Source organism: Thunnus albacares, chromosome 12, assembly GCF_914725855.1.
Source record: "Thunnus albacares chromosome 12, fThuAlb1.1, whole genome shotgun sequence".
Classification (NCBI taxonomy): Eukaryota; Metazoa; Chordata; class Actinopteri; order Scombriformes; family Scombridae; genus Thunnus; species Thunnus albacares.
The window spans coordinates 1,796,194-1,868,282 of NC_058117.1; the positions used below are offsets into that span (position 1 = coordinate 1,796,194).

The 72,089-nt window shown below is 38.3% G+C and overlaps 1 protein-coding gene and 2 long non-coding RNA genes across 3 annotated transcripts; all 3 read right to left on the bottom strand.

The window, feature by feature from the left end:
* Positions 1-6,349: 6,349 nt before the first annotated feature.
* LOC122993097 lies at positions 6,350-7,042 on the bottom strand. The gene is made up of 3 exons (XR_006406333.1): positions 6,940-7,042; positions 6,685-6,746; positions 6,350-6,459 (listed from the first exon to the last, which is right to left on the bottom strand). It is a non-coding gene; the product is annotated as an uncharacterized LOC122993097 (long non-coding RNA).
* A 12,510-nt stretch (positions 7,043-19,552) lies between these two features.
* On the bottom strand, positions 19,553-20,468 carry LOC122994577. The gene is made up of 3 exons (XR_006406620.1): positions 20,312-20,468; positions 20,057-20,118; positions 19,553-19,835 (listed from the first exon to the last, which is right to left on the bottom strand). It is a non-coding gene; the product is annotated as an uncharacterized LOC122994577 (long non-coding RNA).
* Positions 20,469-40,538: 20,070 nt separating this feature from the next.
* Positions 40,539-59,441, bottom strand: LOC122993135 (peptidase inhibitor 15-like). Its single transcript, XM_044367025.1, has 5 exons — positions 58,984-59,441; positions 49,507-49,625; positions 49,253-49,385; positions 42,612-42,727; positions 40,539-41,263 (listed from the first exon to the last, which is right to left on the bottom strand). The coding sequence occupies exons 1-5, from the start codon at positions 59,272-59,274 to the stop codon at positions 41,128-41,130; spliced, it is 795 nt and encodes a 264-aa protein (XP_044222960.1). The 5' UTR covers positions 59,275-59,441; the 3' UTR covers positions 40,539-41,127.
* Between the last annotated feature and the right edge of the window lie 12,648 nt (positions 59,442-72,089).

Sequence of the window (72,089 nt, forward strand, 5' to 3'; positions counted from 1 at the left end):
GAAGCTGAGGCAAATTTGGCAACAACAAACAATCTATCTAGAGGTTTGTGTGCATATCAGTTTTTGATCAGTTATTTTAAAGGTGGAAGGAAATAAAACACACAAGCTGCATCTATTCTGGGATGAATGAATGAATGAATTAAAGAAGGAATTGAGTCTGTGGACGTGTTTTTTCATTAATGACTTTGTGACATCTTTTATATCTTTTATATGTAAAAAGCCTTTTATTAATGCTTGTACATTGTTTAATTTCCAACATGTCTTGTTATTATTATTATTATCTCATCATTATTGTATATTTAAAAATTGTAATTTATGAATTTTAGTTGCCTCATTACAGCCCTGAAATGTTTCCATCCTGGTTCAACTGTGTAAATAACAGCAGTCGTCACTGCTGATATGAAATGTAGCAGATCAATTTCAATCAAATAAGTGAATCTGAAGCAAATTGTAATCAACAGCCACAGACAGGTTTTATATTTGTGAGGTTTATTTGTTTATTTTCATAGCTCATCAGCGTTCAATATTTTATTCAGGTGGTGAAGGGAAATAAAATACACAAGATGTACAGTATCTATTCTTATATTATTATCATTATTATTATTATTATAACAACAGAAACAAGAACAATAATACTATTACTACTACTACTACTACTACTAATAATAATAATAATAAAAATAACATATTTATTTATTTATTAGCACTTATCCAAACACAGTTACTTCACAGGAAAACAAACAAACAGCAATAACAGAATAAAAGTACTAAAAGAGCAACTTAAAACTAAGATAGCAAAACCCATAACACAGAATATAAACTAGAATCAGGTGAAATCAGAGAAGGTGGTGTGATAAAAGTACATTTTGAGTTTAGATTAAAAGGAAGCCACTGACTCAGCCTGCCTCATTTCCTCAGGCAGGTTGTTCCAGAGACTCAGGGCTCTTATTTCAAAAGCTCTGTTCCTCTTAGTCTACAGCTGAGAGATAGAACAGATATAAGGCCCCTGCCTGAAGATCTCAAAGTGTGAGCAGGGTCGTATGGGAATAAACGATCTGAGATATATTGAGGAGTCAGACCATTTAGTGCCTCTTAATTAATTAAAAGAACCTTGAAATCAATTTTAAAACACACTGGAAGGCAGTGTAAAGAGGCTAAAACTGGGTTGATGTGTTCAAACCTGTTTACTCTGGTTCAAAGCCTGGCAGCTGAGTTCTGTACTGTCTGTAGCTGCTCTACAGTTTACTATTCAGGCATATAAAAAGGCTGTAACAGTAATCCAGGTGTGATGAGATAAAAGCATGTATATTCTGAGAAGAATGAATGAACAAATGAACATATAAATGAATTCACATAAATTGTGGTTCAGGCCACTAACAGAGGAAAATCCAAAACAATTAGAAACAATCAGAAACAGTTGAAGTGGAAGTACACAGTGGAAGCACTGATGGCTTCATGAACTACTAAATAATACAGCAAAACAACAGTTACTGTATATTTATCCTCATTGGAGAATTGACACAAAAAAGTAGAGTTTAGTATGAACTTTTTCAAACAAACAATTTCTTTCAACCTTATATGTCTATATATGTCTAGTCTATATGTATCACCACTAGTTAATTAATCAACTACTTGTCTCTGTTTATACCCTGTAATAAATGATGGCAGTATAAGTGCTGAAGTCAGAACTCAGAGTTTTCTTCAGTGACGCCTGACAGGTTTCCAGTGCAGTGTAACACACATCTTCACCCTATGATTTGACATCTGTTATTAGAATCATGAACATGTACTATACAGATGTACTACTTTGATTGTCTATAATTCAATATTAAACAGATTGAAGGAAGAATTGGGGATCAGTGTTGTTAGTGTAAAACATCTCATACTGTGAATGAAAAAATAGAAAGATCTGTGTAGTGAAGAATAAATCGAAATATGCAAACCAATAAACATTTCTCACTGACGATGTTTTAACTTGTCATAGCAGGAAAAGCACACGTCTTTCTCATTGTATTAATGATTATTAATGATTAGGAATCATGAATAATTGCTCTATTATATATAACTGTGCCAGTGAGTCAGTATGAACAACACCAAGGTCCCACCATTGAAACACCAAATGAAATGGAGCCATTATTAATGTAATTAGATAATATATTTTATCTGAGACAGGATTTATACCTGTGTGACAAGTGAAAATGTTCACCATGAGAAAGTCACATACTTTTGAAAAGTGATTCAAGTTTATACTGTAAATTACCAGATTCTCTGTTGTTCCTCTGGTGTCAGGTCTTTGTTGGTCCACTTGAGGTTCTTTAGCTGCAGACATGAATATAACATCATTACACCATGAAAACCAACCTCACAAAATACCTTAAAGAATATTAATTATTGTATCTAAAGCCAGTTATGAGGTTAAAAACAAGCTTTTAGATACAAATTTGACAATATCTCTGGATAACAAGTTAAGCTACAAACATTTAAAGAACTAGTCATCAATGTAATCTAATGAACTGAGGATAGAAGGACCAAGTAGATAAAAGTGACATACTGTACAGTAGGTACCTGTTTTCTGGCTGAGCTGATAAACCAAAAGAGAGAAGAGGAGAGAGGAGAGAACAGCCAGAGATGGACAGAGAGAGAGCAGCAGCGTCCAGCACACACCACAGTCTTGTTGGTGGGTTGAGGTTTGGTAATCTGGCTCACTGGAGTCTGAATCAAACGCAAACAAGTGAGTGAATGTTTGTGATTCCAATGTTATAGATACATAATGGAAATTAAAACTTGTTCACATGTTTATTATAATTTATGTGAGCGGCAAAAAAAAGACATCACCATTATTATTTGAGCCCTTCACAGTACTCTTGGTGCAGTATTGAGTTTGCCTTCTAGATACACTTTTTCACTTTGGCCCAGATTCTGATTTGCCTTTAGACTAAAGAAACAACCAGATTCACATCTACAATCATTCTAATTTGGCTTCTGTCTTAATTATGATTTATTAGGCTCATAAATGTCAACAGTAAGTGCAACAGGAAACTTTTTCCCCATTTGACTCTGTTATCTACAAATGGAAAATTATCTCAAAACTCACTATGCATAAAAATAAAAATAAAATATTGGGTTTACATTTATCATGACTCATAACACTTCAGATCCAAGAGGTCTCTGATTTGGCAGGAATCCTTTGTAACAATGAAACAGCATTTCCTTCCAGATAGCCAGTTGTTTTACTCTGGATTCAACCTCATGACCAGCTAATGATGTTTGTATGTGCACTGTGACATCATGAAGGCTCAGCTACTTCTTATTTTTCAAATGTCCACATTAATGTAAGCCCACAATTTCTTCCTGTGTGGTGATTAGTTGGTCAAATGGTTAGATTTACTGTGTAGATAATTCACACATATAGAGAAGTCAGATGAGACTACTTACTGACTACGATCCTTGTGACATTTCCATAAGTGTAAACATCTATGAAAGAATTTGTTGTATTATCCTTCACATCGGTCTGTTCAGTTCCACAGTAGTAGAGGCCCTCATCTGAATCACTGATGTTCATGATCAGCAGGTCGTAGGAGTCAGAGGATTCGTTCTTCACCAAATGAAAACGAGGGAATGGATTCAGAATGCTTGTATAGTCTTTGTCTCCAAATTTTGTCCTCAGAACAAGAGAAGGCTGGTTCTCATGAGAACAGTTCCTGTACCACTCTATGTATAGTCCAGATGATCTTTTGCAGTCACAGTACAGAGTTATGTTGTCTCCTGGTCTGACCGTAACCTCCAACACTGATCCAGAGATCCCATCATTACTGCAGGAAACAACTCCTGGAACACAAATACAACAATTAAAGCAGGTTGAAATGTTACAGTGCAGCATTTCACGTTATAAAAGATGCAGGTTACTGATGAGTTAATTGTCAAAATGGGACCAATTGTAATGTAATCTTCAAAATGTAATATCAAAATAATTACCTAAGAGAACAACTAGAAAAACATGCAGCCCATCCATGTGTGATGATGACCTGTAGCTGACAGGCAGCGACACTGTTCTTACTCACGGATGTCACGACCAACGCACACTTTTCCATTAAAGGAAATGTAAGTCATGATTGGCTAGTCTAATGGAACATTTTCTTCTGTGGTTGTTTTCTATTGGTGCAATGGTAAGTGTTGGTTTTTGCATTGATGTTAAGATTAAAAAGATTTCCTCAGAAGACACTTGAAGAAAAGTACCTGATAAAAACAACCACACTGCAAATTCCAACTGAGGAGCCAATACAGAAGTGCGTTTTATACTTATGAATATACTGATGTACAGAGACAACGAATAGACCTTCTAATTAAGCAAATGTATAAAAACATGAGGACACAGATATATAGTGCACTGTACAGCAGTAGTATTGTTAGACTCTAAATGGTCAATTTGTTGTCACTGTTACTCCAACAGGGATGTGATCCACTAGAGGGAGTGAAGCACTATTGTCTGCTTATGTTTGCATTAAATTCATAATATCAAGCTGAAAGGCTGTAAACGTCTTTAGGAAGAATGTTTTGGGGTAATGTCACAGTAGATGTAAATACTACTGTTTTTTACTGACTTTATTTTGTTTAAAAGTTTGAACTCCTCTTTAATGAAAAACATCTGGACCCTTGATCAAACCTTTTTAACTGCATGGATCAGAAACCACTATTTGGACATGAGCTGCATGGTCATAACTTAAAACAACTAACAACAAACAACTTACTCATTCTGATCTAATACAGTGCATATCTCTGTTTGTGCTCAAGTACACGCTGCTCATGTTTGTGTCGGTGTGCACGTAAGGTGTGATCTGCTCAGCAACCTGCTCTGTTGTTTAAAAATCACTCTGCTCACCACATACAGGATACACTGTGAAGAGTGAAACAGAGGTTTATGTCTTCATGAGATCGAAACATGTCTGTTGTGTTTCTGGCTGAGAGCATTTAGATGTTTTCATATTCAAGTACATTGTCACATGTTTTACTTTGCTCAATATTTTCTAATTCCAGGTAAGAATCTGTGGAATTCTTCTCATCATTTTATCTCTCCACTGATTTGGAATCAAGATGACCCCTTGTCATCTAGTTTAGAGTGATGTGGACAACATGGGGTCAAACCTCCTCTGGTACCTTTTATTGATTCAATACTTAAGATTTCCACTAGAGGTCAGGAGAGTTTCACATGCAGCTAATGTGACTATCTGTTCAGAGATAACACCATCACCCTTTCTTTACCCTCCTCTGTTTGTTTCAATAAAACCCTTCAAGTGAAAGTGCTCCTGTGTAGACTATACCATTCCTAAGTGTCTCTGAAAAAGCAGTTGTTAATTAATGTGTGAACAAGTGAAAATTCATATTGTATTTATCAAAAAAATCATCCATCCTACATGAACGCGTAGTGTTTAAACAGTGCAGAAGGTGTCACTGATGAAGTTATGTTGTGGTCACTCTGTGACATAGTCAGAAATACACTGTACATCTAAATGTAGCTGTGGTGGCTGCAGAGCTGCTACATTCTGGCTTTGTTGTATAGTATCTGCCTTAACAACACTCAGTGGAGATTTACTGTATACCATTGTAATGTGAACCATTTTAAAGCATTTATGAGTTAGTATAATGTAATGATCCAGAGGAAAAAAACAAAACAGACCAGAAGCTTTTCTGTCATGTGTGGTTTGTGTGTGTGTGATTTGAAGAATGATCTGTGTTCTCAACATCTACAATGAACCCTGCAAAATGAAGCCGTTTGATACCTTCAGCAGGCTGTGGTGGAGACAGATGTCCCTGACAGTCAGTTATGCTAGTAACTGTGCAATGATAACATTTACATCAATAAGAGACAGTTTTTCTATTTAGACATGTAAAAAGACTGTTACAGTAATCCAGGTGTGATGAGATAAAAGCATGTATATTCTTAGAAGAATGAATGAACAAATGAACACATGAATGAATTCATATAAATGTGGTTCAGGCCACTAACAGAGGAAAGTCCAAAACAATTAGAAACAATCAGAAACAGTTGAAGTGGAAGTACACAGTGGAAGCACTGATGGCTTCATGAACTACTAAATAATACAGCAAAACAACAGTTACTGTATATTTATCCTCATTGGAGAATTGACACAAAAAGTAGAGTTTAGTATGAACTTTTCCAAACAAACAATTGCTTTCAACCTTCACAAAAAATAGGCTAGTTTATACATACACATTTTCTTACAGGTCAGTTATTGATTGTAATGACTGTTGCTTAACTCCAAGCTAAATTACAGAATAGTCTCTATGTATCATCACTAATTAATTCATTATACAACTTCTTGTGACTCTAGAAGTATTGATGGCAGAATAAGTGCTGAAGTCAGAACTTGCAGTTTTCTTCTTCTTTGGTCTCTGCAATGTCTGACGGATTTCCAGCGCAGCATAACACACATCTTCACCCTATGATTTGACATTTGTTATTTAGAATAATGACCATGTGCATATTTAATACTAACTATATGATTCCTTATGAACTATTGTCAAAAACTTTAAAATTTATTTTAATATCATGTGTCTCATCTGTAAGTGTAACATGTTCACTTATTTGCAAAAATGAAAAGATGAGTGTAGTATGAAACAACAAAACCCCCACAAACTAGAATTCATTAAAGTACTGTAAATTACCTGATTCAGTCTTATTTGACCTCTAGTGTCAACTGTTTGCTCATCAATCTGAGGTTCTTTAGCTGCAGAAATAAATAAAGGATCATCACACCATGTTACAGCCAAACTCACATAATAAATTACAAGCAGAGAGCTTATCTGAATCCAGGTTTCTGTGTGATTCAAAATTCATCTTGTAGATTAAATATTAATTATTATTTCTGAACTATTGAAAGCAAAAGGTTAAACATAAAATTTTACATGTACAGTAGTTACCTGTTTTCTGACAAAGGCGATAAACCAAAAGAGATGAAAGGAGAGAGGAGAGAACAGCAAATGTTGGACACATAGAGAACAGCAGCGTCCAGCACGAATCGCAGTCTTGTAGAGCGTCATAGTGACGAGGCTCTGGATCAAACACAAAGTTGAGTCAGTTTGCTTGATTAGACTCTGATCTCATAGAAAAAAATTGCAAAAATGAAAATGTATGTAGTTGTTCATGACCACAGTAATCAGGGAATACAGATATTTCTGTAAACTGTTTGGTTTAAATTAAATTGCACAGGACCTTCTGATGAAGAAAAAAAAATACATTTCATGTCATTGTTTTCTGGTCTACCAAGAGCTCTGTTCAGTGTTCTTGGTACAGTATTAACTCTGCCTTGTTGGCCTTCTTTGAGCATTGCCTTTAAAGCAATATTCATAATCATTCTCATTTGAATAATGGATTTTCAGCTTATTCCAGCAATAAGTGCAATGTGAAACTTTTTTTCCCTGTTCAGGCCTTTTTTCTCAGATCTCAAATGTAAATTCATTCCAAAACTCACAGTACTATGCAAGTTATGAAAAATACTTGGTGCACTTTAAGAATGACTCACAACGAAGAGGTCACTTATTTGGAAGGAATTCTTTGTTCAAATAATTATACAGTATTTAACTTGTTGCAGCTAATTTTCACATACATGTTGTACGTGCACTTTAATATGGTGGACTTCAGACCATAGATATTTCAGTTAAATGATTACATTACTTGAAACCAACCATACTCACAGATATTTCATAGACAAAAAAAAACAAACTCCTTACCAACTAGGATCCTTGTTGTGACATTGCCATATTCATAAACATATCTGTGAGTAATGTATCCTTTATCCTCCACTGTTTTCTTTTCAGTTCCACAGTAGTAGAGACCCGCATCTGAATTAGTGATGTTTAAAATGAGAAGGTCGTAGGATTCAGAAGAAAAGTTTCTCACAAACTGAAAATGGTGGAAGGGCTGCAGATGACCAGTAGTATTAGTGGCACCTATCAGTGAACTTGTTTTTGTTTTTAAAACAAGAGACGGCTGGTTTTCATGAGAACAGTTCCTGTACCACACTATGAATATTCCTGTTGATAATTTGCAGTCACAGTAGAGAGTGATGTTGTCTCCTGATCTGACTGTCACCTCCAACACTGATCCAGCAGACTGATCCTGTCTGCAGGAAACAACTCCTGGAATACAAACACAATCACAAAAGCAGGTTAAAATTTGCACAATGTTAAATGATTTTCACAGCAGATGCTTAACAGCAATAACAACGAGAATAGGTATTGTTTCATTGTCATAATGAAACCTAACAATTGTAACCTAATCATCCAAAATTTTATCAAGTGAATTACCAAACAGAAAGACCAGAAAAGTGTGCATCTTGTCCATGTGTGATGTTGATCAAGAGTTACAAGACAGAGAAACAGATCTTACTTATAGACATCATGACCCGCGCAGACTTTTCCATTAAAGGAAAGGTAAGCGTTGATTGGCCAGACAAGTGGAACATTTTTGTCTGTGGTTGTTTTCTATAGGTGTGGTACTGAGTGATAATCTGGGCATTGATGTTTCCTCAGTGAACACTTGATAATACATGCAATCTGCTAAACCCCACTACATTCTAACATCCAAATGAGGTGTTACCATTTAGACGGTAGACTGCAGCCTAGCAATACTTGCTGTAGTACCTTTGTTGTCTGTGTATCTGTGGGTCGCTACAGACATGGAGATTCTGATACATATAAACCAGATGTAGACAGTACTCTAATCCGGCAAAGCTATGAAATAAAATGCATAACTGTACAGTGTAGAGAAGCATCCTTGTCTTAGTCTTCAAATACAATCTACTGTATAACTGTTACACATTTAAACTGTCAGTTTACTGTCACTCTGCAGCCTGTTGCCATTTTGAAAGATAGAACAGTGCTAGTTTAGCAGCTGTTGTGAACACCAGGACGAGAAGAAGGCTAGTGCTTGTGATAATGCAGAACCCTGAGTGTCTGAAACAACCTGCCTGAGGAAATGAGGCAGGCTAAGTCAGTGGCTTCCTTTCAATCTAAGCTCAATGCAGTGATAATCATATTAGCAGTAGCTTCCGATTCCAACAAGTTCTTATATAAATGTATTGTCAGAGCCTAAAACAATGCATATGGCTGATGGAAAAAATGGCTAACTTGAGTATTTTCAAATCAGCCAAATTCACACAGTTGAATGGACAAATAACGCACCTGAACTTTTCTCTAGGACTTTTGGACAATGCCACATCTGCTTTTTCTACTACAAGAAGACTGACATTATTTGTTTGATCGCAAGAGGTCGCTTGTCCGGAAAATGTAACACTGGCTGTTTTAAGATTTAAAACAAACACCAAATGTTGTTTTTAGTTATACTATTGATCAGGCTGTGTAGAATGGGAAAATGACCCACTAAAGGGCACAAGAACTTAATTTTCTTTGAAAGTGATGTGGAAATGTCTTTAGGATGCCTTTTTTGGGGAAGGTTACGGTAGAAGTAAAATATTACATGGGAAGAAATCCTTTTCTTCCTTCTGAAGGCAGTGGGAGCGCTGGGTTGCAGCAGCGGTCAGTCTCTCTCGGATCCTGTGATCGTGTTCAGGTGAACACAGGTGAAGTCTTGTCTTGTCCAGCAAGGGGAGAATCTTCCAGTTGGGGGGGGGTATACATGCACTTGGTTATGTGGTGTATTTTCATTAAGTGTCATTGGTGTGCTTAAAGACAATATTAAGCTACGCAGATTGATTTCATAAATTTTATAAGCAATAAGTGCTAGTGTGTTAGAATCTTATTGATGATGTATTTGTAATCTCATGAATCACATTTAAACACGATATACGTATAGAAGCACGGTAAAAGAATCATAATCATACACTGGAGAAATTTGAGTTTGTTTGTATTACATGTCACTTTGCTTGGGTCTGCGTTAAAGTGTTCACCTTTTTTAAAAATACACTCTGGAGAAGATCAAGAGATAAGGGTGTAAAGTGACTAGAATAACAAATAAAAAATAAATAAAGGCCAGAAGACAACTTGGCAATAATGGTGTAAAATGAATTTAATATGCCAGTACATATCCACGACAGCTCAAAACCTGTCTTGAAGAGTTTTGACCAACAACGAGTGACGAAGATAAAATATAATGGTGTAATTGGCCAAAGATAAAGAGGATGGACGATAGGTGTGACCTATGCTGACCCAAGGATATAAAAACTACGCCCTGAAGGCAAAAAACCTTCAGAGCGACCTGGTTCATCTTGTATGCACTAATTTGCTCTCCTTTATTGCCGGCATTAAAGAACACTTTGCTGCTTGGACCTCTGACTCCTGATTTTTTTATCATCAAAAAGCAGTTTTTTGATCTGCAGTTTTTCAACTGTCATCCATTGATTTGACACGACAGTTACCTCCCTTTGTAAACTGGCTCACAGAGGGAGCAAAGTTTCCTCCTACTTAGTTACAATAGAATGGCAAGGATGTCTGTCTCCAGCCAGTACTTAAAGGGGCAGTGACATCATGGCTGCGTTTCCATGACTCCTGGTGATGTTGGTGCATCTCTGCCAATGAGAGACGATTTCACGCCAAGGTCTGAACTGAGGAGAGCATGCTGGGAGATGGAGTCTGTTTTGGGCTCCCTTTGTTTGACTTGGTGCCCTTGCGAAGCGTGCACACCCCTCACTCTGGGATAAGCATGCGTCAGGTGTCTTACGTCCTGACGGAGAGCTAATGCAACCTGACGCCACACACTCAGCAACAGAGACACGTTGTACACGCTGCTCCGTGACAAAGTGGTAATGGCGGCAACAACAGGTTATGAAGAGTCCCTTGAGAGCACTTTGCATGTGTCAGCTGCTCAGCTTTATCTCTGGGCAACACCCCCAACTCCTAGAGTGATGTCCAAATTAGGAAATGTGCGTCATGCAGCAGGTGGATGTGACTCCCTGTGTTGAGACCTGCTGATAGATGCAACAGTGGAGCAGAGGAGAGAGACTGATATGGAGATGTAAACGACCTGGGCGCTGGTATTTGACATGTTTTTTTTTCCTTCCCAAAAACAAATAATTTTGAAAATATTTTTATGAAACAAATATTTGTGAAAAAAAAACAAAAAAAAAACAATATTTGTGCTTTGCTGAAAAACGTATTTCTATTTGTACACACCCCTACTGGACATCACTGCCTGCTCTGGCATGAGTGTAGTGCAACGCTGGCCAGCCATAACACGCTGTGTGATTTATACAGTATCGTTACATTTAACAGCACCACACCAACTGTAACGTGCACACACCAGCACAGCACCATGATGTCTCTGGACATCAATACCTAAACTGGCTTGAATGCCCTGGCCCTCCACCTCCTTTGCAGGTGGTGTGGTGGGAGCAACACCTGTGTGTGTGTGTGTTTGTGTGTGTGAGTGTGTTATGCAACACTAGGCAGCCATAACACATCGTGTGAAATGGAATGAACCGAATTCACCTCGGCAGCATGGAGAATTGAAAAGGTGGGGAGGCTGTGGGAACTTGCTCTGTACTTGCTCTGGGAGGGGGTGGAAAAAAACCTAATTTCTGCACTGTCATAGAGCCCAGTCTGTGCTCTATGACACTGTGGGGGGGTGCTGTATTAGCCCAACACGACCCGCAGCAATGGTCATCACTTGCAGGAAGTACTGGCAGACAAATGCCGATAACAGGGCTCCACAAGCTGACTTACTGATGAGATGAGATTTTCATCATCTGCAACAAAGCCGTTGTCTCAGCAGGGATGACCTGGAGTGGTGGCAGTGTGTTATTGGCCGGAGCGGGTGGCTGGGTGTCATCAATCACGAGTCCCCACTCACTCTCCTCGCAGTAGAGCATCACATCGGAAAGCTGAAAGTAATTCCACCGCTGCTGGCAGCTGTCGACAGCTCACAAAAGATGGTGGCTGCTGCAGTCATGTCCAAGGCACTCGAAGCAGAAGACATGACGGTGTGTGCCGGGTAAGTAGCCGGGGCAGACAAGTGACAATGTTTTGGAGCGGCAACTCCATCCATGTAGAGGTAAGATCAGTGAGCAAATTTGCTGTTGCTGAAGTAAGAAGGAAGGTGAAGCGTAAGCAACACGCTGCTTATATACTGTGTTAGACACAAGTAATCGGTAGGCGTGTCCTTACTGGCCTTACTTACCCAAATGCAAATTTCAGTGGACGATTTCATGTGTGTGACTGGAGGACAGTATTACCCAGTAGAGTGGAGTCCAGTAGAGGGCCGAGTCTGCGTGAGATAGAACTTCTGTTGTGATTTGGCACTATATAAATAAAATTGATTTGACTTGACTTAAGAGCACATTGTTCTTTTGGGTAGTGATCAGTTCGTCAAATTGTTATATTCACTGCATATACACATACAGTATACATACATAAATAAGTGGACACCTTGTACACAGTTTTGGTCATGGGAAGTTTTTGTCTTTTTTTCATTTTAGACAATAGTGTGATTCCAACTTTGCAACAACAGTTTGATAAAGTCTCTATCCTGTTTCACCACAGATAATTCACACATACAGTGTAGAGAAGTCGGATGAGACTATTTACTGAATACGATCCTTGTGACTTTTCCATAAGTGTAAACATTTCTGTCAGAAATTGTTGTCTTATCCTCCACCTTGATCTGTTCAGTTCCACAGCAGTAGAGGCCCTCATCTGATGTTCATGATCAGCAGGTCGTACAATCAAGAGGAATTGTTCATCAAATGAAAATGAGGGAATGGATTCGGAATGTCTGTAGCATCTCTGGGGACAAAGATTTGCTCATATTTTTTTCTCAGAGCAAGAGAAGGCTGGTTCTCATTAGAACAGTTCCTGTACCACACTATGAATACTCCAGGTGATGTTTTGCAGTCATAGTACAGAGTGATGTTGTCTCCTGGTCTGACTGTAACCTCCAGCTCTGATCCAGAGATCCCATCATGACTGTAGGAAACAACTCCTGGAATACAAATACAATCACAAAAATAAAATGAAATGTGACCAGTGTAACAGTGTTTCACATCACAACAAAAGCAGGTTACTGCTACAGACACTGAGAATGTAGGGATTAATCCATTATCAAATTGTAATTACATTCATTTAATTTTCAATTTACCCGTGGGAACAAGCTGAAAATGTCCATGACTGATGATTATCTGGTGTGGAAAGACTTTTCTATTAAAGGAAATGTACGTTGTGATTGGCTAGTGAAAAGAAATATTTACTTCTGTGGGTGTTTTCTATTGATGTGATGTTACATGATGGTCTAGATGTCACATGTTATGTTACATAATCACACGTGCTGTGTATTAGCTTTCATGTGTCAATCATGAAAATGGCCCACAGGAGGGAGCAAAAAAATCATCTTGTGCGCACCAATGTTAAATTGATAATATCTAGTGAGAAGCCCTGCAAGCTTAAATGTTTTTATAAGTTGTTTTGGGGTAATGTTGCAGTAGTTGTAAAATACTAATATTGTTTAACTGTATTATATTTGAAGGATTGGATCCTCATCTGTTCAGAAATATCTTCGACCCTGAAAGGCTTTGTAATCCCATGGAATAGAAATCATGGCATTTTTATTAACTGCTGCAAAGATCAAACTTGTGATGTTGTCATCGAACCGCGACAGCATGAAAAGCAGTTCACCAAGACTTTCATACATTTCACCTCAAAGGATTTTAGAGAGGGTGAGATGATTGAAACAGTCCCTCTAATGTCAAAGCTCTATGATAATAACTTGCACTAACCACAGTGGGACATAAACAGTTTCACAGTTCAAAGGTCTGCCTGTGTTTGTGTGCATATAAGGTGAGATGTACTTGGCAACCACTGATGCTCAAGTGATGTGGAAAAGAAAACCCTCACCACATTCACCGTGTACATACTTTTCAGTATGAGGATGGGGTTTCAGTCTGAATGATAACAAAACTGCCTTTGATAAAAGAAATGTGCTCTATGGCTGAGAGGGGCATGTTTTCATGTCTTTCTGTTGCTTTAGTTTCCTGAATAAATTGCTTGGCATAGAGTTTCTCTGGAATAAATTCTTTTTTTTCCACTGTATGACAGGCTGGTCAGAGCTGGTCAACTACCAGAGCTTCAAGTTGAAGGTTCAAGTACTCTGACAGATGATGCCGGCCCCAAAAAATCCTTAGTTCCAAATGACTCCCATTGAAAAAGCATCAACTTCTCTCCAGAAATACTAACTCATTTTTTTTTTTTTTTTTTCAGTGAGTCATTATGGTCTCAATTGCTAAACTTATTCACTTCAATAAGTATGCTGGTGGTCCCATTAATAAGATTTGAAGACCTACAGTAGGCATTGATGTCTGCTGTGTGGACGCTGATTGACAGCAGTGATTGACAGGTGACTGCAACTATGTGCTTCAAACTGGCTCCAATGAAAACCAATGGGTGACATCACACCTTCCTACATCCATCTTTAGAAATAGTCTCTGGGTCAGAACCAATACTGCAACATAATTATCAGTTATAATTTAAAGTTCCAGCTGTTTCAGAATCTGTAATGTAGATAGTACAGAATCATGTTATGTAGATTATCTTTGGATTCAAACCTCTTCTGGTGGTCTCTTTTGTGTATTATTTAACATTTCTACCAAGCCTGTCCTCACAAGAAAAAGACAGGATCAGTAGTTTATGCAAGTCCCCAAAACAACAGATATTTACATTCAAGTCAAAGAAGCCTACTGGCCGTAACACAGCAGATCACTGTTCATACCATGTTTCCAAATGCAAGTCAACTCTGTTTGTTTAAACTATATCCACTATCATCACCCAATCTTAACCATGTAGTTATTATTACACCATGACAACAAAGGTCTCCTAACCATAGGACAGTACTCATTTTAATTTTGTAAGGCACAAAAACGACAAATGATTTCCCCCCAATTACTGTTGATAGGAGCAGAAAATAGATCAGAAAATTCTTGCATGTGTCACTCTGAGTCAACAATGTATTTTGGTGTTTAATTTGGAGGACTTACTGGAGACACTATAGGCCATGAGGGTAAACAGTGTTTGACTTTTCCTGTAGCTAAAAATACTTTAGCAGCATTCACACCTACAGTAAACAGCAGACCACTTTCTCTTAGTCAGTGCAGATCAATACCATGTGAACACTTCATAAACCTTTTTTTACAGTAAACTTATATAAAACATGTTTTAATTGATCTCAGTTTTTTTCTAGTTATTATTCAGAATAAGAACAAACACATCTACAAACAAAATTGAAACTGCACCAACACCTTCAACAGACCACTAAATTGCAGCTTTAGTCCATCTGCATATTGTTGTCACATGAGGGACTGTTTGTCAGTGTGGGTTTCCTGTGACCTTTATTTATTTCAGGGTGTGATGGCCGCACTTGCAGCCACACAGCCATTTTGAAGTTTGTATCTCAGCTGGCACTCACACTTTGGTTTCTTTTACATTTGTAGTTAATTCATTCCTCACTTTTGTTCACATTTTTCGCATAAAATAAAAACCCTCTTTTTTGAAACCACCTGAGTCTCCTTTGTCTGCCAGCTCGGTCCCTTACATATGGTGGCAGTGGTGGGATCAGCCGGTTTAGGAGACAGGTGTGTTTTTTTGTTTTTTTTTCTCTCCCTCTCTCAATCTTGTGAGGCATGCAGCGAGGACTTTGAAGGGGAGGGGTGTGTGATGGCCGCACTTGCAGCCACACAGCCATTTTGAAGTTTGTATCCCAGCTGGCACTCACACTTTGGTTTCTTTTACATTTGTAGTTAATTCATTCCTCAGTTAGCTAATTTAATTACATTTCACATTACATACAAATAAATAACAACACACTGGATTTTGTTTCATACATCATACTCATTTTATTGTACAGTTTGGCAGTACATTAGTTTCTATTTGTAGCGCACACATTTGGTTAACTTTTGTACAGTCATTAGTTTAAGTTTTTTGAGTTACCAGTGTTGGGGTGCTGCTCCTGGAGGACATCTGGCCAGGCCTGGGCAAAGGATGTGCACCAGGACATGGAATGGTTAAATACAGGAAGTGGCCAATTGGGTCATACCAAGTCCTGCCACCTCATAGGGGGGGACTGTTTATTTCAAGTTTAGTCATATTGTTTGTTTCTCTTTATTGAATGTTTAGTTGGGTATTTTTGGTTTAGTTGATTTAGTTGAGTTAACCTGTGTTGGGGGGGAATTCTGTTGTTTATTGCTTAGTTGGTAGTGGTTGTCATTTGTTAGTTACCCCTCTTCTGTTATGGTCTGATCGGCCAGTATATATGTTCCCCTTTGTGTTCATTTAGGAAGGTCTGTTAGTAGGGTTAAGTTCACTTTAGTTGAGTTCTGTTTATTTGACCTCTTTTATGGGCCCTGAACTTTATTTACATAGTTTGTTATTTGTACCTTTTGTTCACATTTTTTGGGTAAAATAAAAACCCTCTTTTTTGAAACCACCTGAGTCTCCTTTGTCTGCCAGCTCGGTCCCTTACACAGGGCTACATGATGGTTGAGGTTAACTTCACTGTTAACCCTTTATTGTCTGGTAACATCTTTGAAACTGTCCAAGGCATAAATAAAAAGTTTTTAAAACTCTAAATCATGCAAAGATATTCCAGTAGAGCCCCCTAATATAAATATAAACCCAGAAAAATGCATTATACAGTACATTACCTTTAACGATCTGCTTCAGGGGTCAAAGGTCATGTTTTAATTTCTTGAAATCAACTGTCTCTGTAACTAAAACCAAAAAAAGCTAGAACAGAGAACAGTTGATTGGATGGTGGAGAAAAAATGTTATTTTTTTAGAATTAACAAGCCTTTTGATACTATTGTTTCATATTTACTTACAGTTAAAAAAGAAAATAAATTCCTCTGTTTCAGCAGGGGTTTGTAGTTGACTATATTGCTCAACTTTACTACAGCGTGTGAGCTAAATGACACAATGGCTTATGAATACCTCTTCTCATTCATTTCTAATGTTAACTCGTTAGGTCCTTCACACCCTAGAAGTATTGATGGCAGAATATGTGCTGAAGTCAGAACTCTGGATTTTCTTCTTCTTTGGTCTTTGTGACGTTTGATGAATTTCCAGTGCAGCATAACACACATCTTCATCCTGAGATTTGACATTTGTTATTTAGAATCATGAACATGTACTATACAGATGTACTATTTTGATTGTCTTTAATTCACTATTAAACATAGCGAGAATCAGGGATCAGTGTTGTTAGTGTAAAACATCACATACTGTAAGTGAAAAAATGGAAAGATCTGTGTAGTGAAGAATAAATTGAAACATGCAAACCAATAAACATTTCACATTGTCAGTATTTTAACTTGTCATAGCAGGAAAAGCACATGTCTTTCTCAATGTATTAATGATTAATAATAATTAGGCATCATAAATAATTGCTCTGCTATATTTAGCTGTGCCAGTGAGTTAGTATGTACAATATCAAGGTCACATCATTGAAACACCAAATGAAATGCAGCCGTTATTAGTGTAATTAGATAACATATTTTATATTTATATATTTTTTATATTTTACTTTTAGAAAGTCACATACTTTTGAAAAGTGATTAAATTCATAATGTAAATTACCAGATTCTCTGTTGTTCCTCTGGTGTAAGGTCTTTGTTGGTCCACTTGAGGTTCTTTAGCTGCAGACATTAATATAACATCATTACACCATAAAAGTCAACCTCATAAAATACCTTAATGCCATAATAATATTAATTATTGTATCTAAAGCCAGTTGTGTGTTTTTTAGATACAAATTTGAGAATATCTCTGGATAACAAGTAAAGCTACAAACATTTAAAGAACTAGTCATCAAAGTAATCTAATGAACTGAGGATAGAAGGACCAAGTGGATAAAAGTGACATACTGTACAGTAGGTACCTGTTTTCTGGCTGAGCTGATAAACCAAAAGAGAGAAGAGGAGAGAGGAGAGAACAGCCAGAGATAGACAGAGAGAGAGCAGCAGCGTCCAGCACACACCACAGTCTTGTTGGTGGGTTGAGGTTTGGTAATCTGGCTCACTGGAGTCTGAATCAAACACAAACCAGCGAGTGAATGTTTGTGATTCCAATGTTATAGAAATGTAATGGAAAATAAAACATGTCTATATTTTATCCTTACATTCTTACATGACTTTTCAACTTTGGGCCAAATTCAGAATTGCCTTTAGACAAACGAGTGACTGAATGTTTGTGAATCCAATTTTATAGATATGTAATGGAAATTAAAACATTTATGTTTCACTTTCCCATACCAACTTTGTAATTTATATTGAGCATGTGTGTTATTTGTACTGATAATCTTATATTATTATTGGATATTCAAAAATTGTAATTTATGAATTTCATTTACCTCTACAGCCCTGAAATGTTTTAATCCTGTTTTAATTCATATTCTCTGTAGAATCTCCAACATAACAGTGATGCAGTGATGAAGACTCTGGGCTGGTGGCTAACTTAAGATAAAAACAGGAAATGTTCTGAAAACAGCTATCATTTCTTGTTACAGACAAACAGTCGTCACTGCTGATATGAAATGTAGCAGATCAATTTCAATCAAATAAATGAATCTGAAGCAAATTGTAATCAACAGCCACAGACAGGTTTTATATTTGTGAGGTTTATTTGTTTATTTTCACAGCTCATCAGCATTTGATATTTTATTTAAGTTGTGGAGGGAAATAGAATACACAAGATGTACAGTATCTATTTTTATAATAATAATAATAATAATAATAATAATAATAATAATAATAATAATAATAATAATAATAATAATAATAATAATAATAATAATAATAATAATAATATCTTTATTTATATACTACTTATCAAAACACAGTTACAAAGTGCTCCACATAATAACAAACAGCAATAACAGAATAAAAGTACTAAAAGAGCAACAAAACTAAAATAATAAAACCCATAAAACAGAATATAAACTAGAATCAGGTGAAATCAGGGAAGGTGGTGTGATAAAAGTACATTTTGAGTTTAGATTAAAAGGAAGCCACAGACTCAGCCTGCCTCATTTCCTCAAGCAGTGTGTTTCAGACCTTCGGGGCTCTTATTTCAAAAGCTCTGTCCCCCTAAATCTTCAGCCAATAGTCGTACGGATAAACGATCTGAGATTGAGAAGTCAGACCATTTAGTGCGTCTTAAGTAATTAAAAGAACCTTGAAATCTAAAATTTTAAAACACACTGGGAGCCAGTGTAAAGAGGCTAAAACTGGGGTGATGTGTTCAAACCTGTTTACTCTGGTTCAAAGCCTGGCAGCTGAGTTCTGTACTGTCTGTAGCTGCTCGACAGTTTACTATTCAGGCATGTAAAAAGTCTGTTACAGTAATCCAGGTGTGATGAGATAAAAGCTGAGAAGAATGAATGAACAAATGAACACAATGAATGAATTCATATAATTTGTGGTTTAAGCCACTAATAGTGGAAAATCCAAAACAATTAGAAACAACAGTTACTGTATATTTATCCTCATTGGAGAATTGACACAAATAAGTAGAGTTTAGTATGAACTTTTCCAAACAAACAATTGCTTTCAACCTTCACAAAAAAGGAGGCTAGTTTATACATACACATTTTCTCACAGGTCAATTATTGATGGTAATGACTGTTGCTTAACTTTAAGCTTAATTACAGAATAGTCTATATGTATCACTACTAATTAATTCATCATACAACTTCTTGTGTCACTTTACACCCTAGAAGTATTGATGGCAGAATAAGTGCTGAAGTCAGAACTTGCAGTTTTCTTCTTCTTTGGTCTCTGCAATGTCTGACGGATTTCCAGCGCAGCATAACACACATCTTCACCCTATGATTTGACATTTGTTATTCAGAATTATGACCATGTACATAGTTAATACTAACTATATGATTCATTATGAACTACTGTTAAAAACATTTATTTTTATGTTATGTTTCTCATCTGTAAGTGTAACATATGTTCACTAATTTGCAAAAATGAACAGATGAGTGTAGTATGAAACAACAAAACCCCTGCAAACTAGACTTCATTAAAGTACTGTAAATTACCTGATTCAGTCTTGTTTGACCTCTAGTGTCAGCTGTTTGCTCATCAATCTGAGGTTCTTTAGCTGCAGAAATAAATAAAGGATCATCACACCATGTTACAGCCAAACTCACATAATAAATTACAAGCAGAGAGCTTATCTGAATCCAGGTTTCTGTGTGATTCAAAATTCATCTTGTAGATTAAACATTTATTAATATTTCTGAACTATTGAAAGCAAAAAGTTAAACATAAAATGTTACATATACAGCAGTTACCTGTTTTCTGACAAAGGCGATAAACCAAAAGAGATGAAAGGAGAGAGGAGAGAACAGCAAATGTTGGACACAGAGAGAACAGCAGCGTCCAGCATGAATCACAGTCTTGTAGAGTCTCATAGTGACGAAGCTCACTGGAGTCTGGATCAAACACAGAGTTGAGTCAATTCACCTGATTAAACTCTGATCCCATAGAAAAAAATTGCAATAACGGAAACATGCTTTTTTCTTATGTGTTCATGTATGCAATCAATCAATACAGTATATAGTTGTTACATGACCACAGTAATCAAAAAATAAAGATATTTCCAATATAGTAGTAATATAAGTAGTAATATAATATAGTTCCAATTAAATTGCACAAGACTTTCTGGTGAAGAAGAAAAAATTACATTTCATGTCATTGTTTTCTGGTCTACCAAGAGCTCTGTTCAGTGTTCTTGGTACAGTATTGACTGTGCCTTGTTGATGGATTTTTTTTTTCAATTTTGGCCTTCTCTGAGCATTGCTTTAAAAAAAATATTTATAATCATTCTCATTTGAATAATAGATTTTCAGTTTATTCCAACAATAAGTGCAATGTGAAACTTTTTTTCCCTGTTCAGGCCTTTTTTCTCAGATCTCAAATGTAAATTCATCCCAAAACTTACAGTACGATGTATGAAGAGTTATGAAAATACTGGGTGCACATTTAAGGATGACTCACAATGAAGAGGTCACTTATTTGGAAGGAATTCTTTGTTAAAACAATTATATATGATTTAACTTCAGATTGGGGTTTGCTGCAGTTAATTTTCACATGTATATTGTACGTGCACTTCCACTTATTGTGGACTTCAGAGCATAGATATTTCAACCAAACGATTATATTACTTGAAACAATTCATAGTCACAGATGTTTCATACACACACACACACACACACACACACACATAAACTTACCAACTAGGATCCTTGTTGTGACATTGCCATATTCATAAACATATATTTGTTCAATATAATGTTTGTCCTCCACTCTTGTCCGTTCAGTTCCACAGTAGTAGAGACCTGCATCTGAATTAGTGATGTTTAAAATGAGAAGGTCGTAGGATCCAGAAGAAAAGTTTCTCACAAAATGCAAATGGGGGAAGGACTGCAGATGACCAGTAGTATTAGTAATGCTTATCCATGAACTTGTTCTTGTTTTTAAAACAAGAGACGGCTGGTTTTCATGAGAACAGTTCCTGTACCACACTATGAATGTCCCTGTTGATAATTTGCAGTCACAGTAGAGAGTGATGTTGTCTCCTGGTCTGACTGTCACCTCCAACACTGATCCAGCAGACTGATCCTGACTGCAGGAAACAACTCCTGGAATACAAACACAATCACAAAAGCAGGTTAAAATCTGTACAATGTTAAATGATCTTCACAGCAGATGCTTAACAGCAACAACACTGAGAATAGGTATTGTTTGACTGTCATGATGGAACCTAATAATTGTAACATAATCATCTAAAATTTTATCGAGTGAATTACCAAACAGAAAGACCAGAAAAGTGTGCATCTTGTCCATGTGTGATGTTGATCAAGAGTTACAAGACAGAGAAACAGATCTTACTTATAGACATCATGACCTGCGCAGACTTTTCCATTAAAGGAAAGGTAAGCGCTGATTGGCCAGACAAGTGGAACATTTTTGTCTGTGGTTGTTTTCTATAGGTGTGGTACTGACTGATAATCTGGGCATTGACATTTCCTCAGTGAACACTTGATAATACATACAATCTGTTAAACCCCACTACATCTCAGCATCCAAATGAGGTGTTAGTATTTAGACGGTAGACTACAGCCTAGCAATACTTGCTGTAGTACCTTTGTTGTCTGTGTATCTGTGGGTCGCTACAGACATGGAGATTCTGATACATATAAACCAGATGTAGACAGTACTCTAATCCAGCAAAGCTATGAAATAAAATTCATACTTGTACAGTGTAGAGAGACATCCTTGTCTTAGTCTTCAAATAGAATCTACTGTATAACTGTTACACATTTAAACTGTCAGTTTACTGTCACTCTGCAGCCTGTTGCCATTTTGAAAGATAGAACAGCGCTAGTTTAGCAGCTGTTGTGAACACCAGGACAAGAGGGAGGGCTAGTGCTTGTGATCAGTGATAATCACATTAATAGTAACTTCCAATTCCAACAAGTAATAAATGTATTTGTCAGTGCTTAAAACAATGCATATGGCTGCTTGAAAAACCACTAACTTGAGTATTTTCTGATCAACCAAATTCACACAGTTGTATGGACAAATAACACACCCCAACCTTTTTTCTGGAACTTTTTCTACTACAAGAGGACTAACATTATTTGTTTGCTTACAAGAGGTCACTTGTCAGGAAAATATAACGTTGGCTGTTTAAAGATTTAAAACAAACACCAAAGGCTGTTTCTAGTTATACTATTGATCAGGATATGAAGAATGGGAAAAATGACCCACTAAAGGGTAGAAGAACTTTATTTTCTTTGAAAGTGATGTTAAAATGTCTTCAGGGTGCCTTTTTTGGGTAATGTTACAGTAGAAGTAAAATACTACAAGCTAATGAGAGCTATCCTGATGCAGCATGTGGGTAAAGTAATAGGAGAGCATAAACTTTTGTGATGTGAAAAACCTACAACTCCCATTTTACACATTTTCATTTATTTTCATTTGTATCATTTAAAGAATTGGATCCTCCTTTGCTGAGAAACATTTTCATACATGTGTATCAGAAATCAAGTCTACTTGTCTTTGTTGCAGTTTGGAGATGTGATGTTGTGTCCAACTATAACAATATGAAAAGCACTTTTTCTACACTTTCACTGTCTCTGATAGCACATATCATCTAAGAGGATCTGCCTGAGGAGTTAAGATGATAGAAACAATGTCTTTAGTGTCAAATCTCCATGGTGATCCCACGCAACCACTGCAATACTCTTGTCTTCCCTCTGGGACAGAAACATAGTATAATAGCACTGATACACTGTGTTCCTGACTGTGTATGTGCACAAGTATACACATCCCTGTATTGATGTTCACATTTTCTGGTGTGATAATGTGCAACCACTGATGCCCCGTTGTTTTAAAAACAACACTCACCACATAAAACAGTGTGACGCAGAAGTCTGTTACTGAATGAGAGCAGAAGCTGCCCTCGATGAGGGTAGACTTATTTTTGTGTTTGTTGTGGTCAAGATCACTCTGTTATTCTACAATATAACATCTTTTACTTTACCTTTCATGTTCCCAGGTCAGCCTGCTGCCGCAGTTTGACAGACTAAGACACTTATAAGATCTCAGTGACTGATCATCTGCATAGTCCATGTTTTCTCTCTTTTTCCGAAATGCAAGTATATTAAAGAAGGATCTTCAAAAATACTTTATTACTGATTTTAACTCAACTTCTGAAATTAATTTTAAGGATGCATTTATACCTTCTATGGGGGGCGAAATATTTTTTTTTTACATCTGAGATCTACAATGACAAACTGACACCAAACGTTTTCACTTTCATTCCAAAGCATTTTGTGAGTTTGAGTGGAAAATTTCCAGGTGGCGTCTTGACAACAGTAGCAACTGATATAAGCTGAAAATGTCAGGTCAAGGAGTACCCATTATTATTAACAGCATCTTTATTAATGACATCTGTGTCAAGGCCAACTGGCAGGTTGATTAACTCCTGGTCATAATATGATGGGATGTTTCATGTAGGAGAAGTGCCAAACAATATCTTTCAAGCATTTTCATTTTATTAGACTTAATGAGAGAAAGGAAAGTGGAGTGGAGAGAAGGAATAAGAACCAACATCGATCAATCAATCAATCTTTATTTATATAGCGCCATATCACAACAAAAGTCATCTCAAGGCACTTTTCACATAGAGCAGGTCAAGACCGTACTCTTTAATTTACAGAGACCCAACAATTCCCCCATGAGCAAGCACTTGGCGACAGCGGTAAGGAAAAACTCCCCTTTAAAGGGTAGAAACCTCAAGCAGAACTCAGCTCTTGGTGGGCAGCCATCTGCTTTGACCGGTTGGGTTGAGAGAGAGAAAGAGAGAGGGAAAGGGGGAGGGGGGACAGAAGAACAACAATCATAACAATAACAATAAGTATAAGCATCAATAGCCAGGGAAGGTTGCCATCAGGACTGTGAACGACCGCGAAGGCTCGGCCCAGAACCCAGGGTTTCCTGTGAGATGAGAAAGCACAAAAAACTCCGGGGAAGAAGCAAAGTTAGTGACATGCATTGATGTTACATGAATGCATACAGATGGAGAGGAGGAGGAGGAGGAGGAGAGAGGAGCTCAGTGCATCATGGGAAGTCCCCCAGCAGTCTAGGCCTATAGCAGCATAACTAAGGGCTGATCCAAGGTGAGCCTGGTCGGCCCTAACTATAAGCTTTATCAAAAAGGAAAGTTTTAAGCCTACTCTTAAACATAGAGAGGGTGTCTGCACCCCGGACCGAATCTGGTAGATGGTTTCATAGGAGAAGAGCCTGATAGCTGAAGGCTCTGCCACCCATTCTACTTTTAAAGACTGTAGGAACTACCAGTAAGCCTGCATTCTGGAAGCGCAGTGTTCTAGTGGGATAATACCATACTATGAGCTCTTCAAGATATGATGGTGCCTGACCATTAAGAGCTTTCTAAGTTAGGAGAAGGATTTTAAATTCTATTCTAGATTTTACAGGAAGCCAATGTAGCGAAGCTAAAATGGAAGAAATGTGATCTCTTTTTCTAGTTTTAGTCAGTACATGTGGTGTCTTAAGAGACACCTGCAGGATTCTTGTGCTTGATCTAAATAGTTATGCTATCCAGGAAGACAGGAATGAACAAATGAGAATGAGCTTCACCCATGATAAATCTCATGATGAATGATCTTGTTGTCTCAAGAATACAGCCTTTTGCTTTCTCAAGATCACAAGATAAATTAAGTCATGATCTCACGATAATGGCGTTAAAAAAATAATTGCAAGCACAGCTTTTCAGTCCTAGACACTATTATATCCAGAATTGTAGTATAACTCCCCCACTGCCACAAAAAGCACCGACATCAGAGTTTTACTCACCAACCTTACTAAAGTCTGAAATATTATATGGATATCTGAATGACAGCCAATGTGAAATTTTAACGGTTCCTGGTCAGAGGTGTCATGCTCATTCAACTTGAGGAAGCACCGAATATTTGAGATTGGGTGGCTTTAGAAAATGTTAAATTCTGTTTTCACAGCAAGTGTTTTCAATTAGTCTTAATAATATAGTATATAAACAAAAGTTGCTGTTCTGTTTTTTTTTATTCATATTTTACTGTGCCTGCTACTTGGTTCCTTTCAGCTAGCAATAGAGCTGGAAGCTAGGAGCTAGTGGAAGTCGTGAGAAATCGTTGCAAATTGCGGTCATGTTAACGGCCAGCCCGTTCTCACTCCCAACTCGTCACATATCGACACCTGGTCAGGACCCCGTGGCATCACTCTTTAACGCACTGTGTACCCCTTTATTGTCATTTTTTAACATGCAGGGTAGTCCGATAAACTTCTGCTGAGCTCCCACAATGTCTGAAATAGACGCTATAAGACCGATGAGATCTATATAAGGTGACAAATTTCAGCCTGGTCGCCAGAATAAAACATTGGCATTGTACATTTCTGCAAACCACAGATACGTTGAATATGTACATTTCAACACCTGTAATACGGAGCGTATTAACATTTCAACAATACGTATCATATTAACATTTCTGAAGTGACATACCTCACATGACATCTATATAAGCTGACTTTCTTATTAGGAGGTGGAGGGGGCCTGGCGGATGGCTTGCAACGTTGTTAGCAGAAACTTTTAAATCAGCACAGAGTCAGCACAGAGCATGGTTCGAGACCACCTTGCCGTTTTCATTTTATTTTTTATTTTAACCCAAACCATGACCTTTCCCTAACCCTAACCAAGTGGTTTTTGTGCCTAAACCTAACCAGACCTTAACCACCATGTTGTCACACCATAAAATATGATGATTTTTTAATAGTGACTACTGTGATACTGCACGTTGAAAAATTATGCTAAATGGGTACCCAGTGCATTAAAAAGTGACGCCAATAGGGTCCTGACTAAGCTTTGATATGTGACAAGTACGGAGTGAGAACGTCTTGCAACGGCAGTGTGAGGTATGTATAATCAATCTCAGCTCATGTCATAAAACAGTATGTCTTGAATAAATTTGTAAATTAGAGCTTCAGAATTTCCCTATTTAAAGTGACTTTAGCCTCACTGGTTTTATCTATAACCCACAAGTAATTAACACAAGTGTTAGCTTCATGTCCTTTGCTATTATTAGCAGCTTAATTATTGTTTTTGTCAAAACACATTTGCAGCACTAAAATGTGTCCTACATAACAGGGGATGGACATAAGGCCTTTTTTTTTTTCTTATAAAGAGTCAAGAGTTAGATAGTGTATTTTTGTGAGCTTTCTATACTTAATATTAAATAATCAATAGTGCTGGCTTGCTAACCAGCTAAGATTACCCCTGAGTTTAAAGCCTTTTTGCTAATGTATATTGCTATTAAATGCAATATAGCGTTATTAATACGTGTCATAAATATAGAGGGCAAAGCAAATAATTACTGGTAACCGTTTGGTTTGGTGAAAACATTAACATGCGTGATGAAACTGTGGCCCTTTTAAATAATTGACAGCATGACGCCCCTGTCCATAGTCAAGATTTTTCATTCTACACTGTTTTGCAAAAAAAAAGACTTATTAGATTATGCTGATTAAAATGAGCTAAACTGGACAGAAATATTAACACAACTGAAACGCAAGGCAGACTGGAGAAGGGAGGTTTTAAAACTGCTTGCATTTCTGTGTGTGTGTGTGTGTGTGTGTGTGTGTGTGTGTCTGTGTGTGTGTGTGTGTCTGTGTGTGTGTGTGTGTGTGTGTGTGTGTGTGTGTGTGTGTGTGTGTGTGTGTGTGTGTGTGTGTGGAGGGGGTGGGGGTGGCTGTGTGTTTCTGCAAGTGTATGTGCATTTATTTTTCACAATACTGTTGCTATGTGAGTTGGTGCAGATGTTATCCAGAGGATTTTCAGCTTTGCTGTTTTCAGCTCAAGCCCTTCTGCAGCAACAAGGGAGGGGCTGGGGCCTGCTGAAACCACAACTGTTTCCATCCACTTGTCAAACGTCAACTGCTTGGTCAACCACTGCAACCCTGTGTTTGTCTGTGCAGATACTATAGTTTGTGCTGTCTGTGTGTGTACGTGTGTGTGTGGGGGTGTGGGTGTGTGTGTTATATTTGTTCTTGCAACTGCAACTACACAGGAAACAGTTTATTCAGGCCCCCAGGGCAGTGTGAATGTTTGCACATTTGCTTGAGACATGCAAATTATTACAGACAGAATGACTGTCTTGTCAGTGTAATGATGTCGGCTTTATTATTGTGTACTTTATTTATGTATTTATTTCATTTGACCTTTACTTAACCAGGGTGGTCTCTTGAGACAGCAATCTATTTTTCGAGTCTTAGACAAAATGGCAGCACAATTATGTTATGAACCAACATTCACAGAAAGAACATGAATAAGGTAAAGTAGAAAAAGTAAAGGCAAACCATTTATACACACCATTTCCTTATCAAATTATTCATTAAAATTATAAGTTAAACAAAACACTTGCTCATTTCAGTGCTTTAAAAAGTCTATGAGCTTTTATTCGTTTTTTTTGTTTGTTTTTTTAGTAGCTTACTCTAAGAAGATGGCACTGCCCACACGAGAGCTTTTCTACCAGTCTCCATATGTAGCCTTGGTACAGACAAGAGCAGAGAGTCCTGAGAGCACAAGCTGTCTGATGACCTTGGTGGCATAAGTACAAATGAAAAGAGATTTGATGGAAGGTGCTAAGGGATACCCAGTATAAATGAAGAAGTAACAGATGTGGTGTTGTGAAAGAAGGTCATCACATATTTTCATTTATAATACATTTATGGGTGTCAGAACTGCAGCCAATAATTAATGTGGATCCATAAAAAACCCAGCTTATGAAAACATATGCAGACATTCTCCATGATCACAAGAAGGTGGCAGACACAAGCCTTTTCCCAGCATTTGTTTAATTTTTTTTAAAATTTCAATACCTTTAACAAACTGTCAGTGACATCCGTAAAAGACTAAATATCATCAAGCAGGAAGCAAAGGTATTTGAAGCACTTGGTTTTGTGCATGCACTTTTTTATTTAATTGTATATTTTTATATCCCTGCCTTTGTGTGCATTGTGCTAGTTAATATACTGTATAAGTCAACCAGTACTATTTGAGTATTTGTATTTGTATAAGTATGTTTTTTTTTAGACAAAACAAGCTGCATTCCTTTCTTTATGCACTTAAATTTAACTTTAAGCAGTTATGTGGATTCTTTTTGTGTGTATGTGTCTGTGATATGTGCATTTGTTTGCACACATTGTCTGTGTGTAGAATACCTGGATGGATGTTTATATCCCCAATGACATACACAAGGTCAGCACTACTCTGCAGAACAGCAGCTTTTAATGGAACTTAAACTGCCAGCTTTCAAGCTACTGTTCCCTTTCAGTGTCACTAGATGGCGATGTGGCATTTTATTGAGGCCATTAAAGACAACTGCCTGTTTAATACATGTGTTACACATACTCACTGTTCTCATCACCATTTAGCACTGTACATGTGTTGTTTGCATCCCTATCGTTGTAGGTGTATATTAATGGTATTTGAGGGGTGAACATTTCTTTTTCTGTGTCAAGAAAATTGGGTTTCGAGTTGGTGTAACAGTGACACTCAACAATGATTTTAATTGCATTATGGCAAAAAGGCAGGATTGATTACTGCCTTCATTTTGTATTTTCTACTTTGTGTCACACTTGCTCTATGTCTCTTGTGAATACACAAATTCAAATGGAAGGTGGCATCAAATATGGCACTTACAGTAATATCATGAACACCTCACAAAAACACATATCTAAATAGAAATGATCACTTCTGCAATTATAGTAGACTGGAAATTCAGCACTTTGTGGAAATTATTCCATTATTTCTACTAAAGAGACATATGTAATTACAAACATATTAGGACACAGTTGCCCAGATGTCAGTGCAGTAAAGTATAATGCAATCCAATATAACATCCCTGCAATTTCTGAAGTTTTAGTCATCCTATTTCTGTTGATGCTTTCAGAGGTGTTGACTCCGAGGGCTCGGAGGTGAGACAAAAGAACAGGAACCCATTACAATACAATATAATCAACGTCTCAGAAATTACCATGGATTTGAATCAACACTGACTCTGAAAAAGTCTCAAGGAAAATGTATCATTAAGCTTCACATAGGTGATTCAAGTTCAGTTAAATTTGGTGTAATTAACATTAACATCAATTCGGGGTTCAGCTTGTTTGCTGTCTTACTGGGAGTTTGAACATGTTTCCTCTCTGTGTGCGGACAAACTGGTATATTAAGTGTTAGTGGGGTACTAATTATATTTTTCAAGTAACTTGCCCAAGATTACTCTCTTCATTGATTAGTTATTAATGAAAACCCAAGTCAATGGTGCCCAGGTTCAACATCTTTGATGAATTTACGAGACCTTTGAACATTAACAGTGCTGACCAACTGAGGCAGCTCAGTTAGCTGATGTATTCATGTGATCACAAGGCAAGCTGCTTCAATATTGACCTCTGACAGGCTCATATTATGTAAGACCCACCTTCTTGACATTTGGCAACCAATCAATGGGAAATGACAACCTGCTGCAATTAATTGCTTCTAAATTTTAACACAGGTGATCACCTCAATATACATCATTAAGTCACCATGTGTCATAGTCTCTTTAATGACTTCCAGGACTGTCAATGGTTCAGTGCACTTGAGACAATAAAACTGCACCACAACCCCAAATCACATCTTGCACATCATTATTTCAAAGTTTTGATGTGAAAGATTTCTGGTTTTATGATTCAGTGAACTGCTGAAGTTGAAGTTCTCTCGTTGGAGATGCCATCTATGCACACACTTCCAAACGTGGACTTGGCCCAACAAGTTTTTTTCTTTGTCAGAATATCATTACCTACAGTTTTCGAAGGGATAGCAGTAAGCAAAACATTTATTTTCTAAACGATCCCCAGCTTTTCCTGTCCATGTGTCAAAGTCTCCTTTAGCAAGACACCGAACCCCAAGTTGGTCCCGATGGTCAAGGAACGCCTTGCATGGCAGCTCCGCCGCCATCGGTGTGTGAACAGGTGAATGTAAGGCAAAAATTGTAAAGTGTTTTGTCTGTTAAGGTAGAGAGGTGTTATATAAGTACAGTCCATTTACCATTTACATTCTGAAACCTATGAGCCAAACACACAGCTGGGCAACATCAGTCACATTTGTGCTTTCATCTACTATGATTCAGAAGCAAAACATAATAGACAAATCTGCAATTAACAGGTCACTTATGCTTTTACTGATGTGCTTTATTATAGCTGATTTGGGTGTCTTTACTCCTTTTATTTGCCTTACAAATGCATTTTGGCATTGGCATTGTTACCAAGGTCTGCATACAATATATCTGTTGTGGCTAAAAACAGCCTTTTACTATCTGTGCCTCAGAAAAGGGTTCTTTGTCCTTGCAAGATCCATGCAATCTCAATAGATGTTGTGGAGGTTGCTCTTGTGAATGAATTTTGCTGCTCACAAAGCAAAGCAGAATGCTGTTTGATTTTGATGCACCTGAGGTTACTCCCGGGTGGACAAGTATCATTGAATTTTGTGTGCATGGTTTGGCAATGGCATTCCAAGTTATTATGTTTGAAACCATGCCAATTTCCTTTTGCATATTAAATACAAAGACTTGAAAAGACATAATTTCGTATGGTTCATACCTTTCTTGTTTTAGTGACATGACTTTACACCGCCTTGTTTCTCGCTTTTTTTGTCTTTGCTTTAACCTGCGGTGCAGAATTTTTACATATAAATGAACATCCGTTACATTCAAGCCCTTGCCAAATGAGTTCACACAATGCTGATTAAGCCTATCAGCGCCAGGTAGATCTCTCTGTATTTCACAGTATACATAGTTTTTAAATCTGGTGTTGGTGGCAACATTCCTGCACTGGCCAGATGGATGTATTCTGACCGCCAGAGACTTCCACAGGCTAACTTCCAGTTAGTTCTCTGCTAACTTGAATGGGGATAAAATAATTTAATCATGCAGCTCTTCTAGACTTTCTAAATGTTATCAGACCGAATTGATCAAATTCTGATAGTGAAACAAGTCATTTTGTAGGGGTTGTGTGATGCTCAAAACAATTTATCCACTGTTTTATGATGATGTAAGCATGTGTCGACAGTGTTTTTGTTATTACTCTAAATGCCAGAAGGGTGAGACAACAGTCCTGCACTCCAGCTTTCAGTATCTGTAGCATAATACAGTTTAGCTTTCAGCAAACACATAAAGATCCCCCCAGACAGATTAAGACAGATTAGAAACACTTTTCTTGGAACAATAATGTGTGTCTGATATTGTTTTTCCACAAAAAAAGTATAATTACCAAGTTAAAATCATTAAAATGACATCTACTCCTTCTTTCTCATTTAAAATCCAAAATTTATGAATATGTTAATGTTGTTTATTTCATTTTTTTCAGAAGTTTAACTGCTGGACACAAGCTGTCCCCTACTTCTCTGTAAAGTCAGTGTATGTGCACTGGAGGTTTCAAGTTTCCACATCACACTTATGTAAGTTGTATAATGGACTGGGAATGACTTCCCAACTAGTTGTGATGACACAGATAAATGTTCCACTTAAAGCAGATGAATGTTAAAAACAGCCTTCAAGGGTCAGTCTTCACATACATCATTCTGTATAGTGAAGCTCAAACACCAAACTGTAGGACCAAGAAGAAAAATATTTTTTGAGTGGAGGGGAACTCTAAGGAGTGAGCATTGTTGTCCGGTTGAACGGTTTGACACAACAATTCCTCAGTGTAAAAATTTGTCTGGGATGCAAAAGCTATACAGTGTACTCATATAACGCAGTGCGTGGAGGCCCTAATTAAGAAAAAAATAAAGTAATCTACAGTAGTTGCCCAATAACAATTTTTCCACTCCAGCTTCAATTAGAGACAGGGCCGCCAAGTCAGGCAATGGTGTGAATTTGAGTGGCCTCAAGCATAGTTTTATTTAATTGTCCCAAGTTTGTTACTAAAACTGCCACCTAGAGGTTGAATAAGGTGCTCCTTTAAATACTTAACGTCATTGTGTGAACTGGCCATGTTGTTATCCAATAATTACAGTTTAACTAGTCAATTAAAGTTTAGTGACCTGCATTAAGATCTATAGGACTGACACTGCTATAGAAATTAAATACAAACTACTATACGCCATCATTACAATATCCACCAACAGAAATAAACAAAACGTCAAGAATTAAATGTATACCAACACAAAGCACAACTCCAGGGGGAAAGATAAAGAAAAGGACCAAAAGCCACTCCTCTCACTATGACATCCCCATCAAGGTCAATTTGTGGCGCTTTCTCATCTCGCCTCAAGAGCACTACACGCCTCATCTCGTGAATACACATTTTAACAACAGGGATTCAGTCTGTCAGTAAGACACATTCAGCCCTCTTGGCCTGTCCGCTCCGTGGTCCGGAGAACAGGGCAGAGCAGATCTGCAGCAGACTGTGGAGCTGCAGACACATGAGACAAATTGCCCAAAATCATTCTCCGAGTGACTCCCACTTAGCTCCTTTCACGCAGAGCCAATTTTGAACAAACACACACACACAAAGGGCCATAGACCCATGGCGTTATAATGCATGTGAGCATGCACCACCAATGCACAAGCATGCACACGCACACACAAACACTCACTCATACAACTTACTGTCATGGCATGCCAAAACTGGGGTCACAGCCACTCATGGTGAATGAGTGCCAAACAGACTTGAGCAGATGAAGAGATGGGTAGAGCCCAAACACACACACACGCTCACTCTCTCTCTCTCTCTCTCTTTCTCTCAGTGCCTCGCTTTGTGTGTGCCCCCGATCCCCCTCATGTCTGTTTGTCTCAGTGCTTCAGCCTAAACTGATGCTGTTTTTCACCCATTAGCCTTATTCATCTTTTTAATCAGCAGAGTGTTCACACTCTTTAACATCAGGGTTAGCCGCACGCCAACCCAGCGGGGATTAACATTCAGCCGGTTGGTCATGATGTGAACCGCAGCCCCAGAAGCTAAACACTTCCCATTAGCAGCCAATAGGTGACTTGTTCTCAATTATTGACCAATACAAGATAATCACGCTTAGTTACATTTCAGAAAGAGGCTAGGTATGGAACGCATACACAGATGCTAATGCTTGCATGTGCACACACACACACACACAAACACACACGCAGACACGCACACACAAAGTGAAGAAGTGGAGCGGGTTAAATGAAGTGAGGGAGACAAGGAGGGATGAGTTAAATGAAGGAGAGAAGAGGAGCTTTCCTCTCCACCTCATTCTAATCTGTTGTGATTGTATCCATAGTCAGGTCTGTCCATGGCACAAAAATATAAATGTTATGGATGGAAACAGCTTACATATAGACAGTATTTAGAGTGTGCACGCTGCATTAAACCCCTACAGCCTCTATTTTTATCCATATCTACAGAAAAGTGACAAATTACAAACCTGAATAAATGAGAGGAGAAAAATAACAAAAAGACATGAGTCCATACATGGCACAAAGAGTCACTAAACCCAACTGAAAACCTGTTGAAAACTGACATGTTAGACGGCACTCTCCACTATCAAAACACCAAATGAGGGAATATCTTTTGGAAAGATTGTGTTCATCCCTCTAATAGAGTTCCTGGGACTTGGAGAATATAGACCAAGGAACACTGAAGCTCTTTAGGCAGAGTGTGGTTAACTGGTTAAAGACTTTCTCTGACACCCATCTATATCTATATCTGAAGTCAGAAGATATGAGATTGATGATTTTTTTTTGTTTTGGGGGGGGGGGGGGGGGTCGAGGATTCAAATCGAACTTTGCAAGTACTAGTATATAATGATATTTGCTGATATTTAGATGATCAAAGAGGCAAAAATGGGCAAGATAATTAATTAATTAATTACAAATTGCAATGAAATGCACCATGTATATTGTCCATGAACACAGTGGGGAAAGCTCACAGTTCACACAATGAAAACCACAAGCACACACACAAGCAGATCACATATGGTCATCTCTATTGAAAGAGAGAAACACAGAAAAGTCACTCACCCATAAACCTCCCTCCCCCCACCACCACCATCATCAGACACACACACACACATACACAATGCCTTGCGTTACTTGCCCTCCTTCTACTCCACTGCCCTGCTAATGTCATTCTTGACATGACACCAATGTTTCTTCCTCCTCATACATGTTGAGGAGCAGTGAGCATCATGTCATCTTAACTAAGGCAAGCAGAAGGCCAGTGCGGATGTTTCTGTTCTGAGGATTTCATTTGTGGATGTGTGTGTTCTTGGTATCTTTAAAAGGGAGCACTATTGTTGGAGGGGAGATTGTGCTTCTGAAAGCAAAATTCACTCAGGAAGCATTTGTTCTGGGAGGGAGGAGATGAGTAAGGAGATGAGTTGTTTTTCCTACGTACATAGACACACACGCACACAGACACAAAGATGCATGGACCGCAAACTCACAAATACCCTTACGCACTTACATGCACCCCTCCTGAGGCAGAGAGAGGGGAGATGAGTTGATGGAGGGTTGCAGGTAGTGGATGATATTAAGGGTGTCTTATTTTTAGGGGGAGACTGCACCCTTTTCACAGATGAAAACTACACAAGAGGCATGAAAAATAGATGAATGGAAAGCCTTCTTTCCGGAATCATGGCGAGTTCAAGGTAGAGAAAGACAACAGAGGGGTAATGACTGAAGATAGAGGTTATATATCCTTCCTCTGAGTAGTTTCACAGTGACCCCCCCTTAGGGCACTTTGCCTTCAAGCACGCCCCTTTAACATGTGAACTGATCACATATGGTGCACTTAACAAGGTCATGCACGCAGTACGTCTAAGCCTGTAGCCTTTATTTTAGCAGGGCATTCCCACTGACATGTGAGGAAAACCAAGCTGAGAACACTGCAGGACACACATATCATGCAAAGCCATATAATGCAGTATGTCTATAAAGAAAACATAGAAATGAGCCAACGATAAATGTTGTTTTTCAAAAGACTGATTTGAGTGTGGATGCAGAGCAATAAGGAAGCGTACATGACTCCAAAGTGATTAAAAATAGATTACTTGCACAGTTTAAATAAGAAAGAAAAACTGGTGTTAGAGAGCAGCACTCACAGACCAGACTTATAGCTGCTTTTCTATAATTCAGAGTTTTGCAAATAAATAAATAACTACATCATCAGCATAAAAAACACACTAATTTTGTTTTTGTCATAAAATTGAAAGTAAGGAAAAGGGAACTCTGACATTGGATGTAATTTTCATTTTAATACATTTTAAGTGTGTCACATTCATTCATTTTTCTACCACTTCTTTATTGTCTGGAGTTTCATTATGTTTTAGTTAAAGTCATGGGCCTTTTTCACAGCAGCAAGTGTAACATAAATTCAATTTTCTCTTAAACATTTAGCCTAATAGATCATTTCCAGTGTTCAAAAGACACCCTAATAATATTCTGGGTGATTAAATAATGAATTCACAATCATGCTATAACCAAGTTACCTCCTCTTGGGGGGAGTGATACCTTCTCAATACCAATATATCTTAGAGAGAAAATAGGATGGTTAAATTCAACAAAATGTGCTGCTACTGGATTCATGTTTTTGTATCTAATAGTGCTTCTATGTTCAGCGACACAAATTTTCAGTGCTCTACTTGTCTTTCAAACATATGACTTATGTCATTTAACACATGTCCTTCATGGACCACAGTCCTCTCAGGACATTATGGCCACATATTCTTGAAAGAGGGCATGGATCCAAGTCTCACTTCCTGGCACATGGCCCATGTGGGTGTGACCAACATTTTTTTTACAATTTTCCTGACCACCAGCAACATATATGCAGCCAGGCGCAACATAGAGCAGAGACTGAATATACTATTAGTGGGAGGAATACAGAATCAGCAAGTAGAGTTGGACCGAGCTTCAGTAATGACCAATCTCATGAGCTCCTCTCACCCCCTTAAAACACAACAACAGGTGCTCTATACAACTCTGTAGTTCTACTCCTCCTCTGCATATTTGAAAGTCCCCATTTATGCTTTTAAGTATATACAGTATCCTTAAATAAACAAATATAAAATTGGGTTTGTAAATTTGTTAGTTAGTTTTTGAGAAGTGCACAAGTTCTGTCTCCGTTTCATCAAAATATTTAAATGATGAATAAAGGTATCCAAGCTGTGTCAGTTGTACACAAAGTGAACAGGATTTTGTTCAAACCTTTTTTTTAAACATTCTGATGAGCATTTGTTATTTGTTCACAGCATATAGAATGTTGATGTATACCCACAGTACTCTGTTTAGGAAGGAATGTGCATGGCACAGGACCTCCGGTTGTGTATTTTACCCACTGATTATATGGATACATGTCGATGCGCAGAACTGACTACTGCAAATATTTTGAGACTTGACTGCAAGCTGCAGAGCTGCAAACTCACTGTAATGATCCTCATGACATGACAGAAAAAAATAATTTGATTCTCTAAACTCAGTTTGAACTTTTATTTAATAAAAAAGTCCAGGCAGATTTGATAGAGCTCAGGGCACATCCTGAGGACAACTGTGTTACTTCAAATTATTTTATTGTTAAACTTGGAATCTGTGAGTAACAGCTTACCAGTGCGATGTTTAGAAAATACAGAACATTATTACTGTAAATCCTGACTGATTCTATTGCTGTGTAGGTAGATTTAATTAATTGATCAAGTTTCCTCTGCTGTACCATTTGTGCGTAAAATGGTGCACAGCCCCTCTCTCAAATCAGAGACTGTAGATGAAACACATGTATCATCCCTGCTTCTGTGTGATGACTACAACTTTTAACGTGGAAAAGATCCAACATTTTACAAGTTGTAAGTTGTGTACAAACTCACTCATCCAGCATATTTCCGAACTTCGGATCATCAGATCATGTGGATGATATTATTGGTAATAATCTTCCTTAAAAATTGTGTTTTGATTCCCATTTCAGTCTGCACTAGATGAAAAAAACGTGCAGCAAACGTATGAGCAAAGGTATGAGGATTAGTGTTAGGGTTAGGGTTAATGGGTTAGGGGTTAGGGGTTAGGGTTAGGGTAGGGTTAGGTTAGGGTTACGCATAGGGTTGCAGCTGGATAGCTCAGTGGTTAACACTGCTGACTTTGGCGCAGGGGGTCGGGGGTTCGAATCCCCACATATCCAGTGTGGACCCTTAGGCAAGGTCTTTGATGCTGCTGGCCTACCTCAGTATGAGGTCAATTCGAGAGACTCAGACGTCACCCGGGTCAACAAGGTCCGCGTCAGGTGTTGGGGAACCAGGACACCCTGATGAGAAATGGGCTACTGGAACAAGACATACATGGAGCAGAGCAGAGAATAGGGGTCTGTTGGAATGCTACTATACAAGTAACCCAGATGAGAGGGGTTGTGGGATATATGGATCATCGGAGCTTACAAAGAAACAACTACTAGCTCAGTATTCCAACATCTGCTATCACAACTAGAGATTGATGAGGTACAACGAACATGCTACGGGAAGGGGGAGCTAGGACGACAGGTCAGAGGGGAGATATCATCATCATACTCCCCACACTCCATGCACTCCATGAACGCCTGGCAGCACAAATGAACCAGCTGCTGATAGATGGGATGCACCCAGAGTGGTTAACCCAAGGGTGGACAGTCCTGATCTTGAATACCATCCAACTACCATCCAATAACCTGCCTCTGTACAACATGGAAGCTCCTGTCAGGCATCATAGCGGCTAGGATGAATAGGCTTATGGCCCAATACCTGCTGGTATAATAAGCTGGCCAAAGGAGGAGATAGAGGCCACTAATATCAAGACAAAGAAGCTCCTCACAATGCATGGAGGGTTTCATCCCAAGTCAAGCACCCTGAGACTGTACACTAAGCGGAACGAGGGAGGCCGAGGGCTGGTGAGTGTCAGAGCCACTGTTCAGGAAGAAACAACCAACATCCAGGAATACATCAGGAAGATGAACTGCTAAGTGAATACCTCAGGCAGCAGAAACTCGATGACACAGAGGAAGAGGAGGAACCATCATGGAGGGACAAGCCCCTACTCGGCATGTACCACCGACAGATAGAAGAAGTGGCTGATATCAAGAAATCCTACCAGTGGCTGGTAAAGGCTGGACTGAAGGACAGCACAGAAGCACTAATCATGGCAGCACAAGAACAGGCACTCAGTACAAAATCAATAGAGACGGGGATCTACCACACCAGACAGGACCCCAGGTGCAGGCTGTGCAAAGATGAAGGCAGGAACAGTGTACATGGAATGCCATAACCAAGTGGCTGGCATAGTGTACAGGAACATCTGCACTGAGTATGGGTTGGAGGTCCCAAGGTCACAATGGAAGACACCTCCTAAGGTGGTTGAGAATGACCAAGCCAAGATCCTGTGGGACTTCCAGATCCAGACTGACAAGCTGGTGATGGCAAACCAACCGGACATTGTGTTGATCGACAAACAACAGAACGAAAAATACCAAGGGCTGAAAGAGGAGTTAGAAAGGATGTGGGGAGTAAAGGCAACAGTGGTGCCAGTGGGAGAGTGGCTCCAGCAGATTCCGGGTACAACATCTGAGGTCTCTGTCCAGAAGAGCGCAGTCCTAGGAACAGCTAAGATACTGCACAGAACCCTCAAACTCCCAGGCCTCTGGTAGAGGACCCGAGCTCGAGGAAGACACACCACAACTCCCCATGGGAGGGGGGTGAGAGGGAGATTTTTTATAAATAAATAAATAAATAAATATATATATATACTTTGTTTTCTTCATGATCTAAATTACAAATTTAAATAATTAAATTTACAGAAGAACAAGTTGCAACATAACATAAATTTTATACAAAATTACCCCCAAAAAACAGATTCAATTCATACTGACATACTAAATTAAAAAATAAAAATGAAATATAAATACCAAGTAACAATGTGTAATGCATAATACAGGACAAAAAACATTAGAAGTTAACATGATGGTCCTAATGTTAAACTTAAAGGCTGATTTTATTATAATCAGTGCTGCTGGTCCAATGTATTCAGTAGTAGCTTAAAAGCTTCACTTGTGTACCATATAAATAATGTGTTCTCTTCCTGATTTTGGAAGGAAGTAAATTGAGTTTTCAACTTACCTTATGATGTGGACAGCAAGTTATCAATAACACCAGACAGGTTCAAACAGTGTGCCATAGGAAACAATACTCAACAGAACAAATGTAAAATTTATTTTAAAATGTTTTTTGGTTTTTTGTAATGGTACATGTTACATACTAAAACAATCATGTGACAGAAGACCTGAAAAGATTATTGGACTGCAATAACAGTACAGTAATCATTGAATTATAAAGCTGGGTGATTTATCCTCCTCATCTCCTACAGCGTGGATGTACATTCTAAACAGTGGAAATGTAATTTTAAGCACCTTTCATTCATTTTAGCACCTTTCATCCAGTTACATTGCTTTTTATTGCAGCTTTTTATCTACATTATACTTATTGGTGTTTAATGTATATTTCATATGCGTGCTTCTTCTTGCTTCTTTCTCCCTTTCAAACTGTTACAGTAACAAGAACTAGTGAGTGATGTTTATACCAGGAAACTGACACTACAAACTTAGTATATCTAGTGGTAAGTAAAAATATCAAATAATGGTTACATATATATATATATATATATATATATATATATATATATATATATATACACACACACACACACACACACACACATATACATATATATATATATATATATATATATATATATATACACATACATACATATAGACGGATGTCAAAAGGAAAGGAAAAACATAAAGTGACTTAGTAAGGCCACCACGTGCCGCCAGAAATATTATATTTTAGAAATATTTAATTATTTATTGCATATACATTACTTTTATTTTTTCTGTATATTTTTACTTTTTTATTTACTTATTTTTATATAATGTCATTGATTTATTTGTATCCCTTATTTTTTCCTTATTCTGTTCCCCATTGCTTTTGCTATTCCTTGAAGGCAAAGCTGTCAGCCTGGACAGGAAGGTCCGCCCAAAGCCAATTGATTGACTTTTGGTGGTTTAAATTTTCAGATTGATGCAGTGATGTAGAAGTGTACTCCGGGTTGTATCAATACACTGTGACATCACTCCTGTGCGAGTGGTTACATGTGCAACAGAGCAAACCTCTAATCACACTCAACAGTGAGGCTGGCTGTGGTCAGAGGTAAAACAGACTTGAATCTCTGACAGTACAGTTAAACATTGCTTGTCATCTTGTACTCAACAGCTTTTTAGCACAACTAAGTGTGCAAGTCCAAACATAAAGAATACCAAAAACACACTGGGCTGTGACTGCAACTCTCAAAATATATTTCACTACATTCTTATTTTCATTCTAAATGTTGTGAATTCATGAATTATATTTTCTAAAGCAGTCACCTGACCTTTTCCTGTAAGAAATGATCAGTTCTATGTTTTGTAATCCAGTTACAGGCAGTGTAATCCATTATTTTCCAATCAGAACTGTAATTTTTCTCACTCATTACTTGAACCAGTACATGTAGTTGGACTGGACAGCTGGAAAGCACATGTTGTTGCGGCAGGTGCCTCCATAGCTGGACGGACAGGCTGAACAAGGAATGCCAACTCTGTACGGAGCCTCTCCTATCCAGTTGCCCCTGAAGAGAAGATGAAACAACAGTATCAGCAAAATGGATTTATTTTCTCTTAAATTATGAAAGATTAAAGTATGACAGGCCTTCCATATAAATTTACACAGATAGGCACTGCCTGCTCTTGTTAGAAAAATTCATTGAATGGGTGCCCAGTTCTCCTTTACACATCTATACCGCTGACCAACAGAGAGCTGAAGTCATTCCACTCCAGATGTCCAGAGGAAGAAAAACCTCATTAGAAATCAGCATTGACATTTGTAACTCTGCTAATAAGTAAAAGAATACAGCCTTGGAACAGAACCTTTCTCAACAGTATGTGCATGTGGTTTATGTCATATGAATGGGAGTTTTCTGAAAAAGTGATCTAATATCATTTTATTCAATAATTATGTTTCTTAGTGGTCTTTAATGAACATCGCTTTCCAAAAGTCCCACATGTCTTTGGGCTAAACGGCACAGTTTGAGAGGAGACGAGTCCAGGAGTGAGGGGTGGCTTCAAGTTAAGACATGTCTGTAATAACAGCAGGATCTGTCCTGCTGTTATTACAGACATATAAAAAAAGATTATTTTACTACACTACTAGGAATAATCAGGCCATACTTAAACTCAAAAAGAAAAAGGAAATTGAAAAAGTAAATTTAAAAAGTAAAATGATAATTTGAAAATGCAAAGTGAATGAAAAAAGTGAAATTTAAAATGCAAAAGGTTAAATGGAAATGCTCAAACTGAAAGCTTAAATTATTAAAATGAGATTGAAAATGGAGATGCACAAAAAAAAGGCAAACATCAAATATAAAACTCAAAATGCGAAATGGAAACACTTAAATGGAAATACTTAAATTAAAAACTTAAATGCACAATATGTAATTTCTGCCACTAGGGGTCTCTCAATCAAAACAATAACAATGTTGTGATGTTGTGAAGTAGCGTGGGATAATGGGAGTTATTGTCTTCATTATTAAAAAACCAGCTTCTTCGGGTTAGGATTACTCCAGTGTTCAGTGTTGAGGATGTTTTTACCAGGAGCCGAATTATCCGCATAGAAATATCCTTACACATAGAATGTGTAGTAAAGATGATGTCAGTGTCACTGCAGACACAAATTACACCTCAATGGAGATTGACGTCATAGCGTACTCCAGGTTTGGCAGCTGCAGTTATCTTTTCATTGTATTATTAGTTGTACTGTGTAATGATAATAAGTTGAATCTGAATTAATGAAAATCTGACCACCACAGGTAGAAACACCATCTCTGCATCTCCTGATGAGGAGCAGACAAGTCTTTGTCATAGTCATGTGTTCTCTCTGCATGAACCTCACAGAAATACATGCCAGTGGTAAACTCATACTTGGGAGAGTAGTTGCAGACGAGGAAGGTGGCTTCTCTCCACAGAACTCCCCACACAAACATGTTGTAGCAGGTCTGCACTGCACAGCCCACTCTGTTAGTGGACGCCCACACCATCTGTAAAAAAGGAACAGACAAAAAAGGTTCTGTCTGGTACAAGCATTAACAGATGTCTCAAAAATATCTACTGATTAATATTCAATCAGACAACAAAAAGTGGTTGTCTATGACGCTGTTTTCCAAGAGAACACAGAGAGAAGATTTAGACAAAAAACAATTCTTTAGTGTAAGGCATGTTCCCTTTTAGAGATAATGTACAGTAAACATGTGAAGCATAAGCATAAGATCATGTTCATCCATCAGTGTTACCTAAGCAGGAACATTTTTTTTGGCAAGTAAATGTTAGCAGTTGATGAGTATGTGTACCATGCAACAGGAACAATATAGTAAACATGTTTATCACCTGCATTAAACCAAATTCACTGTGGCTGCTGCATCATATCATTCAGCTCTTAAAACAAGCGTACATATGAAGAGTCAAAGAGGTTTTCCTCGCTGTAATCATTCCTCCTGTTCATACTGGCTATTAAAAGACCCCTTCAAATGTGCTCAATGTAAGTGATGGAGGCCTAAATCCACAGTGTGTCCACACAGTCATTTTCTGCAATAATGTCTTTAAAAATGTATCTGAAACTAATATCAGGCTTTAGCAGACTGAATTAGTCATATCAGTGGATAAAGAGGGACTTTGGCACTAAAAGGTCTGTAACATTGAAAGATATCTTCTTGATTTGAATCATTTGGACGGTGAAGCTTCAGATAAACTTTTTAATACATTTGGCAAAGAAGGACTGTGGATTTTGTCCCCCATCACTTACATTATCAGTGCATTATAAAGGGATCTTCTAATGGTCAGTATGAACAGGAGGAATGATTATGGCAAGAAAAAAAAATATTTCAATGTTTATTTGAGAACCTGACTATTGTTTTAAGACAGACTTGAAACATTGTGAACTTGTCCTTTAAAACTGATCCACTTACAAATAAAAGACTTTCTGTAGCTACATCACAGTAAAAACCTATATGCAACTGGAGTTGCAGTTTGCAGAAATAATATGGAGGAAAAATGTTAACACATGTTAATTATGTATTACGCTGGATTCACTAACTTCATGCAATTTGCAACTGTCAGTTTTGCGTGGAAAATTATCCGCTTCTAAAGATCAGGTGTGCTCTGGCGTGGTGGTGATAAGAAACATTCATTAAATATAAGAGTATATGTAACTAAAACCCAATTATTAGAAACAAAAATGAGGAAATTAAGCTTTTATTAATGAATACAATATCTGATTACTGTAATGCCAACGAATAGTGGGCATGGAGATTTGATTTGTGCTCATCAGACTTGAATTTGGACATCCATGAACTGTGAAATGACATTGTCTTTTCTTTCATGAAGACATTAAGTGTGTGTTTGTGTTCTTCATTAACATCCATATCAACACCATGGTGGAGTTGAATCAGGGACAAAGTCTATATTTTGTAATCAAGATCACATTATCATTTCTCAGAACCAGGTGCAATGCAGGAGATGGTTGCATAATGAGCTGTTTTCTTGGTAAATTAGGCAGTGACATTTAAAAAACATGTTGATATTATTTTCGCTGCAAAGAAGGATGATTAAATATGATTTTAGTTGGACTTTGAATACCAACCTTTTCTGGTTAATGTATTCCTTGATTTCCCTGGTTATGTACAGTTTATTGTCAGGATATATTACCATTTCTTTGTGAAGGCTGACATTAATCACACAAATATTAATATAGTCCATAATAGTGACATCTGACTTGTGGAAAACACCCCAGTCTGTAGCCAGATTGCGTCCTTTAATTGTCTCTATGCTATCATGAGTCATGTCCTCACAGTCCTGGTTTGTGGTTTACTGCTGGGAATAAGGTGGACTGTGTTATGGTCAGAACTAATCAGAATCAGAATCATCTTTATTGGCCAAGTATATTTCTACATACAAGGAATTTGACTCCGGTTTAGTGGCTCTCATGTGTATGTACAACACAACAATCTTAAGAAAGATACAATAGGGAATAGGTTATGTCCAGTGTGCGAGGGGTCTGCAGTGATTGTCCCTGCCCATTTCCTGAATAAGGAGGTGTACAGGTCCTGGATGGTGGGCAGGTCAGCACCAATCAGTCCAGACCTGACTGTCTGTTGTAGTCTGTTCCTGTCCTGTTTGGTGGCTGATCCAAATCAGACAAAGATGGATGTGCAGTGAACACTCAATGACCACGGTGTAAAACTGGAACAGCAGCTCCTGAGGCAGGTTGTATTTCCTGAGCTGGCGCAGGAAGTACATCCTCTGCTGGGCCTTTTTGATGACTGTGTTGACATTGGACTCCCACTTCAGGTCCTGGGAGATTGTAGATCCCAAAAACCTGAAGGATTCCACAGCCGACACAGTGCTGCTGAGTATGGTGAGGAGGGGCAGTGATGGGGGCTTCTCTTGAAGTCCACTGCTTCTCCACAGTTTTGAGCGTGTTCAGCTCCAGACTGATTGTTGTGTCATCTGCAAGTTTCAGGAGTTGAACAGACGGATCTCCTGATGTGCAGTCCTTGGTGTAGATGAAGAAGAGCAGCAGGGAGAGCACACATCCCTGAGGGGCGCCAGCGCTTACTGTCCCCCAGCCTCACCTGCTGCTTCCTGTCTGTCAAGAAGTTTGTGATCCACTGACTGAGGTGGAGCCAGGCACAGTGAGCTGGATGAGTCCAATTAATAATAATAATAATAATAATAATAATAATAATAATAATAATAATAATAATAATAATAATAAGTCCCTGCAAACTTCAAGGGGGCCATGCCGTCTGGGCCTGGTGCCATCCTGATCTGACACACATCCTCTTCACAGACCGTTAGTGCTGGTGGGAGGTTAGAGGGGAGGAGGGAGGTGATAGCAGGGGGTGAAGTTGTTTGTTTTACCTGCAGTAAAACACATTCAGGTCTTAGGCCAGGTGACGGTTGTCCCAACCCGTTCTCATTCCCAGGTCATCATATGCTGATGCTTTGTCCTGCCCCTTGGCGTCTGATACCAATGCACGAGGTGCTCCTTTACCCTACTATGCACTGGGCTTTCAATTAACTCCGATATAAACCCATCCACAGCAATATCAGACGCCCAGAGCAAATGCTCCTGCCGTCCACTCACTCAAACATTAGCCCTCCTGCGGCACTTTGAGCATCAGTCCGGTGGGTGGACCGGAGGACCCGCTGCCCTGAAGTATTTTCCTCACTGTCAATTCCCATGTTAAGGTTTTCTTTTAATCATATCCTCAACATTTCTTAACACAAATATACAAAAGTCGCCTTGATAACTCAACAATACGATATGTAAATGTTATGGCCATCAGTTTTTAATTTTTCTCCTTCAGTTCAGAGAAATAAATTTATTTTGTCAGTTTTGGATAGCGGAAGGCTACATTAACCATGATCCTTAGCCATCATTGCTATGGAAACAAAGACAGCTTGTTACCTGTTATAAAACTGTAATTACTGAATTTATTACACACTGATTAAGATTTTGTGTGTGTTCATGGAGCCAACCCAACCATATAAAAATATAAAAATATCAAATATAAATATAAGTAAAAAGGATAAAAACAATAAATAGGAATGGAAAAGGAAGTCACATTGTGCGTGCATCGTGTGTGCAAGGGTCTTAGGTGTCTCTGGATGTGAGACTGAGCATAGGTCCTTGTATGTGTTCAGAGTTGTGACTTTAAAGTGGCAGTGCAGTCAGTAAACAGTTTTGTGTAAGACATTAGCATTAGCAGCAATGCAGATGTGCAAACATAGTGCAGTGCAGGTAAGGTAGCAGCCTTATAGTCCAAACTCTGTGGTGTTTTGGCAGTTTGGTTCAGGAGATTTATTGCTCTGGGGTAGAAACTGTTCCTTAATCTGGCAATGCGGGCACTGATGCACCTATAGTGCCATTTGGAGGGCAGGAGAGTGAAGAGGTGATGGCAGAGGAGTATCAGGTCATTGCAGATGGTGGTGGCTCTATGGAGAGAGTGGGAACTGTAGATAGCTTCAGGAGGTGACAGCTGGGCTCCGATGACTCTCTGGGAGCTACAAAAAACAGCAAGGTGATGTGCAAACAAAACAAACAAAAGTGCACAAAATATAAGCAGCTTCAGGCCTTACTGTAAACATAGCCCTCCTTTAAAGTCCAGTCAATGAGGCTAAATGACTGATAGGCTTGTATCCTATAAGTCAAGTATGAGAGGTAGATTCTTCTGTACAGAAATGAGCATCTTCTTGTCTATGACATGGCAGAGAGCGCTGAACAGCCGTTCACTATCACTTGTGCTGGGCGCACTGAGGTACTTGCATGCTACAGGGGCAAGAGTACTCCAGTACTCCAAAGGGCTGGCATTCCGGGGAATGGTTGCTTTGCTCAGGTATGCGAGTACCTAAAAAGTAACAAAAATAGTATCCTATTAATTTTTCTTCTAAGCATTGATAGTGCAGCAGACAGCTCCGTTTTCTTTTTCTGTCTGGGCTATGAATCTTTTTATTATTATTATCAAGTGGGTTTTATTTTCCATCTTATCATTAATGTTTTTAACATGTTTTTACATCTCATTTCATTTTTTTTATTGTAAAATACTTTGAGCTACATTTCTTGTATGAAAGGTGCTATACAAATAAAGTTTACTATTATTATTATTACCTGTGATGCTGTCTCGCTTGTGGATGTCTGTTCCAAGATGACATTCTCCTTGATAATTTCTTTGTACATCTCCAGCAGTGTTCCGGTTTAGGTCTTCTTGTGTGGGGGGTCCTCCATACTGGTATCTCTGTGCTGACCATCACCGCCAACTGTTTCATTCACGATTCTCAGTCGCAGTAACTCAGTAGCTCCCTCCTCTTTATCCAAGTCAAAATACTGATCTTTATACTACCTACTTTATATCAAACATGCTTGCAATGGAATAAAGAGCTTCGCTCAGCACACCATTAAGTGATCACAGACAGCTTCCAATAAGGTAGCTTTGGCAGTTTTCATACCGCAGTCACTTGAACTGAACTGATTTCTCCAGTCAGCTGCTCAAAGGGGGCAAGTAGGGTGAGCATATTTTCAAGAATTCTCCAATTATTTGTCGTCAATGTCACTGGGAGGTCAAAATCAGCAGCATATGCACCTAAAGCCCTCTTCTGCTCCACCAGGATCTGCACCATATGAAAAGTTGAATCCTGTAGTAGCCTTTTAATGGGCATCCCAAGCTCATTCTGTACGTCTTCAAGTTGACGGCATGGAAGTTGTGAATGCTTAAAATGTCCGACTACTCTCTTCTCCATGGCCACAACATCTGCAATGCTGCGCTGAGCCAGGACACCTTCGTTCACAGCTCATCCTCTTGGATTTAATAAAGTTTGAGATCAAATAGGCCAAAAAGTAGAGCGGAATCTGTCTGTGTTGTCTAAGTTGGCAATCAACTTTTTAAGTAACATCCACATACTGGACAACTGATACACAGATAAGAGTCTGATAGATTATAAAAAAGTAGTTAAAAGCTAAAAACAGCCAAATAAGTGGTGGCAATCAAGCAGCATTAAACACAGCCTGCACAGAGATTATGTCCAAGTTGGGAGAAGATGAACCAGACAGTGGTCAGAGAGTTCCAGAGCTGCACGGGGAACAGAGCAATTTGCATCCCCTACAGTGTAGCAGTGGTCCAGTGTGTTTTGTCCCTGATGGGACACTTATGCCAGGTACTTTATGAAGGAAGGAGTAAGTTTCTTGGAGCTCTTTAGAAAAAACCTACTCTCCCTTTGGCATGACAGCTAACCATTAGCATACTGATAGATTCTGTCAGGAAGAGCTACAAGCATAATAGGCTAGCAACAGCTTTGACGACGACACATTGATTGATTGACAGACATACAGACAGTGTTGAATTCAGACACGTGGTGCATTGTTCATGTTTTTAAATTGGGTTAGGGTTTGGAGTAGAGGAGGTTGTCACCAAACTCTCAAGGCACAGTAATTTAACCTCAGGGGTACAATGTGTCTCCCTTACCAAGTGCTATCAGCAACATTTTTTGCTGATAAAAATACAGATGCCCCTGATTTTCCCATATGTCTCAGTCCAATTAGAGAGGAGGAAGGAGAACCAGCTCACACAAAGTATCAAGGATATCCAGATGGAGCCATGTCTCTATAAAAACCACTGCACATGACATGTACTTAAACACAGCTCTGCTGCTAATAGATGGAGCTTGTTGGGGGCCAAACACACAGGAATTACTGCCTGCAAAGACAACTTCTGGAGAATTAAAATCCCCTATTCCCTTACTCTTTCTTTAATGTGCATTCAGCTATTCTGAATTTGATTATTTTATATGAAAAGTGTAGAGATTTGTTTCTGACACCCCCCTGAAAATCCAGCAGGAACTGGATAAAACTGCAAGATGTAATGTTCTGTGGGTATTAATCGAGCTAGTTGACAGCGACATGAAAATAAAAACATCAAGTTATGACATACATGTGAGGTATGAGCACTGAAACCTCTCTGTCCTCAGACACATGCTCGCTGTCCAGAGACCAGAGATGATGACTTCCCTACCTGTGTGTAGTGTGTACACATGGGCCCATAGCAGAGCAGGGGGCAGCTGGGGTTGCAGAGGTGAGGGTAAGGGAACACATAGTCATTGACCTCATCATACCAAGGCTTGACCAGCTGCAGGATGGACTGATAGCTGTGGTAGAGAACACACACAGGTTTGTCAGAGGCATGCCTTTACCCATTTCATTCTAATGTTCAGGTTTCACACAAATATGAGTGACTTAACACCAGGTTCAGGTGTGTGTTGCACCTACCCTCCTGTCCTGACAGACAGGTTCTGTCCATAGAACTGCAGTAGGTAAGCTGGTCCATGTTCCCACAGACAGGTAGCAGCCCAGGCTTCTGCTGTCCTGGCCAAATCATTGTCCCACACCTGTTGTATGGAGAGTTTTTCCAGTTGAAAGAGATAGTCACACAGATGGACCACAGATTGTCATTCAGCTATGCAGAAGTTTTTTCTCAATCTCAGTTGATTAACATATGAGAAAATCCAACTGCAGATGCACCATCACCACACCACACGTCACACTTTGGAAATGTGCAAAGTTATTCCACTTCATAAAGGAGGAAATCCACCAGATCTTAATAAATATAGATTGATTTCTATTATTTGCACTACAGCTACAATATTTGAGATGTGAAATTTTAATCGATTGGCAGCAATTTTAAATGGAATGAAGCCCACTGATGGCAGACAATCCAAAACAGTAGTCGAACGCGTCAAGTTACCCACAACACAATGCTCTTCCATAGCCTTCTGCTATCAAACACTGACAAAAAAACGTTATATTTCAGAATTAAAGGAGAAATTATTAAAACTGATGGCCTTAACATTAACCTTGTATTGCTGAGTTATCAAGGACACAATCGTGATTTTCTGTTGAGAGATGTTAAGGATATCACTAAAAGAAAACTTGAGCACAGTACCTTTATGCTTTTCCTTATTTTCAGTCATATATATATATAATATTACAGTGTCAGATTTTTATATAAAATGTGGCCAAAGTGTCAAATAAGGAGGTAAATGCATGTAGAAGTAATCCGTGTGAGCAAAAAGCCCTGGCTTCAGACTGCTCTTAATGCTAAGTTTCAAACAGTTTTTTCTACTCTCAGATTTCTTTATATGGATATCTGCTTTCGGCTTCTGGAAAGCTGGCCATTCAGAGAGTGGGTTCATTGGGAGGGGTACCTTAAAGAGACAGGAGTTAAGATTGCCTGTTAGAGACAGAGGCTCAACTGAGGGGCTGCATAAAGGGCCAGTATAAAATAAATAAGGAGTTTTTTGAATTGTGAACCATGCAGAGCTACTGTAGTAGATTTCCAGAATAAAAACATAGAGCTGGAAATGAGCATAATAGGTTCCCTTTAATGCCCAAACTATCTTAAAATAATGCAAAAAAACAAAACAAAACATAGGCATCTCACAATTTTAGACCCATTGTTGTGAAACTAATACATTTTGTGCTGTGGACCAACATAGCTATTACACATTTTGATGTGAGACTGGGTTGACCACTGCCCTTGTAAAATTTACCAATGATGTATTATTATCCCCTGACAAAGGTCAATTTATATGTGCAATATTTATTGATTTAACCAAGGCTTTCGATTTGGTTGACAATTATCTTTTTCTTGATGAACTATTGGTGGTTCTCAACAGACATAATTTTGGTTTTATTCTTTCCTTCATAACCATTGTCAGTTTGTTTCTTTTCATCATAATCAATCGGATTATTTAATTGTTGAAAAGGGTGTACACAAGGATCTATTTTAGGCCCTTTACTTTTCTCTATTTTTATTAATGACCTTCCAAAAATTTGTACTGATTGTTTTGTTCACTTATATGCAGATGATACGGTTATATACATATCTAACTAAAATTCAAAGCTCTCAGAATTTTCTTTTGTTCAAAAATTGTCTTTAATTAACAATCTCATATTAAACAAACAGAAGTCTTGTAGCATGTTGTTTGGTACTAGTTATAATCTTAAGCATTCATCTGCTGAGTTGGCTATTAATTTTACTGATGGGTCTCCACTTGTTAAAGTTGATATATTTATACACTTCACTGTGCAAAAAGGACCAGAATCCAGGAATATTACAATTGGATATCTCCGAGATCCTCTGGAGAATACGGACCATTTCTGATGTATATTCTAGAGTTTTGTTGATATGCACCATATCTGGTCAAATATGGATTCAATATACATTGTGAGGACATATATTGTACAAGGATACCAGATACATCTTATTTCTGTCATGTATGTGTTCCAAATATGACCTTATGTGATGTCTGGAAATATCAGAGCTCAATATTTTTCTAGAATACAGACTGTATCTATAGCATATCTAAATTTGTCATTGCACAAACAAATTCAGTCTATCTTCAGTTCATATATGACTGAAAGTCATATCTTTACTGTGGATTCTCTAGAGAATACAGACCATTTCCAATGCATATTCAGAGTTTTGTTGGCATGTACCATATCTGGTCAAATATGGATGAAAGATACATCTTCAGGACATATCTTGGATACAATTTAGATCACACTTAGCGAAGACCGCAAGAATGCAGATATATCATTTTCTCAATTCTCTGTAAAATTTTGAGCATATGTGATGTTAATAGATATGCATAATATTCCAGCAAGTATCAAGTTAGTATTTGGCACAAAGATGTATACCATATTCATTGAAGACTTTGCATGTCATATACAAGGTCTGAATATGACATTATCTAGTATATAGGGATATATTACTCCCTATTTTGAGTCGAATACAGGCACTATCAGATGCATATCATGACCTTTTGTTGTATAAAATATAAATTTATGACAGATTTTGCCATTGGTCTTGCTTTGGGTAAGATATTTAACTGATATTGATAGAGTAATGTATAAGCAGGAAAAGTAGTGTTAGAATCTGTTGATTTCTGTAATGGACATTTTCTTGAATGATTCTCGAATGTAACAATAACTAACTGCTGCATTGGCTAATGGAAGCAGTGATCTACTTCTCCATAAAAGAAGTAAAACATAACCGCTAAATCTGAAAAAATTTGGACTATCGCTTTAATGCATACAGTTATAGAGATTTGAAGATGAAATTTGGAAACTACATTAAATGGATATAAGAGATCCCTCCTCTTCTGCCCCCCACCACCACTTACACACACTGCCCTTTCTCCTCTTGCCTGCCCTGCAGGTGTCGCTGTTGAAGCATTTTGATAAGAATTTCAATTATGGATTTTTTTCCAAAGACGACAGAAACATTATTTTATAAATGATACTGAGATTTGGTAATGGTTTATTTCAACCTCTGCCTCCATGGACCAGCCTCCTCTGGTCTGGATATGAACATATTCACTATGTTATATAGGTATAGATATTCGGGCTAATTATTCTAGAATACTGGCAGTATCCATATTTTTCTCTATGCGAATAAATATGATATTGCTCTAAGTCCAGATATGACCTCCAGTCATATATGAGACCAGATATGACTGAAAGGTCATATCTGGATTTGGATCACAACCTTGTTAGAACATAATAGGGCTAGAATTTGGGTTTAACTACAATGAATTTAACTACATTTTCCTGATTCTTTAGAGAATAGTGATAACTTTGCAGCACATTTGGAGTTATGTTGATATGAAGTGTATATGATCAAATATTTACTCATTATATGTCTTTTGGACATATTTAATGTTTGGATATGACTTATCTTATATATGTGATAGGTCAGGATAGAAAAGGACCAGAATCCAGAAATACTAGGATTGGATAACTCTGAGGTTCTCTGGAGAATACAGACCAACCAGAGTTTTGTTGGCATATACCATACCTTAGTCAAATTCAGGACATCTTGAATATGACATAGATTACACTTGGTGTAAACCCAGAGATGCATGTTCTTAATTATCTCTAGAATCCTGTAATATTTTGAGAATGAGGAATTGAGGATATATCATATTCGATATGATAACTTCTATCTACAATATTGACAGTATATACAGCATATCTGGAGTTCAGTCTTCATACAAATATCATTGAGGGTCATATCTTGATTGAGAGTCATATCTAGGTTTAGCCATATACGGTTTGGACATCACATACAGTTTGTGTACAAAAGAAAGCTTTTTGGTACAATTAGCATGGATTGACACCAAATGCGTACCTCTGTCAACAAAGTTTACACAGTGAAAATGTCAATAAAAGGCAACAGTAACAAATTTGTAAGACATCCATTTTTTTTTCTCTTCCTCTGTCAGACCAGGAATTGGCAAACTCGAGCTAGTGCAGTTCATCTGGTTAAGTAGAGGGGCTCCCATGGGAAGAGACTAAGTGCGGGTGGGAGGGATGTTTTGCCTCTTTTTGGCAGCAAGTGCAGCCTCTGGAAGAAGATGGTGCCACAGGGGGAGCTAATGATGAAAATGTCCAGCCCATAGTGGATTCACGCCCATCTACAGAGGAGAGTCTCTCCAGTCTAGCCCAAATGTTTGAAACATTTATGAAGTTGCAGATGGAGAGAGACAAGAGACAAGAGAAGGAGTCAGCCAAACAGGAGCAGAAACTAAGTGTCCTTAACCACCAGGTCACCTAACTTCAGCTGGACCTAGAGGCAAACAGGTCTGCATTAAGAGGCATGGGGTGCCGGTGGGAGAACCCAAGTTGGTCAGATTGGAAGAGTCTGATGACATTGAATATTTCTTGACCACTTTTGAAAGACTGGCAGTGGTGTACAAATGGCCCTAACAAGACTGGGCTGTTTGTCTTGTTCCCCTCCTGACTGGCAAAGCCAGGAGTGCTTTTGTAGCCATGGACCCGGCATACACCACAGACTATGATCAGCTGAAAGTTGCCATTTTAAAGAAATATGAGATTGGCAGAGATACTTACCGACAGCGATTCCGGGCCCTCCTCACACCATCTGATGAGTCTCCCCAAGAACTATAAACCCGTCTTGAAAACCTGTTCTGTAAGTGGGTAGGTTTCACCAGAGCCACCAAGGAGCAGCTCATGGAGAAGACTGTTCTAGAACAGTACTTGAGGGCACTGTATCCAGAGGTGAAGACCTGGGTGAAAGAGCGGGATCCAGAGGCAGCAGAGCTGGTGGAGGCCTATGTCACGTCACACGGGGCCAGGAACCTACCACTACGCTGGACAATTGTGCCAAGCCAGAGGTTGGTCTGAGGGTGTGCAAAAAAGGGGTGGTTTAGCCAGTAACTATACCAGTCAGCCTAGACCTAGTAAACCAGGGGGGCAGGAATATACCAGGAGTAAGTCACAGCCAGCAGATAAGCCAGTCATTGTATGTTACAACTGTGGTGAAACAGGCCATACTTATTCGGGGTGCCCGGTTAAAAAGCATAAGGCTCCAGTTTGTGTTATGTACCCAGACCTGAGTTCTCTGTTTCCCCTAGGACACAGTCAGATGCACCAGTTATTTCTGTGCAGCTTAACGGCAAGGTGTGTTTAGCCTTACTTGACAAAGGTGCCTCCCTGTCTCTTGTTCAGGCCCACATGGTTTCAAGGAAGCTGTGGAATAAGGAGAACACTGTCCCTGTCATCTGTGTCCATGGGCATGAAGAACAGGCCCCCACCACTGAAGTATTCATTGACGTGAAGAAGCAGGTCTATTTGATGAAGGTTGGTGTAGCCCCTGAGTTGCCCTATCCTGCCTTACTACGGACCTGCCTACTCTGTATGACCTCATTCAAGACAGTAGGCAGAAGTTTTGTGGGGTAATTACACGCTCCAGTGCAAGGGTACACACAGTCACAACAGTCCCTGACACAATACCACCTGTTGAGACAGAAACACCTGACATTTCAGCACCCACTACAGTTGAGACAGCCTCTGAATTGCTACTTACAATCCTACCAGACAGCAAGTGGGGGAATATATGTTGCAGTCAGTAGAGGAGCCAGAGCAGGAACCTGAAGCTCCAGAGTTAGATGTAGATGTTTTCCCTAGTGACCTTGCCAGGCAGCAGTGTGACAATCCCACTCTTTCAGACTGTTTCCAAAAGGCACAGAAAAGCTCCACTGTTAGCCCCCTAAATGCATTTTTTTTGATTGACAAGTACCTCCTTTACAGACAGAGTGACTGTGGCACGCAGCTAGTCCTCCCCAAGACATGCAGAGAGGAAGTGCTGAGAGTAGGCCACACAGTCACCTAGGCTTTATGAAAACCTTTATGAGGATTTCAAAGAGGTTCTTCTGGCCAGGCATGTATAGTCAGGTGAAGGACTATTGTAAAACTTGTCCAGAATGTCAGCTCACAGCAGGCAGATCTACAGTTCCAGTGCCCCTCATACCACTCCCAGTCATTAGCACCCCTTTTGAATGGATTGGTGTGGATATAATCGGCCAAGTTGAGAGAAGCCAGACAGGAAATAAGTTTATTCTTGCAGTGCAAGTGTGGTGCATAGGAAATTGCCCACTTATTTAAATGTGTTATTTTTATATGTATAAACTTTGTTTTGAACATTAATAGAACCCCCCATTCAATTTCACATATTTGTTTTTGGGCTGTAAAAGGCACGAGATCACCTGGGGGTATATAAGGCATGAGCCTGCGCTGCATTCTTCAGTTGGTAGAAACAGTAAAGCCACGGAAGATCAGCCGACTCACACTGTGTTTTAATTTGTTCTTTCCTGTGAGTAAATGTCATGTAAGCATGTATACAGTTTTTCGGTTTTTCTATTTAACGCCCTGTTATGTATTGTAGCGTGTAGTTTGTAGGTTATCAGTGGTATTTGCGCTAGCTTGGTGGGACAAGTTGGCACTAGCTTGCTGGTTACGATGATGGTTATCCTCTAATTACACCCATCAAAACGCCAAAGGGAGTCAGATGTAAGGTTTGCCTGACTCCACTGATATGTATGTGTAAGATTTAATGTTAGTGTTTTGTAGTTTATATTTTCTTTGTTTTACTAATTTTCTTCTAACAGTTAATAACATTTATTTTCAGTTCCAGTTTATTTTCAGTTTGTGTATAATGGTTATAGAATGTAGACAGTTCACAGACAATGTAGACAATGTAGCCAGAGCCTGAACAGCTGATTAGCAGCATTGTTGTTTACCGTTGCCAAGGCAACCAGGCAGCTCAGCTAAGTGTCGTTCGACTTAAGTTATGAGGGAATGAGATAATTGTTTTATACTGGAAATGATAAGAATTGTACATAATTGTATATAACAGACTGATATAGCTGCTAGCTGTAGACTTCAGCTAATGCAGCTGTAAAGTTGTCAAATATGAAAGGTTTTTGGATGACACCCTCTCCAAGCTTCAAGAAAAGATTTAAATGTGCTCAAATATCCTCCAACAGGCAATGGACCAAAATATCCTCATAAAGTTTGAGGGTTGAGAAAGTTTTTTGGAGAGAGAATTCACTGGTGTTGACAGAAAGCTTGGACAGTGAGGGAAATCAGTGCAGCTCCTCCAGCAGCAGTCTACTCATACTGATGAGAATACTTCCAGTTAGTTGAAAATCATTATTTGGATTTTTTTGTTTGTTTGTTTGTTTTGTTTGTTTTTCTTTGTTTGTTTTTTTATGACAGTCAGAGTCTGTTCTTTAAATCAGCACCACAGACAGCGACAACCAGCTAACTGACAGCTCACAGGCTGCAACACAGTGCAGACCTTCCAAACACAACAATGGAGTGAACCTACAGAGACCAATGTTGCCAACTTAGCGACTTTCTAGCTAGATTTGGTGACTTTTAAGACCCCTTTAGTGACTTTTTTTCAAAAAAGCGACTATTGACATATCTAGCTACTTTTTGGACAGACCTTAACTCCTCTCCTTGAAGGGAGTTGCCAGTATTTCTCTGTGAATGAGAGCTAATGTGGCTCTCTGGATTGACTGTTCAGTGGGTGGGACAGAGCAGCAGCACATTTTGGTGGACCAATCATAAGCCAGACAGAGTCATGAATGAGCTGTTAATGTGTGTACCTAATGACCAATCACTGATCCTCATTGTTTTTATTCTAAATGATTTAACTTTACTAAGTTTGATTTTGTTTTATCAAAACAGACAGAGTTCACAATGGTGAATTTATTCCAGTGCATGTTTTTTTAAATATTAAAGGTAGATTTAAATGCACATTGAGGAGCTGCTAGAAAAAATAGCTAATGACATAGCTCGTTAGATTATTTTAACTTAATATTCTTTAGATTTTTTAAAAATCTTGTATGTATGTATATGTAACTCCGTCATGACATCATAGATATGCAAATTAGTACATGACGTCATCTAGCAACATCTAGTGACTTTTCCTGCAGGCTTTAGCTACTTCCCACTGAAAATTGTTGGCAACACTGACGGAGACTAGCATTATTGTGGATATGTCTTTCCAGAGGCCAAACAAAAGCATCAGTCAATTCATATCATGTACATGTTGTTTGTTAGTGGCTTCCAGACAGTGGTAAGTGTGTAAGTGTCCCAAGGTGAGTAGCTTCAGTGAGTTTATGGATAACATTAAAGCTGGTCAAACAGAATGTTTTATGCTAAATACAAGCTTTACTATCAATCATTTATAAAGCTCTAAATGGTCTTAGTCCTACCTATTTATCAGATTTGCTTTTATCCTATGTACCCTCTAGAACCCTCACGTCCTCTGATAGTAGCCTTTTAATTATTGCTAAAGTCAGAGCAAAAACCTACGGTGAGACAGCCTTCATGAAGACCTGAGGGCAGATATTTTTCAAAGCAAACTTAAGACCTATCTTTTTAGCCTGGCTTTTAATTAAACTTAATTTATTTTAATTATTTAACTGTCTTTTATTTAGATGTTTGAGCCTGTTTAACTACTTGGTATAGCCTTTTTATTTTTTTTAATGTTTTTACTACCCCTGGTGTTCCCTCATTGCAAGTTCATGAGAGTTATGACAGCGTTTCCTAAGTTCCTGTTTTCATTAAGTTCTTTATTTATAACATAGTCATTTATTGTTTGTTCATGGGGGGAGCATTGTTTTTATTCTGTAAAGCACTTTGTGTTGCATTTTGTATTTGTATGAAAAGTGCTATACAAATAAAGTCTGATTGATAGATGATTGATGATTGATTGAATTAGAACTCCTCCTTTAACCATCTTAGCCTGGTCATTGAGCCTCCATCTTGAAGCCACATACAACGCTTGTTGATTGCTGCTTACTATTACTTATTAATGTTGTTGCACGTCAGAAACGACACTAGCTAGAGTCTATTTGGTAGGTGTTGAAGCATAGTCTGAGAAATACTGAGGGTTTGTTGCAAATAAAAGCATAATAGGGCAAAAAGTGTTTTACAGGAATAACGTCATAACATTTCTACCGTACATTCACTTTTATGATGCAAACTGAAAGCAAAATTTGACATGATTATAATTGCTGTGAGTAAATGTAGCCTAATATTGTGGGGAAAGCCTGAATCTTTTTCATTATTTTAGCTATGAAGCAAAAATATTTTTTTATGCATTCATTTTTGTTAAACATTTTCTGTCTCATATCTGCCAATATTTCATAAATATTTAAAGTCATTAACCCTCATTGAACCCGATTTTTGTCAACTTTATCACAACTGTTCTTGATTAGGCTATATAAAATAAAAATCTTGATCACTACCCTTCACGTGGGAATATCATTTTGTTCTTGCAAGATTTTTGTTGTTGTTGTTGTTGTTTTTTGTTTGTTTTGTTTTTTTCCTGAGACATGCCAAATATTGATGGGATATGTGATTTCTCACCATATACTCCATGTTTGCAGCAGGTGGGAAGACGTTGGCTCTGACTTGGTTATGATAATCCAGGATGGCCACCATGTCGCTCTGACTGATGAACCGTTTCCTCCGCGTTCTGTGGACACCGGGCGACGAGCTGGTTTCAAGTTCAGGAGTTAAAGTGGAGTCAGATAGTTGTAGTTGTCGTGGAGACTCCGTGGAGTTTATTACCCGTCCGTTAACTCCACACAGCAGGACTGCGCAGGACAGAAAATAAATGTCTCTCATTTTTACACCTTTGAAATATCCGTCAAACATACAGAAGAATGTTTTTTGTTTGTTTGTTTTTTTTGGTCTCGCTGTCAGTGTCCTGTTTGTCTCCTGCTTGCTCCAGCAGCTGCAGTGAGGCTGTTCAGATGCTCTTCATCTTCATCCAACAGCTCTCATCCTGGTGAGCAGTCCTGAGGTGACTGAGTTCAGCCTGCCCCCGCTGTCTTTCAAAATAAAATAAGCTCCACTGAACATGTATTTCAGGAAGTCTGTTGTAGAAAAACTAATTCCCTTCAGTTCATATTACCCATATGCATGAGGAGTACAAAAACACTACAAAAACCTCAACATGGAAGGGTCATAACTACAATGAACTACAAAAACGAAGAATACACTTTTTATATGATAGAAAAATACAATAACATTGAACACATAATAAAATATAAAGTAATGAAATATAGTAATATTTAAATACTATATAAAAATAGAAATTTGAGGTCCTCTTCATGGTCCTTTGCCATTAACAGAACTGTATTTCTTTATCATAAAGGTGCAGGCAGAGTTAAGAGGAGGACTATAGATTCCTGTGGAAGACAGGTTATAGGTGTCTTCAAAAATCTTGTTTTTTTTTTCAGTTGATAAATATGTAACCATTGTTATAATTATGTATAGTGGCAACAGAAAAGCATTTATATCAATAGATAACACGAGCAAACATTGGTTAAAAGCAAGATTTTTGTCAAAGCAACTTTTACCCAACTTTTCCACCAATCAAACTATGTTACTAACTTGTCTGACTTATAGGACTTTTAGAGAAGCAACATAGCCAATAAATAACAGAGGTTACCATTTACAATAGCATTAATTAACTCTTTACAGCTTCTTCCTGCAATTCACAGGTTTGGGACACAATCAAACAACACACAAGGAGGGGTTACAACCAGAATGATAGCTCAATTTTCTCCTTAAAGGGAACATATCATGCACATTTAATAGGATTTCACCACTTTTTCGTATTCTTTACTCCAAATGTCAACTTCTCAAATACATCTGTAAATGTTTAAGTCAGAATCCGATCCAAAATATGAGAGTGGACAACACAAACAACACATTGAAAAACCTTAGCAACAACCTTAGCAACCAAGGCTGCAGAACGGACTGCCATTTATGGGTATGAATGATGAGCTGATGACAGCTTGTCAGCAAAGTAGAAAAAAAATGTCGCAAACAAAGCGTTCAGAGCAGGTTGAAGCCCTGACTTTTGACTTGTAGGGAGCATTTCTACATACATTAACCTTAAGATAACAAAGGTTGTGCATTATGGGATTGTTGGCAGAAAGTGGTCATGCCATGGACAATATTTGGACAGTCTTTTTTGTTCCACTGTGGGAATTTTTGGGGGCACTATATAGAATTTAAAATTTATGCTAAGTAGCTTCTCATATAAAACAGCAGACAGTAAATATAGTGCACTACAGTAAATATGATTGATATGAGTGACTTCAGACAACAAGTTAAATTAATGATACATTAATGTTTCATGCATAGTCCTCACTGAAGCAATGTGTGGAACACTGGTGTTGAGGAGGCAGTGACGTAATCCAGGTAGACCTTAGTGCCCTGTATATGCAGAGGATTAAACAATCTGCTGTTCTTATGTCATTGTTTCAAAAAGTACAAACATTCTGATCAAAATTAAACTTCTTCACCTTTGGAGGTACAGGGTGTCAAATATAATGAAGTTGTTTAACATATTAACCGTTGATTCAAGACATCCGTTTTCATATCAATGGCACAGCTGTAAAGTAAAACACTGATATGGTCCTTTAAATCCCTTTTGCCCTTTTTTAGTTTGGAGCAAGATACCAAAGGCCTTAAACATGATGTAGTGTGTATATTTATAAATTTAAAAAAGCACTCTACAGCCAAACCTTGAGTAGAGAGCAGGGAGGATCTAGAGCTGCTCCAACTCTGCAACCCTCCCAAACATTTTCACAGTGTCAACTCCCCCCTGAGTCACACTCTTTTGATAGTAAGCAACACTCCAATTCTCATCCTTACTGACCCATAAATTTTCATAATGTGTAAATTACTAAGCATCAGGCTAGAGCAATCCACTATATGATGCTTCCTTCTACCCCATCACAATCAGGCAAATATAGAGGCTTAAATATATGACATCTTAATGTTTGTAGACTCACTCCTAAACCACATGAAATTAAGCTGCTTCTGAGAGACTCAAAAACACATATATTGGCTATTTCTGAATCATAGTCAACCTCCAGTATCCCAGATAGTTTTCTTTATATTGAGAATTATCACCTCTATCGTAAATATTGCACAGATAAGCCTGGCGGTAGAGTTGCCATATATGTGTCCCAAAATACAACCACAGACTTTGTGAAACTGAAACCTTGTCTGAGTCCCTATTACTAGTTGTAAACTTTACAAATCAACATGCAATCATAGTTATTGTCACTTACAAACCTCCACATGTGAATTCAGTGCTACTGTATATTTCTCACAGCTTAGTCATGTTAGTAAATCTGTACAAACTAAGGAATTTATTACACTGGGTGACTTGAATTGTGACTGGAACAAGTCCTTCAGACCTTTAAAAGTCTGTGCCACAAAACTGGGTATTTATCAATTAATGACAGACCCAACTAGAAAAATAAATACAAGATGCTCAGTTTTGGGTCGTATATTCACAAATCAATCTACAAAATACGGATTGTCTGGTGTCATCCATACAGCATTATCTGACCATTCTCTTGCATTTGCTATCAGGAAAATAATAAAGACCCCTAAAAGATACAACTTACAAGAAACTCGAAAAATTCAGAAATCTAAATTGCATGAATTTCATACGGTGAATTGACTTGAGTCATGAATTATCACTATATAACCCAGAGCAGATACAGGGTAATGTCAATCATAAAATTGAGTCAATATACAACAGCTATATTAAGGAGCACAGATTTCAATCTCGCCAGACTATGCTGCCACTGATAAACACTGAGAATAAAATTGCTAAAACTGAAATCACTCTCATTTAAAAAATATCAGTCCTTAAGATCCACAATAATAGAGAAAACTTCAAGTGTTACACTAAATGTGTGGCAACTCTGCGAAAGGCGAAAGGCATTATTGTAACCAAATACTTCAATCTACTTCAAATTTATGAAGTTTATGGCAAGTGTTAAGAACTATTACTGGGGGAAAAACAGATGAGAGAAACTCTGACATCCAAATTTCTCACTATAATGTTTTTGTTAGTGTAGTTGAGAAAATAGCATTTATTTTTAATGATTATTTTATTTCTTCAGTTAAAGATTTGGCTAATGCCTTTCATACTAGTCCTAATTACTCCTGTTCCCATATCCTACTTCATCTGTTCGCTTTCACTGAGCTTATGCAAAATGAGGTAATGACAATTTTGAATTCACGTAATAATTCTCATTCTACAGATATTTATGGACTTAATATGCAGTTTATCAAGACAAATGCAGATAGTTTCCTCTTTTTCTTCATTTTATCAATCTCTGGATTAGGTTATCAGCTTTTCCATTTTATTGGAAATTTTCTCAAACTGTTCCAGTTTTCAAATCTGATGATCCAACCATAGTTTCAAATTACAGACCAATCTCCATTTTACCAGTTATGTCAAGATATTCAAAAAAGCCCTCACAAATCAAGTGACAGAATATCTTCAAACAAATAATTTCTCAGTGAGTTTCAGTGTGGTTTCCATTCTAACCAATCAATCACATCATTCACGTAATAATTTTTTACTGAGCAGATCCGCACTTCCCTTAACCACGGTGATGTCACTGGAGCAATATTCATTGACCTGCACAAAGCATTCAACACTGTAAACCATCAAATATTACTCAGTAAATTAAACTTTTTTAAATTTTTCTCCTTTTGTTTTGAAAATGTTCGCTTCCTATTTATCAGACAGAGCTCAGGTAGTTGAAATTGGCCAAGTAATTTCTTCCCCTCTATCTGTGATATTTGGGTACCTCAGGGTAGTATTCTTGATCCATTACTCTTGGTCCTGTACATTAATGACTTGTCTACTGTCTGTGAATTACCCAAGCACTGATATAATAAACACTAAACTCTCTTCTGATTTTAATTCCTTGTAATTCCTTGTAACTGGTTTCAGAAACAACACTTGATTATTAATGTAAAAAAAAACAACTGAAAGTATGTATTTCCATTCCCTGAGGAAACCTTTGTCTCATCCAAGCGGCAATCTCCAGGGCTAACAAATGAAGCCGGTGCTGAAGTGCCAAAAACTGCAGTTCCTCCGATGGCTACTTGAGGCCATTGGAGGCAACCAGACTTCATTCGGCCACCTCAGCTCCACCTCTTTGCCCATTTTGGATTAGTGGGAGTTAGGCAGCTGGGAGTTAGGCAGAGTCAGGTCAAGATGGCGACGGCCAGAGCCACCCACTTTGAGCTTCAAAATCACTCTTCAGAAACCAATGGGTGACGTCACAGTCGCTACGTCCATATTTTCTTTTTACAGTTTATGGTCTCATCTCATAGTTCTGGCCAACCAGCGAATTATTACAGTGCAGAATTTTAAATACCATAGTGTTTATCTTGACACCCACCTCACATTTGAATAGCATATCCAGAGACTCTTCAATAGAGTTTATAAAATATATCTTAAATTTTCTCCTTTGGACACATCACTGTGAAGTATTTTTGCAATCTAAATTGTTACATTTTTATAATTGTACAGTACTTAGTGGTATTACTTTGTAATATCAACTATACTATCACCTCCTCCCTTCTTTACTTTGTTCTATTTTGCCAAGACTCCATAAGACTTGGAAGAATAACTAGAGCTATTACAAATGAACTGAACCCTATACCCATTTTTAATAACAATTATGGTTTAAGATATTTTTTCTGTACATACACTAAAATTTGGAACAAAATCCCACACCACATCTGAAATTATAGATCCTTTTTACAATTTAAACATTTACACAAATATTTCCTTCTTCTGAACCAAAGTTGTAAACACTAACATCTCAATAGTCGACCATTTTGTTCTCTCCGAATTCTATATAACTTGTTTATATACATGTCAAATTTGTTTACACTTGTTGTTCTGCATTTAATGTTGTATTCTTTTATTGAGAATCTGTTCTTAAAAATAAGTATGTTTTAGCCAATATATAAAGAATATTCTTTGTCTAACTTGTTCACTTTTATTATCTGCTTGTACTGTTTAATATTTTTATTGTAATTGTCCTCACTGTGGCACAGCAGGAAAGCTGCTGGAAAACGATTTCTAAACTGAGTCAGGCCCACAGCTGGTAAAGTTTTACATTGCTCTGCTGTTTTTTCCTGCTAAAAGAAAAGAAAAAAAAAAGAAAAGAGATTGCACCTGTTTATGGTGTGGCCTCATCCAGTCAGGTTTCCCCTTCAGGCTTGTGTTTCTGCCAAGAGGGAAAAAAAATAAGTAAAGAGGTTTTTTTTGGCAAGTTAGAGCAGAAATTAAAAGCTGAGGACCATTTGTTAGCCCTTGTTGAGCTAGCAGTGTATGTCCTGTCCTTGATGTGTGATCAAATTTTCCACCGAGTTTTGAATGAGATATAAGGTGTGCAATGTATTCTGGCAGAGGGTTGGGATCTGTAGTCTTTCTCCTGTGACATGAACACATCTGTGGAGGCAGGGGTGAGATGATTGTGTTGCATGTGGTTGACTCTGTATGCTGTTGTGTTGTGGTTGTTCCTGGATGACGCTCAGGAACATGTAGCAGGTCCCACAGCTGTGTAGCTGGAGAGAGTTGGAGTCCCATGGAGCCACAACAACACAATATTATTTACTACGGATAAAAGCAGTCATTTGATTGTTTCATGATTTTGGTTTAACACTGTATACAAATCACTGCACCTGAAGGAATCACTGTACATGAATACCAATATTCATTTGTATCTTAATTTATATAAGACACAGAAAATGTACTGATTTTCATAAAAATACATGGGCCACATTGTAATAACTCCATAGTGACAAGCAGGTGAAGGTATGTCACACTCAAGTGAAGCAGCAACCAAATGTTAACCAGGCATAATGATGTCTTATCTGGGTAAAATCCCCCAGCTGTTTTTTTCAATGTGAACCATTAACAAGAGTTCAGTGTCAATGATGAGCCTGCAGAGAGGAGTTCCCAGCTAGTGTGAAGATAAGGTGAAACACACAGTATCTGGCCTAAATGTGTTCTGCCATGACATATCTTACAGTTTTGAATGATTGTGTGCTGTGTGTGCTGTGTGTTTTGGGAGGTTTTTCACAAATGTCATTTTTGAAAACATAATGTTTTATAAATATATATATGTATATGTACATATATATATAATATAAATCTTAAAAGAGTACTCCACTGATGTAACATTGTGGGACTCATGACGGACATTGACTTTATGATTCCACAAATTCTTATTTGTCAAAACCTGCGGCCTACATTACCCTCAATGCAAATAACCCAATTCACTCAACTGTACAGATTTGAGTGTGTTATGCTAGGAGCAGCCCATGTAGCTTGGCGCTGCTAGCCTCCAGCCTCCAGTGGTCCATATAAACATTTGGTGCTCATTCTGCATACAAATGCTGAACTCTGCATCCATGCTGCTATACCACTGCCTGCTCTCCACTTCTCCAACCTCCTCAGGTGTTTGCATTTAGTTATATACAAGTTTTGAATGTTTCTTTTAATATGTGTTCATGTTCATCATATGTTGTCTATCTCAAGCTCTGATTAGCAAATGTTAGCATATATACCTAGGACGAAAGTGGGAGAACCACAAAACGGAACCAGCTGAAGTCATCATATCAAGCCTCCAGCAGAATAATTGTACAATCAGTGACATTTTCAACAATGAATACAGTAAGGAACTCACTAATGAACACTTACAACAGTATCTCCACCTGGGCATCACAATCAAAAAACTCTGGACAGAAAACCAATGCATTTCCACATTCATTGTAGGTACTGGAGAAATACAATTTACTGAGCTTTGAGAATTTTAGATTATTCTCAAATTTGTGCCCAGTTTATAAAATTTAAAATGGTTTGGCCTCTCCTCCACTATGTGACTTTGTGTATACTCGCTCAGAAAGTTCTATTAGATCCTCCAGAATATCCTCTATACAAGATTGTACCGTACCATTTTATCACACTGCATTGGGGCAGTCAGCTTTCTCTGTGAAAGCCACAACTCAGTGGAATGCCCTACCTGATGATATGAAGAGCTGCAGTTCCATCAGTATGTTCAAAACCAAATCAAAAAATCTGCTAAAAACTATTCAGCTCTGTAACCACTGAATCTAAATTTCATCTCATGGTCTTCTCATGGACGCAAATAATCTTGCTTTTAATTTGAAAAGCTTACATTAGTCATTTCTAGTTGACATTGTAAGTGTATATGATATGCTATTATGTGTAGCTTTGTATTTTGTATTACATATCTTGTGTGTTTTTTGCTTTGCACTGTTTGTTATTGTGCTGTTATATGTTTTAATTGTGACCTGCTGAGGGGACTGCAGGTAAAAATTAGCTATGAGCTAACTCTGGTGAAGTACATCAAATTGTAACATTTATGTTTAACATGGTCCCAATGAATCAATACAACAAGGTTGCCCAGGTTTAAGGTCTTGGTTACACAGTGAAGGAGTCACTTCACCCATTAATACAGACACGTCGTCCATGTACAGAGTCCTAGAGTTTTTGGAACTTAAATATCATCATGTAACGCATCTTTACTGGATATGTGGTGTGTTGGAAATTTGTTTGTGTACCCTTATTGTAGACTCTTGTAGATCATGTTTCTCAATATCAACAATCTCATGTGCAAACCAACAATGAATTGATCTACATTGTGTTTGTATCCAAACCCCGATATATCTTATTCCTCTGTGTTTTTTTCAAGATTTACATCTTCAGTTGGAACCACTGGGTTTGGGACTTAAAGCCACAGACAGAGTAGGGAAGTCAGAAAGTATTGAGAAACAGACTAACACATTATTGGCTTTGGTCTTTCGTGAGATTCACTTACTTTAAGAAAAAAATAGAACAAGAGGTAAACTTTCTGACCCCATAACATTTTCCAAAAGTTGGATTTGTTTTTTTGGAAATAAGTAGCTCTGTGTGACAACAATCATAGATCTGTTATAGTAAAATGACATAAACTGGAAGAAGAAGATGAAATAATGAATAAATTACAAATCTTGATGCCAAACTAGTCAAAACTGGAAAAGAAACCACATGCTTAATCATCACTCCACCCTTTGTTGTACTTCCAGAGTCTGACACCATTTTCTGTATCAACATTGAAGACAGAGACAGTAGGCTATAAAAATACATGAGAAACTGACTCAACTTAGTGAAAAAGATTTTTCTTTTTAAATATTTAAAAATATTTAAAAGATTTTAAGTTGTAGTGACCATGCACTAACTGCAGGTGTTTCCCATCACAATGTGCACACATGGATACCATGGAAATATCATTTAGCCTTGCAAAATCTTGTTCATCAATCAAACAATGCAACGTTTTGCAGCCCTGACAATGATCTAAGTTCAGTAATTCTGCCCCACAGTATAATTTAACAGAAATTTGGACTTGAGTCGAGTGGTGATTTCACACTCTTTCTTGAACCCAGAATGCTGCACACAACTACACTTCGCTGTCACACCGTTCAGATCAATCAATCAATCATAACACGAAGCACGCACACTAAACGTAAACACAGAACTACCAATCAGTTTTGTTGATCAACAAATCCAATCAAATTTTAGGTTTCATTGGAAGTTTTATTGGAATTGTTTGATAGTTTTAATGTTGACACAATAGAGAAAGGCAGTGTTACCCTGTGCTATTCAACTCAAATGAAAAGCAGTCAGAAAAACAAAACAATATGGAGCCACCGATCACTTTTATTTCTGAGCACTGAGACTGTGGTTTGATAGAAATAGACTACAACCATCCATGACATGTAAAATAATAGCCCTCCATAGCTTTAGCATTGCTTTCCATCATTGGATTCATGATGGACATTTTTACACAAAAAAATTAATTAAATTGATGCTGCAGAACCTGAGAAATTGTCCATTTTCCATGCTTCCTTGTCAAACCTGGCGCCTACGTTACCTACAACTCAACCTCTTACAGTTTAGTCGGAGATGTGTGTATTATTGCTAGTAGCAGCTAATGCAGCCTGGAGCTGCTGCCTCCAGCAGAGATGAGGAGCTACAGTCTGATAACTTCACTGCTTTCTAACTCCACACCCCCAGATTTTTTTATTTTTCAGACTTGTACTCTTCAGTCCCAACCCATGCTGATTCAAGTGACACCACTTGAGACAATTTATCACAATTCACATGGCTCCTCTGGAGACACAAAAGGCTTTATACTACTTTTTACACAAATAACACCTGGAAACACATGCTGATGTTGAAAATCAATGGAATTCCCTTTTAAAACAAGCTCACCGCATATTATAACAGATCAGCTGATAGAAGCCATGTGAGAAACTTGGATCACTGGAATGCCAGAAATGCATTCCAGTGATCCAAAGTGTCACAATGGAAAATCAAAGGCAAGGAACAAACTGAGAGCAACTTGGATGCTACTCTGCATGTCAGCTTCTCACCCATCCCACCATGACTTGATCTAATTTTTCCCAGAAGCAAGCCCAGGTGTCTCACTGAGGGTTAACAGAATATTTATTTTGGTCATTACAGCTGACAGGTGGCATAATACATATTTACAGCCCAGTCAAGTTATGGTTTATTTTTGTTTGCTTGATTGTTTTTTTTTTTCATTTATTTGAGAAGGTGGTTCTTGAAAATTTTTTAACAATCAGAAGTGGGCCATAAGTTACAAAAGGTTGAGAACCCCTGCTTTACACAAAACATTAAAAGCATCGAGATAAAGTGCAAAAGAAACACACTTTAAAATGGCAGTTAAATACAATCAAAAACAGTAATTAAAGAGCTTAGAGAACAGAAAATAAAAACAAGCTAAAATAGTATTAAAGCTGCAAGCAGCGTTGAACGGGCCTTCGCGCCTCTGCGCACGTCGGGCCACGCTGCAATCGAAGGGCTTCTGTCACGGGCATGTAGATGTCTTCAGACTCAGGCTGTTTTCAGACAGTGCAAGTAGGAGATAAACATCACTTCCTTTGTCCACTATTTTGCCTGCTCCTGGGACTGCTTTGCTGAAATTTTGTTGGGGGCGCTATTCATCCAGTTTGCATCACTGATGGAATATTGTCATGTAGACGTGTTCAGGCCGGGACTCTTATCAAACATGTAAAGTTTGGTGCAAACTGGAGCATTTACAATAAAGTTATAGCAACTTCCTCTGTCATGGCGAAGCATCAAATCTCAACAATGTGAGGATGAGAATTTTCTGCAGGGTGAGACATGGCTGCCTTGCGCACACCTGTGGCATCAAAATTATGCAAGTTTTGGGCCCATTCACTTGAATTTCAATTAGTAAATTGAAAACTCAAACAAAAAAAGTTTGTGTGTAAAACAAAATCATTTCCTAATTTTCATCAAGTCAATTTTTAGAAAAGGAAAGACTTTTAACCCACATGACCTAGTGAAAGTTTGATTGAAATGTGTACTGTCAGGTGTGTAGAGACAATAAGTAACTGCAGCTGGACACAGAAAAATACTCCATATTTGAATGGAGAGTGTAAGCGAACCGCTAGGTGCTCAGGCCCTAATAAAGGAAAAACTGCAGTACAGAGCTACAAATTTTAGTTTTGATTTTATTTTTCTACAGCACTTTATCACTAAACTGTCACCCTCACTCCATTTTTTCCTGTCCCCTCATAGGTCATCCCCACTATTGAATTATACATATAAGACCTATAATTATTGTAAAATAAATGATAATAACACCAAACTTCATACAGAGTTTGTATATAAGTACTTTCTGCTGTACTTCCCCCCCCCCCTCCTATTTTCTCTCTCTCCCTCTCAGTTGGAGAGGAGAATTTCAGAGTACTCTTATTGTGAAATCTCCTCATAAAGCCCATGACTTTGGCCAAATCTTACATCAAAAATCATAGTTGTTAGTAGGAAATTTTGTGGCGAATCCATTGATACAGGTTTGAAAGTGGTCAGACTTATAGTTTAGACGTCAGAAGCCTCTGTTTGACACAAAGTCCATGCCTCCCCCATTGTTTTACATTGTAAGGGATACATTGTGATGTGGCACTGCAACTGTCAAGGCTTATATAATCCAAACTGTTCGAGTTATTACAATGTTTTTAACAACTTTTTTCCAGCACAGTGTCATAAGTCATCAATTAAATTTTGAAGCCGATACCATTAACGCCCTCGGAGGAGATAGGGTTTGTTTGGAAGCCAAAATTGAGGCAAAGTCTTATTTTTAAAGACTAATTGCAGACTTCCTGTTGGATTTAGCTCAGGGGTGTCAGCATATGAATTGTAAAAGAGGCACTTCTGTAAGTAACTCTTTTTGGTCCTCTGTGGCAGGAGCCTCCCTCTCCTCCAGAAGTGCCTCTTTTTGGTCCTCTGTGGCAGCAACTCCTGGAGAAACCTCCCTCCCCCCCAGAAGAACTTTTTTTGGTCTTCTGTTGCAGAAACCTTTGAAGAAGCATCCCTCCCCCCCCAGAAGTCCCTCTTTATGGTCTTCTGTGGCAGAAGCCTCCCTCTCCTCAAGAAGGGCCTCTTTTTGGTCCTCTGTGGCAGCAACTCCTGGAGAAACTTCCCTCCCCCCTAGAATCCCTCTGTTTGGTTCTCTGTGGCAGCAACTCCTGCAGAAACTTCCATCCACCCCACAAGTCCCTTTTTTTTGGTCTTCTGTAGCAGAAACCTTTGAAAAAGCCTCCCTCCCCACCAGAGGGACTTCTGGGGTGAAGGGAAGTTTCTGCAGGAGTTGCTGCCAGAGAACCAAAAAGAGGCCCTTCTGGAGGAGAGGGAGGCCTCTGCCACAGAAGACCAAAAAGAGGTACTTCTAAAGGGGAAGGGAGGCTTCTTCAAAGGTTTCTGCTACAGAAGACTAAAAAAGGGACTTCTGGGGGGGAGGGAGGCTTTTTCAAAGATTTCTGCTACAGAAGACCAAAAAAAGGGACTTCTGGGGGGAGGGAGGTTTCTCCAGGACTTGCTGCCACAGAGGACCAAAGGCACTTCTGGAGGAGAGGGAGGCTTCTGCCACAGAGGACCAAAAAGAGGGACTTCTGGGGGGGAGGGAGGCTTCTGCCACAGAAGACCAAAAAGAGGTACTTCTGGGGGGGAGGGAGGCTTCTTCAAAGGTTTCTGCTACAGAAGACTAAAAAAAGGGACTTCTAGGGGGGAGGGAAGTTTCTTCAGGAGTTGCTGCCACAGAGGACCAAAAAGAGGCCCTTCTTGAAGAGAGGGAGGCTTCTGCCACAAAAGACCAAAAAGAGGGACCTTTGGGGGTGGAAGGAAGTTTCTGCAGGAGTTGCTGCCACTGAGAACCAAAAAGAGGCCCTTCTGGAGAAGAGGGAGGCCTCTGCCAGAGAAGACCAAAAAGAGGTACTTCTAAAGGGGAAGGGAGGCTTCTTCAAAGGTTTCTTCTACAGAAGACTAAAAAAAGGGACTTCTGGGGGGGAGGGAGGCTTCTTCGGAGGTTTCTGCCACAGACGACCAAAAAGGGGGACTTCTTGGGTGGAGGGAAGTTTCTGCAGGAGTTGCTGCCACAGAGAACCAAAAAGAGGCCCTTCTGGAGGAGCGGGAGGCCTCTGCCACAGAAGACTAAAAAGAGGTACTTCTAAAGGGGAAGGGAGGCTTCTTCAAAGGTTTCTGCTACAGAAGACTAAAAAAGGGGACTTCTGAGGGG

What these genes read in the sequence shown, in the direction of transcription:
- LOC122993135 (XM_044367025.1), bottom strand. Translation starts at nt 59,274, where the DNA reads ATGTTTGACGGATATTTCAAAGGTGTAAAAATGAGAGACATTTATTTT. An exon ending in CTGCAAACATGGAGTATATG is followed by an intron (nt 49,626 to 58,983) that starts GTGAGAAATCAC and finishes TCCATACAACAG; the next exon opens with GTGTGGGACAATGATTTGGC. An exon ending in GTCTGCAACTACTCTCCCAA is followed by an intron (nt 41,264 to 42,611) that starts GTATGAGTTTAC and finishes TCTTCTCTTCAG; the next exon opens with GGGCAACTGGATAGGAGAGG.